Genomic DNA, 69761 nt, shown 5'->3' with positions numbered 1-69761 from the left:
TCACACCTTGGTGGCTGCTTAAAAGAAATGGCCAAGAAATTCTGCCCCCTGCTGGGGATAGAATGGGACGTGCCAGGATTTTTGGCGGTGTCTTGTGTACACTAAAATACAAGTTCCTTGTGGGGTATTGCAGCATCTGAAATCAGTAGGAGAGGGAAACTGTTGTCACCTGGAGAACCCACATAAAGGGACACTCAGCCAGCCGTCTGCTGTCTCTACGCTATGCACTTCGAAATTTATTTTGTAAAGCCTAAAAATGTAAACCTGGGCATGCACATCTTCCTGTGCAGCACTAACTGGGGAGGGGGCAGTGTGTTTGGATGGGAGCTTGTGTTTGCAGAATCTAGTTTTTATAACCTTTTAAAGGAATCTGTCTTATTGTCACCTAATCTGGGAGCAGTATGATGTAGATAGCGGGAATCAGAGTCTGCCTCTATGTATCCCTTTACTAGGCTGCTTGCTGTAGTTTTGATAAAACCAGTTATAGCAGATTATTAGAGGACTAAACCTGCTGCAAGGTCCTCCATAGTAGGGCTCATACTCACTTGCGAGAGACTCGCACGATTCTTGTGCGAGTCTCTCGCATGAAAACCTGGCACTGCCGCCGGCACTCAGACCAGAGCGTGCGGCTGTATAGAAATACATGTAGCTGCACGCTCTGGGTGCCAGCGGCTGTGCCAGGTTCTCATGCGAGAGATTCGCACAAGAATCGTGAGTCTCTCGCAAGTTAGTATGAGCCCTTAATGAGCTCTGTATAACATCACCCCACCACTGATTGACAGCTTTCTGCCTATGCACAGTGTACACAGAAAACTGCCAATCAGTGATGTGGGTGGGGTTATAGAGTACAGCCTTTAGAGAACTGTCAGATCTGCAGCAGAGAAAACTGATTTTTAGCAAAACTAGAGCAAGCAGCCCTTACAGCATGCCGCTGTCAGATTGGGTAGCAAAAACCTGGTGACCCATTCCCTTTATTACAAGGGACCCTTCAGCTCAGCTTATAAAGAGGGTCTCTTGTTCTGAGTACCTGTCGTGCACTACACACAACCCATTGATTTGAATAGGCACTGTGTAATGCTTCATTTACCCTATGGTGGCGCTACAGGGAAATTTAACATTTACTGCCAGGTTTCCCCACCGATAGGTGAGTACTTGGGGAACTTTTGGAAATCTGTACTTGTTCCAATGGTTGTTTTGATCATATTAATGGACAACCCCTTTAAAAAAAAGTCATACAATCCACATCCATGTAAAAAGAAAGCTCTAGTAGCGTTATGATTTCAAAGACTTCTTGACCCAGACTGTAGTGAAACGTCTCCGATCATGCACTGGATTCTGCTCGTTTACATTGATTTTGGTTGATAGTAGGTGACGACGTAATTCCGTGCCCTAAATCTGCTCCCAAGCCCGGCTGTCACTTTAGGCAGTAGCAGAGGGCCATGTCGGGGGCTCCTCTAACTGTAGACCATGAAGTTTGGGGTGCGGCAGTTTCCCAGTGTCTGCTCTGAGCTGTAATTCTAGCTGAAGATGGCTGCCTCTGTCTCTGCTTTTAACCCTTCCCTGCCCCAGACACGGCCCTGGTGCCACTTCTCCAGACTCCTTACACAGCCCGGTCTCGCGGTTGCTATGACAGCAGTGTCGGCTCCTTCTTAGAGTGTCCTCTGCTGTCATATAATTGCACAGCCATCTGTCTCTTCCTCCGACTGAGCCACGTCTCGTTCCCATGTAACCAGAGCCAGCCCCGGGGACAGCGTCTTTGGCGCTCTTCCTCCAGGGGCACACACCCATCTGTCTGTATGAGGGCACAGGACCATATTAATAGCAAGCGCGACATGCAAAATGTTACTAAATCTCCATCTCTCCTTCCTTTCCAGGTCCACAGTAAAGACAAGAAATATGTATGTAAGGTGTGCAACCGGGTCTTCATGTCCGCAGCCAGCGTGGGAATCAAACATGGCTCCCGGAGACACGGGGTGTGTGTGGACTGTGCGGGCCGTGGGGTGCCCCGGGGGAACCACTCCCCAGACGACATGTATGCGGGGGAACACTATCTGGAAGACGTGGATGAGCTGAAGGTGGATGAAGACATGGGCGGGGACGAAGAGGAAGATATCAAGTGGAAAGACGAGGCGGAGACCTCGCAGGACGACGTCATACTAGAGGACGATGAGATCGAGGACTGCACGCCGGACGTCAGCCGGGGACCAATCAAGGAGTTTACTTGGATAGCATAGGTGTAAGGGGAGCGTACGATGGGATCCCCAAGGAAATAAGTGATGGGGTGAATAGAGTGATTTTAGTCTCGTGGGGGTGGGGTGGATGATGTTAAGAACCCACCCCCCTTTACACCAATGTGATATTACTGGAGAGGGGCTGGTCATGTGATCTCTAAGGGTCCACGTATCCTGTCAGACAGAATCCAGGCGTCGTCTTTTTTCTCTCCATTTTTATTTGTCGCTTGGGCAGGAAACGGTTACGTAACAGCCCTGCCGTCCTTGGTGGAATACAGGAAAGGTGATTAACTCGCCCTTCCACTGGTATTGTCCGCAATGTACAGTCCCATCTCCTCCGTCTGTCACCTCCGCTCCATGACACAGGCCTCCAGCGGTGGCAGGGGGAGCAGCATGAGACATTGACAGCAAGATGACAAGTTTTCTTTTTTTCCCCCCATCCCAAAAACTACCATCACTCTACCCTGCACCCCTCCGTGCATGCCACCTGCCCCCTTCACTGCTGGTTTTAAACGCAGTCATGCTTTTTTTTTTTTTTGCAAAGCTGAGATTTGTAATATATTGTAATTGCAGAACACAATCAGGATATGAGGTGCCCCCATCCCCATGGCCTAAGACACAGAGCCACCACCCATCAGCTCTTTGGCTCATGTTCTGGTTAGACAGCTGCTTCCTTTGGACGCGTAATGCAGAAAAAATAAAATTCCGTGTGTGGGTGCCATAGTCCGCCCGCATCACCCCCATATGCCATTCACTGTCCTTACAAGGGTCCAGTATGTACCAGAAGAGGGCAGGGTGGCAGTAAGAGCTCCCTGCGGGTACAGCACGGGTCCTAATAACACAGGAAAGGACCCAAAATGACCGCCCTGGGGAGTTGGCTCCTTCTCAGCCCTTCCCCCATAATTACATAATTATATTACCAGCTCCTTGGTAGATGCAGCTGCCAACCACGTGCTGAAGATTATACTCTTATTTAAGGAAGATCAGATGGGGACTAAGACAGGGGGGAGGGGTGCCCAAGATGGCCACGGCCGCTGGATCTGCTGTTCCAACTCTATTTATAACCATTTCCCCTTTGCACATTTTTTTTTTTTCCTGTAACCAGTAAAATCTCCCCCCTTCCTCCCAGCGCTCCCCCAGACAGCGAGGGGGAGGAAGGATGTGTGTCTAATGAGAGGTTCCTGAAAACCACAGGGCGCAAAGCAGGCCTGACAGCATCCCAGAGCCAGGCTTCCTCCAAAGCTGGGACTTGTAGTTCAGACATCATGTACATGGCTCCAGTACCAAAGCTAACCCGTGGAGTCCTGGGGCATAACATTTCAGAAACAATGCAAAGACTGGAAGCAACACTTTTATTGTTTTATTCTTCCAGGATCTATAAATATCATTTTAATATTATATTTGGGGGGAGTAAAAGGGGGTTGCTATGAGTGCTGCGTGTATGCTTTTCATATAGATTCTACATATTTATTTTACCACCCCCCCTTCCCTCTTTACACATTTCCAAAAATTATACGTTTTAAAAAAAAAAAAAAATTCTTTTGCAAGACCGTGCAATGTTGATTTATAATTATTTTTTTGTTGGAATATACTATATTATATGGACTAAGAATTATTATTATTATTATAAACTTGTGTTTGTGACATTGGAGATGTTTTAATATTTTGGGTCGGCGGGTGGGATATGGAGAACAGAGAAGGGGGGGGGGGGGGGTGTGACAGGTTTTGGCACTTAAGCTGTGTCAATCCTGGTTGAAGGGTTAATCGGGCTGGGTTAGATTTAGATATAATCGCAAATCAATCAGTCTAAATAATAAAAAGAAAAACAAAAACACAAAACTGCTGCTACCTCTGCCTGTGCGGTGTGTGAGTTTTTTGGGTTCGGGTTTTGGTAGCGAGGGGCATGTTATGGGGGATTAATTTTCTGAATCTGCAAATATTGTGAAATGAGCCTCCACTCGTAAGTAAAGTCCTCGTCTCCTGCAGCCTAAGGACTCGTGCAGACATCCGTGCAGAACGGTCAGAGTACGGACTGGCTGTAGGTCACCCTACTCGAGTGTGACAGCATCCAAGAAACTTATGGGAGACCCGCAGCCAGTCCATGCTCCAAGATCAGACCCAAATCCCCAGACGTCTGCATGAGCTACAAGACCAGTAAGCAGATCACAGCGCCAGTCTCGTTTACAGGCTGTGTTTGGTATTGCAACATACAGTCAAACACCCTTCAGTGGGATGCAGAAATGAGGTCATTAACCCCTTTGAGACTGAGACAAATTTGTTCTCAAAAGTGAGCCAGCAAGATCAACTCACCCACACATATGTGCATGCATGTCCTTGAAGATTGAAAATGTAAATCCAACACCATTATATCGATTGCTGCAAAGAGAAGCTGAGTGCTCTAGGTGTGACCGAGAGCTTAACAAACCACTGCCTCTTTAGTTTGACCGTTCACGGTCTTGATTTCATTACCTGGCTCCTGACACGTTAGCGTGAACTGTCAGTCAAGCTAAAAAGGCTAGTGCTGCACAATGTAAACAACTTGTAAAGTGCTCTTTCATGCCAAAAGCACTTAGGGTGTGTGCACACGTTGCGAATTCTGCTGCGGTGTACAGTACCATTTAAGTCAATGCAAAATGAAAACCACAGTGCAGACGGTGCAGATTTTTCCGCACGGATTTGCTGCAGTTTTAAATCCGCAGCATGTCACTTCTTTGTGGGGATTCCGCAGCGGTTTGGCACCTGCTCCATGACAAGTGTCAAACCCCATGGGAAAACCGCAGGTTAATCCACAGATAAACCGCACCCGAATTTACTAAAGTTTGGACATGACCCCCCCCCCCCCCCCCCCCCCAAGTGTAATTTTTTGTGCCAAATGTAATCTTCAAAATATGTACTAAGAAATAACTGGGTCCATTTTCTCCTACACAATTTCTCTCGAACACAGCGACACCCCATCCGTTGTCAGAAACTGTTTGGCCACATGGCAGGGAAAAGAGGTGCGCTCGTTGGCTTTTGGAGGGCAGATTTTGCAGGAGTAGTTTGACCATTTCAGAGCCAGAACAGCAGAAAAACTTTAAAAAAAAAAAAAACACTTTGGAAATGACACCAGTGGATGGCTTCTTCTATGGCTGCAGCGATTTTGGTGGCCCCACCGGTGTTTTCACTCTGCATCATCCACTTTATACTTTTTTCTGGAAAATTGCACATATACCAGCTTAGTGCCCAAACACTGTGCCCAGGTTGTCCTTCTACAGACTTCTACCCTGTAAATTAGTGGGTCTGTCTTGCTACAGCAATGCAGAACATGTGAAAGCTATCTGCAGTTTAGGCGCACTGCGGCGCTCAGAAGAGGATGGACCATTTGAATTTGGGAGTGCAGATTTCCCTGGATTGGATTTTGGGCTGGGTTGGACATGTCGCTTTTCCACAGCTTCTGGGCTACCAGTGGCCTTGAAGCTCCCACTTTTGCATTGACAGATAAAGAACCTGAGTGGGGATGAGTTGAAGTTCTTATTGGAGAAATTTTGGGGTACATAACTTAATGCTTTTTATTCAGATTTTTGGACGCAGAATGAACAGAAACCAGCCATTTAAGAATTATATTTTTTTTTTTACTTTGTCTGCCAGATGATAATGCGGCCATATTCTTTGGGTCAATACGATTGCGTCAATAAATTTATATGGGGTTTTTATGTTTTGGGAGTTACACGCATCCTTTATTTTGCAAAAATAATTTGGTGTAGCCACATTCTGAGAGATGGAACGTTTTTTTTTTTTTTTCGTTTTCTCAGTCATATGCAGGCTTGCTTTGTACGGGGCAAGTTGACCTTTTCAGTGAGTTTTTTTATTTTTTTAAACATATAACTATCATTTATTACTTTTTTTATCCGTCTAATAAAGTCCTTTTTTTAATGGTGCGCATGGTATGGGATAGATGTAGGTTTGGTCTATTTTGGACTTAGCGATACTAGTTAAGTGTGTTTATTATATACAGTACTTAAGATCAGCGATCGGAGTGAAAAATCTTATGGCCTGCAATACATGAGACCTGTTCGTTTTATACTGACACAGCAATTTAGACTCTTCTTATGGTAATGGCCACTGTCAGGACCCACAATTGCGTTGTGTCAATAGGGTTAAATAGAACCATTTACGTCTGATAATCATTTAGGGGTTTAAACAGACTGACTGAAAATCTGTTTTCTCCTGATCTCATCTCACACGAGTACAAAACTTGGTACAAGATCGATCTCTCTGACCCTTAAGATGTCAGAGTGGGACAGGATCACAACAGAGTTTCAAAACTTGGATATACACAAGAATGTTTCCATTCACTGACAGCAACACAAATGTTGATTCAGGAATATAAAAAAGTGCATATTAGCTGGGATGCCATTCTGTTCAGTCCTCAGCTACAATAAGTATTCACATTTACCTTGGGAAAGGAGGGCTTCATGTCTGACGCAACAGGTTTCCCCATCGGAAGGTTTCACCTATGAACAGGACGACCCTAAATCGTTTTACACTTTTCATGCTTCTCACAAATCTACACAAAGAGCAAACGAGCCCAGTTCTCCTCCAGTGGAGCAGAGCAGTTTCACCTACATGAGGGTGGGCAGAGGGTCCGGTCTCCTTCCTTGTGGTGGTCTTGTCCCTGTACTCCTGTAACTTGAAGAAGAGTAGAGAAGGTTATTTTCATGTATACCTGAGAGCACTCTGGGACCTATCAGTGACGTATTACCCGCGGTGAAGCCTCTGGTCTCCTTCCCGCTGCACCGTCGTCACATCATTAATACATTCTGATAATTGGAATGGATCCAACCATCGGCTTTCATGCTCCCCGAACCGCAGAAAGCATGAGCCGAAACCTAGCAGCATGATTGCACACAGGTATGTTTTTCTCAAACACTAGGGCATTTCCGTGAAAAGATATAGGACACTGACAGTGTTTTGCAGATGAAATCAGCCAGTCTGCTTCTGTCTGCCCAGATCCCATTGCTCGACACGCAGAGAAGTGTCATCAACTGGGGGCAGGGAGAAGCAGTCTGGGACCAAATTCAGACTACTCATCCAAAACACATTGTTCCCAGCCGGCTTTTTAAAAAGTTTTTTTCTGAAAACGTTGCAGAGTTTGCATAGCACATACCTGGCTACAATTGTGCAGCTAAGCTCTGATTCATACTACCCCTCTGGTTCAGGTAGCTTAAATCTGATGACAGGTTCCCTTTCATTTGTATCTGATGAGATATAAACAGGACAAATTGCAACCTGTGTATACAAATAAAAAAACACTAACTTTTTCCCCCACATATTTTATCAAACTGCATCCAAAATTTTGATTCCCAACAAACATCTAGAACATTATTATAAAATTCAGTCTGCCACTGCCACTAGGGGGAGCACTCAGCTTAGATTTAGACAGAGAGAGAAGAGAACGTAGAATCCAAATCCATTTCAAACATGTATATTTATTTATCAAAAAGTAGACACATATCAGAGATACAGGATAATGAGAAGAATCAATAAAATGGGTAATCACATAAGGCCCGATACTAGAAAAAACAAGTGGACGACCTGTATTGGGTATGGTTGCCCAGACAAATCCCACAGGGAATATATGATTCTATGTATGAAATACTGTGTTAACCCCGGTTGGTGACTAGATACACATGCCAGTGACTGGTGGATAAATGCCCTGGATGTAAGTCACCAGTGTTGCAAAAAGAGAAGTTTTGCAATTGTGTGACTCCCGTATGTAATAATCCAATATATATATGGTCAAACGGGAGAAGGAAAAGGCAATTAAAGGTGCAGTACTGGTAGTATTGAAAATAGTCATTACACCAACCAGGTAATATATGGTAAGATATATGATTCAGAGGTCGCTTATAGGAAGCTTCCCCTATGCAGTATATTATATTGCATTAAACCCAGAAAAAGGATAACAATACCAATTGTTGGTAAGCTGGGTGTAAGCCAGTGCTGAGAACGGTCTTGTCACCCCCATAGTTTTTTCTAGTATTGGGCCTTATGTGATTACCCATTTTATTGATTCTTCTCATTATCCTGTATCTCTGATATGTGTCTACTTTTTGATAAATAAATATACATGTTTGAAATGGATTTGGATTCTATGTTCTCTTCTCTCTCATTTAATTGAGAATCGTCTCCATACTATAAGATTGCATGAGGCATTATTTATGTACTCTACTAATAATGGAATAAGGATGTTCTTTTGGAGTATTTTTCACATTTAGATTTAGACAGGTAGAATTGCTTTCCGGAGAAGCAACGAGCTCCCTCTAGTGGAGGCTGCCGGCATTTAGCACTGTATTATGAATCAGGACTTCAGAAGTTTTGGTTTATAGACCCAAAATTGAATCATAAAAATATGCAAACACTGTAAAATAAAGGTAATAAAAAAACCAGGAGTGATGTATCACATATTACAGGTTGCTAATAGAAACAAATGTTTTAATATCGAGAGTGGCCTCTGGGAAATTGAGACGTACCGGATTATCTTGGAATGTACACAGGGCGGATACACTGCAAGTTTTCCATTTAGATAAGTGTTCGGTCATCATGAAAATGTCCATTCTAATTTTATCACCATTAAATGGTGTTATGGCAATTTCTAACCATAAGCTGAAGTTTACTCTCCCAAAGACAGATATGAATAAGAATAGAAACCGCCAGGGATTTGGTAAAGGATTGGACATATGGGATTTCAGCTGCCCAGTCCTGCTGTTCTCACGAAGATAAGCAGTTGCCTTCTCGCCTCTTAGGACGCAGTCAAATGCCTGTATAAACTTGGCCGAGATCGGAGTGCAATGCACGGAGCGCAGCGGCCAGTCCGAGCACAGCGGTCTGATTTATACAACCGTCTGACTACACCCTTACTGTTGCTTGAACTGCAACAGCCTAAGGCCGGGGTCACACTGGCGAGTGCAATGTGAGTCTCTCGCATCAATACCTGGCACTGCTGCCGGCACTCGGGACCGGAGTGTGCGGCTGTATATATTTCTATGCAGCTGAACCCTCCACTCCCAAGCGCCGGCGGCAGTGCCAGGTATTGATGCGCGAGTTTCTCGCAAGTGTGACCCCAGCCTAACAGTGGGTCTGCTGAACCGAACCAACAGTCCCATAGACCTATACAAAGAGGCTCGTTTGGGCAGCAGACCCATGGTAGGGGGACATATTGCAGTCCGAGCATAGTTGGTATAATCTAGACCAGGGTTTCCCAACTCCAGTCCTCAAGGCACACCAACAGATCATGTTTTCAGGATTTCCTTTGTATTGCACAGGTGAAGCAATTATCACCTGAGCAATACTAAGGAAATCCTGAAAACATGATCTGTTGGTGTGCCTTGAGGACTGGAGTTGGGAAACCCTGATCTAGACGTGATCGTTCAGCCTAAGGCTGGTCTCACACTTCCTTGAAACATGGACCGTGCTCATATTGCAATAACCGGCCTGATGATCTGAGCTGACTGATTCATCCAGGCACATAAGGGGCAATTAGCTCAGGAGACCCAGCGGTCGGTCAGTTCTAGCTATCGGAGCACAGTCAATGTTTCAATGTCCCAGTTATGTACTCATCCTAGGGTTGGTATCGCACGTCCGAGGGCGGTCAGGGGTCTCTGCAAGGTGTCTATTCTTTCCATCAAATCTGTTGGATTCTGTGACGGAGCCATGTCTCCTCTCAAGACAGACAATATGCTAGATCCAATTAAAAGGCTGCTGTCCACATCTGCACCAAGTCATTCAGCTGCTCGGTTTTATACAGAAGCAGAACAACGCGTTGGATCCATTACAAGATGGGCTCAAACGGCACGTAGCATAGTAATGTCTGATCACCATCACTGTGCCCACTGTTAGTCCAGCATGCTGCTCTAATCCTTGAAGGTAAATACATTTTTCCAGCATTTGCGAAGAAGTCTGCAGTAGACCTTAAAAGGGGATTTCCATTTTTTTTTTTTTTTTTTTTTTAATTAAATGCATGTATTTGGGACTAAAAATAATCTTTGTAATGGAGTTGCATTCAAAACTTTGCATCGTTTCACTTCCTGTACATTCAACTTTGATGTGGTCTGTGGTCATATGCCAGCCAGATAAGTTACAAACTCCACACAGTCAGACCGTCACAGCAAACTCACTGACCGATTCCCGGCTAACTCATTCTGCAGCGAGCAATAGTGCAGCATAGAAAGCAAATACTGCAAAAAGGACTGTACCCCCAATTACATGCAGATGTGGGGCCCACTGAGCACCACTCCGATCCTTTTCAGGTTTTTTTTTTTTTTTGCTCCTATGATGGAACAGAAAACCTCAAGTAATACACATGTGAATTCAGCCTTACAGGAGGTTTTAAGAACTTAGCCCCCACTATCTGTATTTGGAAGGAGACAATGTAAACCAGAAAATACAAAAAGAAAAATCTTTATTTTTTATTTTTTTTTTTTACCAGGATAACTGACAAAAGGTTTAGCTCTGTGCTTGGCACATAAGTCTCCATGAGGTGGCGCTGTGTGTATACTGTCAAACAGTCACAGCCGCACATATGGAAGAAACAATTACACAGCCTGCACCTTTTCCCTATATTTCACAAGTAAGGACCCCCTCCCCTAGGACGTACATCTCTGCTACGGGCACAGACACTACATCCTCCTCATCCTGCGCACAAGTAGCATGGTGCCCCTCCTGCAGGCTACAATCTACCATCCTTAGTGCATATACCAGCCCGGCCCCTCTTCATCCCCTCTATCTATGGCATGTTTTTTTTCCCCAGGCCAAACTTAGTGCAAGAATTTTTTTATAAAATAAAGCTTATATCATTACTTTTTGCTTCATGTAGCTTTGGAATGTGCCTCGGACACGGCATGGTGCTATATCCCCCGGTCTGTGAAATATCTGTTATAATGCCAAGCAGCTCTAGCACAATGGCCCACATCACACATGGCATGATGGCACGGTACATCGCCTATGAATCTTGCATCCAACACCGCCCCCATCAGCCTGGTTTTGGCATTGCAATGACAAAAGAAGAAAGGGTAAAAAGAGAACCCCCGCCATGCAATCCATGATTGCTGCCACTAGTTCTAGCATAACAGATGCAGAATATTCAGAGTCTTAAGATGGAGATCGACATTAGATTATAGGTGGATCACGTGCAGAAATATCCACATTCATGCCATACTTGACACCATTACGCATAGCTTATATGGGCTACAAAAATAAAAAAAAAGTGATTGTGCAACCCCGATGGTGTCTGTGGCTCGAGTGGCAATCCTGTAAGGTCAAAGGCCGGCTGCTTTGTCAGTACACAACATTCTCTATGCACGGCAGTGACAACATCGCCATCTACTGGTTGTTAACAGGTACTGCTGCTAAATTAAATTGCAGGATTTCCCCGTGTGGACACTCTAGATGAGTGTCCAGAGATCAAACGCAATCAGATGATAATGATGAGGGAGTTGTCAAAGATGTTACCCAGTTGGACATTAAAGACCCCAATAATAATACCAGATTTCTGTTATGCTGCCATCGATCTTCAAAGGCAACCGTGCTCCTTTCTTCTGTGTCCCCAAAATCTAGCTTCCTGCGATGGGGTTAAATTTTAAAACACAAAGCACAGGGTACACAATACAGAAACGTGCCAAAATTCCCCCTACACACCACTTTTTCCCCAGATTGTGCAAAAGTAATGGCGGAGACGCAGAATGTTCACTTCCCATCTGAAAAAAGAAAAGATTTCAGCTAATCACATGATCGAGTGCAAATTGATTAAAGCATTGTGTGGCTGCCCACCCCGGCCTTCCCTTGGGTTGTTGTGCAACACTGCCCTCACATGGCTGAGTGGGGGTACTGCACCGTTCAGATCAATGCATCTAACCATGATCTGCATACATTAACTGTGCTTGTGCCCTGAGCCCAATTTTTCAAGTGCAAAAAAAATGTTCCTCAAAGAGCAACCCTACTGAAACTGTAAGAAGGATACAAAAGGTTTCTCTCCATATACTGCAGATGCCTGCAATCACGTCTGCCGCCGCCCCGGGACTCCGCTCAGGCTTGGGACATATGCAACCAACTATCGCTTGTAGGAAAATAAAAACAAGTCACGTGCGGTTTATGGTGTGGTATTGGCGCAGATGGAAAAATCCCCGGAATGGTTTCCTATTAAAAAATGCAAATTACACGACACATAAGAAGCACCGTCACCCGATCCTCCCATTTCCCAGTATATAGGGACGCCTAGAGCTGAGCAGATAACTGTTACTATGGAAGCAAACCAGTAGTCAATGGTTAGTTGCCATAGCAACAGACAATGCTTCGTTAAGAGGATTATTACCAAGTGCGACCGAAAAGTGAAGATTCTACACACACCGACCAATCAGATCGCTTCTATCAATTCTCAAGCTACACTTGGACAATAGCCTGACCGTTGGTCACCGTCAGCAACGCCATCGCAAATACTTGGTGGAGTAAAGTGCACCAATCGTTGTGTTCCCGAAAATTGAAACAGGGTCACAATTATGTGATGATTGATCTATTTCTTTATAGGGGTTAGAGCTGCTTTCTGATACAGAGTGCAAAGTCTTCTGCCGCCCATAACAGCCATATAGTACAGATGTGGCCAAAGTTTTTTGTGATGGACACAAATTTTGGTTTTCGCAAAACCTGACTTCTGCCCTTTGCCCTGACAGCTGGATATCGGTGTCTGGGCTGAATCCTGACTGATGACTGCCCATTCTTGTCTCATCAGTGCGTGGAGTTTATCCCAAATTCTGTGGCTTCGTTGGTCCTCTTGCTTTTTGAGGATTTACCCCAAGTTCTCACTGAGGTCAGCGAATATTACTTTACCCGAGGTCTCTGCAGTCCAATCCCTGGACTTCCTGCAAAGTTACTCTTCTTGATAAAGCCCCCTTCAGATTGGTACAGTGATTGTCTGGACAAGAAAAGGGGAGCGCTACCATGAGTCCTGTGTAATGCCAACAGTAGAGCATCCTGGGACCACTCATGTGTGGGGGCTTCTCAACCATGGAGGGGGCGCACTCACAATTTTGCCATGAATAAAGAATGAGATCTAACATCCTCCAAGAGTCACTTCTCCCAACCATCCAGGAGCAATTTGATGATGAAGAATGATTTTCCGCCATGATGGAGACCATGTCACAAGGTAAAAGTGATAACCAAGTGGCTCAGTGAATAAAACACTGACATTTTGGATCCATGGCCAGGGAACTCCCCAGATGTCAATCCCATTGAGAAGCTGTGGTCGATCCCAAAAAAGGCCAAACAAAACCACAGAAATTGTCAAACTCCAAGCACTGAATAGACAAGAATGGGCGGTCATCAGTTAGGCCCAGAAGCTTTATCTAGCCGCCATGGAGAAGGGCAGACATCATGAAAAATAAGGGACAATCTTATGAAGTGTTGACAATTGTACTTCAGTATCTGTAAAAACATTTGACTAGAATATGAAAAAACACTGAAGCAGCAAATTGTAAAAATTCAAACAAAAAACAAAACAGAATTTGTATCAGTCTCAAAACTTTTGGCCCAGACTGTATGTGGTAACATTTTGGCTTTGCACCACTAGAGGGAGCTCACCATACAGATTTATAATTCAGCTCCAGAGCACCCCCTTGTGGCATCTCATTACCCTAATCACAAAATTGTGCCCCTTTGAAAAGCTTGGATTTCACCAGCTTCTTCTTCTATGCAGCATTTACCCTACTAACGGCAATGCTTTAGAGGGGAGACGATACCCTCATGTGCTCGTTACAGATGTGCTTACTCCTAAAAAAAAAAAATAAAAAAAGATCCTGGCCCCTTGTGCTAGCCATTCCTGGGGAAAGCCAGGTACGTTTCTGCCCTGGCACAATACTTCTCATCCCCTGCAGTTCCTGAGATGGTACAGGAGGGGGCAGTGAAATGTATGACACTATTATATTGCACTGGTCATGGAGGGGGTTCTGTACTATATGTTACACTACATTGCACTCCTCCTGTAAGGTAGGGGAGAAATATTCAGGCTGCTTTTTCTTTACATGTGCATTACAGGGAGGGGGGGGGGGGGGGACATTAAAAATATTACCGTAAATGAAGTCATATTAATAAAATATATTTCTCATAGCCGAGACCAGCTCCATACACTTCCTAGGCCATGTACGTGGTCAGTGGCTACAGCTGGAGGAGTCCAGTGTTTAGCGAGGGGAAGAAGATAGCTGCCATCTTTGTTTTTCTCCTCAAGGTTGTGCAGGATTGTAAAGAAAAATCTGCTTTTATTTCAGGAACAGCGCCACCACTCGCCTACTGGCTGTGTCAGGTATTGTAGCGCATGGAGAGGAGCTGCAATGCCAAGCACAACCTATCTAGACCAGAATGGAGCCGGACTGCAAAGCAGATCCTTCTCTCCAAGTAGTGCTTGATGACAGCTGTGTGTGTGTGTGTGTATATGTATGTATGTATGTATGTATGTGTATATATATATATATATATATATATATATATATATATATGTATGTATATATATATATATATATATATATATATATATATATATATATATATTCCTTTTCATATTTCTTTGTGTGACATGGTAATCAAGGATAATCACAAGAAGTGTATTTTTGGGGGTCTAGCTGATTACCCCCTCTCAATTCACCCAGCTGCTGGTGAGCCACACCCTAGTATTTCTCCCCTACCTGCGGATGTGGGAGCCAGAAGACAGTAATGAATAAGCGTATATATGGCCCCCTCCATGTCCACAGAGCCTCCAAAAAGTGCAAAGCATAGTGCAGCAAAAATTTAAGACCACCCTACAAAAATGGGGAAGAAAGAAAAAGTTAAAAAATCACAAACCCCTCCCCCCTTCCTCTCTGAGCCCTGCCCCGTACAATCCGACTCCTCATCTCATAATATCAAAAATAAAGCTCGTCTTCTCTCACTCGCTGAACAGTCCACCAAAAGGAATCTCAGAAACCCGGCAACGCGTTACCTGAGAAGAACCTCCTCATGGCCATCTAGGCGGGGTCCAGCCCAAAAGGGGGGCTCCAGACCATACAAAAAAAATGCAGTCAATGTATAAAAATATTGGGTGTATAACAACAGTCCTGAATCATTGGGGGGCTTTTCACAAAAGGCTGGGATTAAAACTGAGTTTTCAGAGGAGGGGGGAAAAAAATTCAAAAGCTCAGTTGCGCCCCCTAGGGGCAGTTGAGGTTTAGCGGCTGCAGCCCTCAGTCTATGAATCTCTGACAGGCCTTCTTCCAGCGGCAGGCAGTGCACCACATGTCTTTCCGTTCCATCCCGTACACCTTTCGACATTTCTTGGCTTCCCCACGAGGCTTCCTGGGGAAGAGGGAAGAATACGTGGCCTGGATCAGAGGCGGACCTCTGTTATGCCCTTAAGATACTTGCCAGACACTTAAAGCGTGATTTTGCTTGAGCAGCTGCAGCAATCACATGACAGGTCACATCACACCACCGATTAGCCCCCGGCACAGGCACACCAGACTGCACATAACAGACACAGATGGAGGAGATTGTGCTGCTCACCGAGTCCCGGGCACTTGCTTTATATTCGGTGGGGCAGTCAGGATCTGCGGCCTTTTCTCACTGATATTCAATGTGGGACGAACCTACAGCGAAAGGCAAGAAATAAAATAGTGCAAAAATATACCTTGGGGGGATCCAGTAGGTCTCTTCTACAATTGGTGCGTTTGATTTGCAGGTCTAGTGACCCAATCAGTAGCCTATTGCTGTCGGACGGTAGCCCTGTGATTATTTTACACGCTGAACTAGCGAGGCACTATGCACGTGACATCGCGCTGGGCTGTGCAGCGGGTACTGGCGGTTCTCAGGGCTCCCGTCTGACAGCCACAGATTCACGACGTGGCCGCTGGATCGGGTCCTGTGAACGGACTCACTCCATCTCTAATCTCTTCATATCCAACTTCTGTAAAACGAGTGTCACCGCACTCCGATTTCCACCATGAATTTCTGTCTGCCTCTGTGTTCATGCAGACTTTTGTTTTATTGCTGGAAAACCCTTTTAATTATTGAAGTAAGGGCAATACTTACTGGGGGGGCTTTGATGAGCAGGGGCGGAGGAGACTGCCAAGTGAAGTTGACCTTGGATGTGAAGGACACGCTGACAGGAGAAGGAGCCTGTGGGCAGAACAAGAGGAGAAGCCATGAAACCTCCGTCTGAGACTGTGAAGGGAGGACACAGAGAAAGACAGCAGCATAGCTGGAAAGTGCGATAAGACGACATTTACCTAGAGCAGCTGGCAGGGCTTCCTTTTAAGAGGAGAAGCTCAACCCAGATCACAATGACCATCGCCACTAAGGCTGTACTCACTTGATAGGCGTGATCGGAGTGCACGTGGCAAAGGGTGCTGGGGGCCGACAGACTGAGGGGAGATACCAGTGGCAGCTCTATGTTGTTGGCAGCTCCAAGGGACCCAGCACAAAGGAAGGGAGGAGGGGGCCCGCTGGTGGTAGGAGAAGTGGGAGTCAGGCTGGACAACCCGTCTGTCAGTGTGTCCACATTCACGTCCATCTCGGTGTAGTAGAAGTCTTCTTCACCGTCATTGTGCTCTGGTCCTGCACGGGGTCTGCAGCACATAAACTACAGGTGAGCAGACTAAAGAGATTTGCTAAAGCATTCCGCCCCGTCTTCAGCAACTAAACTAATAAGGAGAGAGGTGTAAGCTGCCATTAGAGACTTCAACTTCTGACTACAGCTCATCTCCCTTAAGAACAGTGGGATTAAGTGATCGAATCCAATATTTCCCCTTATAACATCTGTGGGTGAAAGTATGGGAGACCCCCCCCCATACTCATTTGAACATTGGAGAGTCCCTTTCATCTTCTTATGTCTATGGGGGGGGTCTTTAATGTAATTTAAGGAAAATCTGTGACTTGAGTGTCATTTGTAATGTAGATGTATCTTCAGATTACTTGGGAGGGGAATAAATTATTTTGCTGTATGTGACATGTAACATCGGACATTGCTAATACACAGTCGGTGTAAAAACCTTCTAGGTTTGTATAGGACATCAAGGGTATTTGTACACGCTCACAGAAACAAGCTCACCTATTGCTGGTTTGTGTGTTCATGTCTTTTTTCCTTACCCTGCAGAATAGATATAAAACACAATAGGGTTTGTCGGCCTTTATCTGTCCTCTACTATGGAATATCTGGTTTAGCCGACGCACTACCAGGGGCACCCTTTTTGATTTTTTGTTTAAGGTGATATTTTCCGCAGTTGGGAGGGTGCTCGTTGAGTACAAGGTTATAGGGCTAGAGCACCCCTCTGACATTCTTAAGCCCCCATTACACACTGCGATATCGCTGGCAATATCGCTGTAAAGTCACCGATTTTGTGACGTAGCAGCGATATTGCTAGCGATATCGCTGCATGTGATACTTACCTCCGACCGGCTCCCCCGCTGGTTATCGCTGATCGCGCGAGAAGCTCCTGGACCATTCCTCGTCGGTCGCTTCCTGTGGCGCCGACGAGCGGCGAGTGGAGCCAGGCGGGAGGACGCAGGATCGCCGCGTCTGACAGGTAAGTAGCGATCCCCGTCCCCAGCGATGTCGCTGGTGAGACCTGCCTGAGTGGCAGCTCACTAGCGACCACCTAGCGATGCACCAGCGATCCTGACTGCATCATATCGCTAGTCGGGATCGCTGGTGCATCGCTAGGTGTAATGGTACCCTAAGGTGTGTCACTTTTTACTATGTATGCACGTTATCTACACTTGAATAAGTAGGGATTGTGATTTTTATCTTTTAGACTATACCTAATAAAGGTTATATTTTAATAAGGGTTTTTTTCTGTGAGCTTGTATGATTATCTAATCGATAATAAAGGGGTAGTACCAAGATTACAAGTTATTCTCTATTCATTGGCTAACATCCTGATCGCCGGGCCCTCCACAGATCTCAAGTACTTGGGCTCTAAATAATATGTGTGAATAATGCTCCATTTATTCTTAATGGGAGTGCCGAAGACCAGCCCAAATCTGTACTTGGTCATCGCTAGTGGTCCTATAGAGAATGAATGGAGCAGAGGTGCACATGATTGACCACCGACCCACTTATACAAGGCTCTTTAAATCAGTGGTCAGATCCTTAAAGGGAATCAGTCACCCTTTTTTTTGGCTTGCAGCTGCCGGCATAGACATCGGGGGGCTTATCTACAGCATTCTGTAATGCTGTAGATAAGCCTCCGATGTAACCTGAAAGATAAAAAAAAAAAACACGTTATATTATACTCACCGGGGTGGGCGGTCCGGTGGGTGTTGCGGTCAGGTCCGACGCCTCCCTTCTTCATGCGATGACGTCCTCTTCTCCCGTCCTGAAATGGCTCCGGCGCAGGCGCATTGCTCTGCCCTGTTGAGGGCAGAGCAGAATTCTGCAGTGCGCAGGCGCCGGACCTCTCTCGACGCCTGCACACTGCAGGACTCTGCTCTGCCCTCAACAGGGCAGAGCAGTGCGCTTTCGCCGCAGCCATTACAGGACGGGAGAAGAGAACATCATCACATGAAGAAGGGAGGCGTCGGCCCTGACGGCAACACCCACCGGACCGGAACGCCCACCCCGGTGAGTATAATATAACGTGTTTTTTTCTCTTTCAGGTTACATCGGGGGCTTATCTACAGCATTACAGAATGCTGTAGATAAGCCCCCGATGTCTATGCCGGCAGCTGCAAGCCAAAAAAAAGGTGACAGATTCCCTTTAATGATCAGGAAGTTATCTCCTATCTAATAGATAAGGGATAACTTCCAAACCTGGTATGACCCCTTTAAGCCTTTACATGAATGTCTGAAACAGACTACCTGGTATCGAGGAGCAGCAGGACAAGCCCAACATACAAACTGCACCCCATTAACACACTCACCCCAGGTGTTCGGTACGGATATGCTTCTGTATTGCAGCAGATGTGCTGAGAACTTTCTCGCAATTCTTCCAGAGACAGCGGAACATTAGCCTCCCCGAGTTCTGTAGGAACAGAATGTAGATGTCAAGAGCATGTGATGGAATCAATATCGATCAATGGAGGAGGTAATAAAGAAATATTTGTGCCGTTACCTTCCTCTTCCGGGGAACAGGCTCACCAAACAAAAAGTGAGTGGTGTCAGAGTCCTCTAGTCCGGCATCGGCACATGCCAAGGAGGGTGCAGCCTGCAGAGGAGGAGACGGCGTGGAAGGGATGGACATGTACAGCTCACAGCTGTTGGAACTGCTCGAGCTTGATGAATTGATGGCGTTCTCCATGCACTGTTCACTGTGACATCCTGTAAATGCATCAGGATCGCAGGGGTCAAAACAGTACAAAAACATAAGTCATGGACGGCATGTTTAAAGGGAAACTTAACCTAAAGCCTTATCGCTATGAAGTTAATTTTTTTCCCCCACAATAACTAAATACAGACTATTGCTTCCTGTTATCAGTCACCTCAAATGAGCTACTTCTTGAGTTCTTCATTGGGATAAGTAAAAGGAAGCGATGACAGCTTTGTGCACCCCAATATTGCTTCAGTGCAAGTATTGTGTGACCAGCTCCACCTGCAGGCCATTAGGAGTTACTGCCAGTAAATTTAAGAGGCTCCAAATTAAAAGGGATGTCCAGGTATTTCAAGAACGTCTGCGGTCGCTCTATGCGACTGCTGACTTGTGAATCCTCACATTGCACGCTGTGAGCATTCTCTGGTGCCGATGGCGAGAGCAGGCTGTCATATGACCGCAAGTATGAGATATACATGCTCCCAGCCACATTCCAACTAGATGTGCGCAGCCTCGCTGAATACAAGTGAATTGAGTAAGGCCGTGTACGTCTAGTTGGAATGTAGCCAGAGGTGTGCATATTACATTCTGGCATTCACATGATTGCTCGGTCTCACTGGCGGCACTGGAGAACCCTCACAGCACGCAGGATGAGGATTCACAAGTCAGCAGTCACATAGAGCGACCACAGGCTTTTGTGAAAAACCTGCGCAACACCTTTAATGAAAAAACTGCACACAGCTAAACTAAATAAATAGCGTACACTCATTTCATCCCTGAACATTAAATGCCCATGTGACCGCTGCAGGCAATCAATGGTCTCAGGGGTCTAGTGTCATATAAACTGTGTTCCAAATTATTATGCAAAAAGAGTTTAGGAGTGATAAGGTTAGAATTTGTCATTTAAACTCATTGATGGTGATGTGTGTCAGGGCTCTTTATATCACTGAAAGCAATTGCAGATACCCGTGCTAATTAGTTTGGCAGGTGTGTCCAAATAAAGGCAAGACTACTTAAGAAGGCTGTTCCACATTATTAAGAAGCCTACATTTTTTGCCAAAATGGGAAAGCAAAAGGATGTGTCGGCTGCTGAGAAGCAACAGATTGTGGAGTATTTAGGTCAAGGCATGACTACAATCAACATTGCCAAGACACTTCATCGTGATCATCGCACAATCAAGAAGTATGTAGCTGATTCCCAGCACACGTGTGCATGCTGATAAGGAAAAATTGAGGACTCTTTCCAACAGGCAATTGCGTCAGGTTAAAAGAGCAGCTGCAAAAATGCCTTGTCATAGCAGCAGACAAGTTTCTGAAGCTGCTGGTGCCTCCAACGTCCCCCGAACAACAAGATGCAGGGTCCTTCAGAGGTTTGCAGCTGTGCGGAAGCCATCCTGTCGACCACCTCTATCCACTGCACACAAGCAGAAACGGCTCCAGTGGGCCAAACGATACATGAAGACTGACTTCCAAACTGTTTTGTTCACCGATGAGTGCCGTGCAACGCTCGATGGTCCAGATGGATGGAGTGGAGGATGGCTGGTTGATGGACACCCTATGAAAACACGGCTAAGGCGAAAACAAGGAGGAGGTGGAGTAATGTTTTGGGCTGGAATCATGGGGAGAGAGATTGTCGGCCCCTTTAGGATCCCTGAAGGGGTAAAGATGAACTCCATAATCTATGTGGAGTTTCTAAAACAGCACTTCCAGCCATGGTTCAAGAGGAAGAACCATGCTTTCCGCAGCAAGATCATTTTCATGCATAATAATGCACCGTCTCATGCTGCAAATAACACATCTGCATCTCTGGCTGCTATGGGCATAAAATAGGACAAACCTATGGTGTGGCCACCATCTTCCCCTGACCTCAACCCCATTGAGAACCTCTGGAGCATCATCAAAAGGAGTGTGTATGATGGCGGGAGGCAGTTCACATCTAAGCAACAGCTCTGGGAGGGTATTCTGTCCACATGCAAAACAATTGAAGCACAAACCATCCAAAAACTGACAAATTCAATGGACGAGCGAGTTCAGAAGCTTCTTTCCAACAAGGGGTCCTATGTGCAAATGTAACATCACCTAGAATAAAGTTTTGACTTGAAAACTGTTTGATTTCATTTTGTCATAAGCTGATAATGCTTATAATTTCACAATTCACCATTTTTTTGCTCAAAATAAAAAGGTTGAAAAACTCTGCTGTGCATAATAATTTGGAACATGCATTTTGAGTGTTTCTTATTTTTAAAAATATACTGTTTTCATAGGCAGTTTGTTCAAAAACATTGCAATTATACTAGAATATTAGATGACTGGAAAATAACAATGACTGCAATTCATATAGGTAATTTAGAGAAAATATGAGGAAATATTTTTTGCATAATAATTTGGAACACAGTGTACAGGGCAGGCCAGTAATTGACTGCAGAGGTCACGTGGAGTCTGCAGCCAATCAAGGGTCTCAGCGGTGTTGGGCCATATACTGTTCAGGCCAGTATCTGGTTGCAGGGGTCACGTGGGTGAATGGCTAAATAAAATATTAGAAGGGAAGATCGGAGGCACCACCTTTTACCAGGGTTGTGCTGCCTGACAATCCCATTTATAAAGATCATGGCTGTAAGACATCACGCAACTAGCAGCCAGACAATACAGAAAGACTCGGGAGAATCAGCCGAGCAGCAGTAATGGCATGCCAGTCCCTAGCTCAGCTGCAGGGCACAGATGGGTGAACGCCTCCTTCACTGCCCTGTATTGTGAAAGCTATAGACGTATATGGATACCTGGTCCTGCTGGCAGCACCAAAGGCCCCGAGGACAGGCTGGTGAGAGCGGCTGCTGCGATCGCCTCATCGAGCCTGGAGAGAAAACAGATGTGTGATCAAGAGTCAAAGTCAACTTCTGACCCACTGAACAATAATTCTGTTCACTGACACAAAGCAGAGTTGTGAAGCAGGGAATGTAAAGATTATTCCAGCGATTAAGGCGGAAAAGTTCAAAAATGACAGAGTAGGAGCGCAGCACTCCCTCACCTGTGTTTAGGGACAGGAATAACGGAGGGTAATGTTGGCTGGATTCGGTTTTGCACAGGCTGGGACCCGGATGCTGTTGCTCGTGGATACGGCAGGGCTCCGTGAAAACTGTCCTGGTACTGCCCGGATGGCGCATTCTGCATCTTGCCAAAGTGAAAGGATGTTCTGACATTGTTGTAGTACACAGAGACCTGGAGATGAGAGATCAGACATGGGTGATTCACTGGTCTGTGCCGCTGGATTAATTTGGGGGGGGGGGGGGGGAGTTAATGGACCCTGGAATGTCAAACTGTAATGTGAGAATAGAAAAGCGTAACGCTGGAAATGGGGAAGACAATAAAAAATGTCAACCATCTTATTTACGCATCTGCTCTGCTGCCCTCTGGTGGCCACAAGTGGTTATGACGAGTAGGTGGTGTGTACACTAAATTGACACCCCATACAGAGTATACAGGACCCTATACACAGCCGTAGTATAACATGGACCTCAAAATTGAGCAGGAACGAAAACAAAACGTGCGGTGGGGCGAGGGTGGATTCTAAAAACTTGAATATAATCAACAAGGTGTTGTCACATGATCCCGTCTGTACGTCTGGGTCACCCTTTTAAAGAGAAAGTTGACCAACTCAATGGGATCACTGCATAATAAGAAGCTCCAGTCTTTATAAACACCTTGTGATTCATTTCACCATCTCTGCTTGCTGTCAGTGAATGGGAAATGGACACGTATAAGTCTGGAGACTGAGAAGCGCCATAGACCTAGTATTTCTGATAGCTGAGAGATTGTGGTAATGTACAATGGGTACGGAAAGTATTCAGACGCCTTTACATTTTTCACTCTGTTTCATTGCAGCCATTTGGTATATTCAAAGTTCATTTTTTTTTGCTCATTAATGTACACTCTGCACCTTATCTTGACTGAAAAAAAACAGAAATGCAGACATTTTTGAAAATTTATTGAAAAAGAAAAATTGAGATATCACATGGTCATAAGTATTCAGACCCTTTGCTCAGTGTGGAATAGAAGCACCCTTTTGAGCTAGTACAGCCATGAGTCTTCTTGGGAATGATGCAACAAGTATTTCACACCTGGATTTGGGGATCCTCTGCCATTCTTCCTTGCAGATCCTCTCCAGTTCCGTCATGTTGGATGGTGAACGTTGGTGGACAGCCATTTTCTGGTCTCTCCAGAGATGCTCAATTAGGTTTCGGTCAGGGCTCTGGCTGGGCCAGTCAAGAATGGTCACAGAGTTGTTCTGAAGCCACTCCTTTGTTATTTTAGCTGTGTGCTTAGGGTCATTGTCTTGTTGGAAGGTGAACCTTTGGCCAAGTCTGAGGTCCAGAGCGCTCTGGTAAAGGTTTTCATCCAGGATATCTCTGTACTTGGCCGCATTCATCCTGTCCCTGCAGCTGAAAAACGCCCCATAGCATGATGCTGCCACCACCATGTTTCACTGTTGGGATTGTAATGGGCAGGTGATGAGCAGTGCCTGGTTTTCTCCACACAAACCATTTAGAATTATAACCAAAACGATCTATCTTCATCTCATCAGACCAGAGAATCTTATTTCTCATAGTCTGGGAGTTTTTCATGTGGTTTTTTAGCAAACTCTATTCGGGCTCTCATATGTTTTGCACTGAGGAGAGGCTCCTGTTGGGCCACTCTGCCATAGAGGCCCGACTGGTGGAAGGCTGCAGTGATAGTCGACTTTGTGGAACTTTCTCCCATCTCTCTACTGCATGTGTGGAGCTCAGCCACAGTGATCTTGGGGTTCTTCTTTACCTCTCTCACCAAGGCTCTTCTCCCACAATTGCTTAGTTTGGCCGGACGGCCAGGTCTAGGAAGACTTCTGGTGGTCCCAAACTTCTTCCATTTAAGGATTATGGAGACCACTGTGCTCTTAGGAACATTGAGTACTGCAGAGATTCTTTTGTAACCTTGGCCAGATCTGTGTCTTGCCACAATTCTGTCTCTGAGCTCCTTGGCCAGTTCCTTTGACCTCATGATTCTCATTTGGTCTGACACACACTGTGAGCTGTGAGGTCTTATATAGACAGGTGTGTGCCTTTCCAAATCAAGTCCTATCAGTTTAATTAAACACAGCTGGTCTCCAATGAAGGAGTAGAACCATCTCAAGGAGGATCACAAGGAAATGGACAGCATTAAATATGAGTGTCTGAGCAAAGGGTCTGAATACTTATGACCATGTGATATTTCAGTTTTTCTTTTTTAATAAATTTCCAAAAATATCAACATTTCTGTTTTTTTCAGTCAAGATGGGGTGCAGAGTGTACATTAATGAGAAAAAAATGAACTTTTTTTGAATTTACCAAATGGCTGCAATGAAACAAAGAATGAAAAACTTAAAGGGGTCTGAATACTTTCCGTACCCACTGTATCAGTGCAGGTGAGATGCCTGGAGCCCGGGCTGTTTAGCTCACAAAGGACTGTCTACACCAGATACAATTTTAACAAACCCTCACTTGTGTGAGACAACGCCTGTACGATGCTTTAATTCTTCACACTACGGAGAGGGGGTGCGTGGCCCCCGGTGACACTACGAGGAGGGGGGGCGTGGCCCCCGGTGACACTACGAGGAGGGGGGCGTGGCCCCCGGTGACACTACGAGGAGGGGGGGCGTGGCCCCCGGTGACACTACGAGGAGGGGGGCGTGGCCCCCGGTGACACTACGAGGAGGGGGGGCGTGGCCCCCGGTGACACTACGAGGAGGGGGGGCGTGGCCCCCGGTGACACTACGAGGAGGGGGACGTGGCCCCCGGTGACACTACGAGGAGGGCGTGCGTGGCCCCGGTGGCACTACGTGGAGGGGGTGTGTGGCCATGGTGACACTATAGAGAGTGGGTGTGTAGCCCCGGTGGCACTACGAGGAGGGGGGGTGTGGCCCCCGGTGACACTACGAGGAGGGGGTGGGTGGCCCCCGGTGACACTACGAGGAGGGGGTGCGTGGCCCCCGGTGACACTACGAGGAGGGGGTGCGTGGCCCCCGGTGACACTACGAGGAGGGGGTGCGTGGCCCCCGGTGACACTACGAGGAGGGGGTGCGTGGCCCCCGGTGACACTACGAGGAGGGGGTGCGTGGCCCCCGGTGACACTACGAGGAGGGGGTGCGTGGCCCCCGGTGACACTACGAGGAGGGGGTGCGTGGCCCCCGGTGACACTACGAGGAGGGGGTGCGTGGCCCCCGGTGACACTACGAGGAGGGGGTGCGTGGCCCCCGGTGACACTACGAGGAGGGGGTGCGTGGCCCCCGGTGACACTACGAGGAGGGGGTGCGTGGCCCCCGGTGACACTACGAGGAGGGGGTGCGTGGTCCCCGGTGACACTACGAGGAGGGGGTGTGTGGCCCCGGTGACACTACGAGGAGGGGGTGTGTGGCCCCGGTGGCACTACGAGGAGGGGGTGTGTAGCCCCGGTGGCACTACGAGGAGGGGGTGTGTGGCCCCGGTGACACTATGGAGAGTGGGTGTGTGGCCATGGTGACACTACGAGGGGGTGTGTGGCCCCGGTGGCACTACGAGGAGGGGGTGTGTAGCCCCGGTGACACTACGAGGAGGGGGTGTGTAGCCCCGGTGACACTACGAGGAGGGGGTGTGTGGCCCCCGGTGACACTACGAGGAGGGGGTGGGTGGCCCCCGGTGACACTACGAGGAGGGGGTGGGTGGCCCCCGGTGACACTACGAGGAGGGGGTGGGTGGCCCCCGGTGACACTACGAGGAGGGGGTGGGTGGCCCCCGGTGACACTACGAGGAGGGGGTGGGTGGCCCCCGGTGACACTACGAGGAGGGGGTGGGTGGCCCCCGGTGACACTACGAGGAGGGGGTGGGTGGCCCCCGGTGACACTACGAGGAGGGGGTGGGTGGCCCCCGGTGACACTACGAGGAGGGGGTGCGTGGCCCCCGGTGACACTACGAGGAGGGGGTGCGTGGCCCCCGGTGACACTACGAGGAGGGGGTGCGTGGCCCCCGGTGACACTACGTGGAGTGGGTGTGTAGCCCTGGTGGCACTACGAGGAGGGGGGGTGTGGCCCCGGTGACACTATGGAGAGTGGGTGTGTGGCCCCAGTGACACTATGGAGAGTGGGTGTGTGGCCCCAGTGACACTATGGAGAGTGGGTGTGTGGCCCCAGTGACACTATGGAGAGTGGGTGTGTGGCCCCAGTGACACTATGGAGAGTGGGTGTGTGGCCATGGTGACACTACGAGGGGGTGTGTGGCCCCGGTGGCACTACCAGGAGGGGGTGTGTAGCCCTGGTGACACTACCAGGAGGGGGTGTGTAGCCCTGGTGACACTACTAGGAGGGGGTGTGTAGCCCTGGTGACACTACTAGGAGGGGGTGTGTGGTCCCCGGTGACACTACGAGGAGGGGGGGTGTGGCCCCGGTGGCACTACGAGGAGGGGGTGGGTGGCCCCCGGTGACACTACGAGGAGGGGGTGGGTGGCCCCCGGTGACACTACGAGGAGGGGGTGGGTGGCCCCCGGTGACACTACGAGGAGGGGGTGGGTGGCCCCCGGTGACACTACGAGGAGGGGGTGGGTGGCCCCCGGTGACACTATGAGGAGGGGGTGCGTGGCCCCCGGTGACACTACGAGGAGGGGGTGCGTGGCTCCGGTGGCACTACGTGGAGTGGGTGTGTAGCCCTGGTGGCACTACGAGGAGGGGGGGTGTGGCCCCGGTGACACTATGGAGAGTGGGTGTGTGGCCCCAGTGACACTATGGAGAGTGGGTGTGTGGCCCCAGTGACACTATGGAGAGTGGGTGTGTGGCCCCAGTGACACTATGGAGAGTGGGTGTGTGGCCATGGTGACACTACGAGGGGGTGTGTGGCCCCGGTGGCACTACCAGGAGGGGGTGTGTAGCCCTGGTGACACTACCAGGAGGGGGTGTGTAGCCCTGGTGACACTACTAGGAGGGGGTGTGTAGCCCTGGTGACACTACTAGGAGGGGGTGTGTGGTCCCCGGTGACACTACGAGGAGGGGGTGTGTGGCCCCGGTGGCACTACGAGGAGGGGGTGTGTAGCCCTGGTGACACTACGAGGAGGGGGTGTGTAGCCCCGGTGACACTACGAGGAGGGGGTGGGTGGCCCCCGGTGACACTACGAGGAGGGGGTGCGTGGCCCCCGGTGACACTACGAGGAGGGGGTGTGTGGCTCCGGTGGCACTACGTGGAGTGGGTGTGTAGCCCTGGTGGCACTACGAGGAGGGGGGGTGTGGCCCCGGTGACACTATGGAGAGTGGGTGTGTGGCCCCAGTGACACTATGGAGAGTGGGTGTGTGGCCATGGTGACACTACGAGGGGGTGTGTGGCCCCGGTGGCACTACCAGGAGGGGGTGTGTAGCCCTGGTGACACTACCAGGAGGGGGTGTGTAGCCCTGGTGACACTACCAGGAGGGGGTGTGTAGCCCTGGTGACACTACCAGGAGGGGGTGTGTAGCCCTGGTGACACTACTAGGAGGGGGTGTGTGGTCCCCGGTGACACTACGAGGAGGGGGTGTGTGGCCCTGGTGACACTACGAGGAGGGGGTGTGTGGCCCCGGTGACACTACGAGGAGGGGGTGTGTGGCCCCGGTGACAATGAGGGGGTGTGGTGTGTAGCGGTGTTCCGTCCGCCCCTCCCCCTCGTACCTCTGCTCTTTCTGCACCGGCTCCTAGATTCTGCGATGTTTCTTCGATACGGGCGACCGGATTTGCAGGTTGGTGAAGGCGGAGCGGAACCCCGGTGCTCCCGCCCGCTCTGTCAAAACCTCCGGTGCTCAACGCCGCCATCTTCCAGAGGAGAAAGGGGGAGGAGCAGGGGAGAGAACCGACCAACGGAGAGCGCGCACCGGGACCCCGCCCACACTGCCGCCTTCAGCACTAGACACGCCCTCCTCCGCCTTCCGAACTTAAATCGCTTTCTATTGGCTGCCGCCAGACATCAACAAGACCCCGCCCTCCCCTGCAGTCTGGCACGTGGCCAGACCCTGCTCTCCCATTGGCTGGTTCTTGTTGTTGTTCACCGGTTGGGTCACGTGCTGAGGGTGGGGGCGTGGCGGGTCCCTAGAGCATTCTTAACTCTTTCGTGGTCAGAGGGGGGCGTGGTGCAGCTGGCAGTCTCTGGACTCTTGTGTTTGTTTTTGCTGTGCGGCCACTGTAACTCACCGTCACCTGTTCCTGCAGGGCTGAGCGGGCTGACACCACCGGCTGTCACCCTGCATCATGTCCTCAGCTGCACAATTTCCTCTCTACCATCTAATCTTCAGGACTTCTGTAAAGCTGGGTGCCATCCTTGTCTACTCTCATGTCCCCCAGTCCTACATGACAGTGACATGGCCGCAAGTGATCAACGCTGTTCTGGAATTTAGGAAATTCCTTTGTCAGGAAGTGAAAATTAAAAAAAAAAAATTGGGATGGAAAAAAAAAACAACGAAGCAAAAGAGAAAAACAAAATGGTGCAACCAACCAGCTTTCAGCTCTCATACACTCACTCTCCCTGGAAAAATGAAAGGTGGATTCTTATTGGTTGCTAGGGGCAACAGCTCCATTTTCTGCCTGTGCTGGTGTTTATAGAAAATGGCAGCAGCAAAGGAGGAAGGGGCGGCTTTATAATGAGACGCTGACAGTAACAACCATTTTATACATAAACACTGCAAAGGTTTACGGAGAAAACGTTTAATCCATTAAAACATAATAGCGAAACAAAATATTAACGTACATGTAAAGGTTTATATAAAGGGACGGGATTTCAGCCTCAAAACCCCAACAAGTGGTCCTAGTCCTGGAGTCAGGCACGTGTGTCAATTAACAGTCAATAAAGCTGGTTGAAATCAATATGGATGCCGCTGTATTGTCACCCCGATTCCTGCAGTGTAACTGGCACCAATTGGTCTCTTGGGCCAAAGAGACTTTTAGAGGCTCCAGGGCCGAGTAACACAGCCACACCTGCTATAACCAGGTGAAAGCCCCCCTACACAGCCCCAAAAAGGACTATAAGAACAACACGGGCAGCCATTTTGTTTACCAGGAGCCGACACCGTAACCTGACACACCGTGACCTGACGCCATGACAGAACATGAGGACTCTAGGACTGATGGGCAATTTGGGTTTTGAGGGAGAACTAATTATCTCAGTGACAGCCTCAGTGTCTTCGCTTTCCAGTTGTCGGTAACTTGTCTTTTGCACATAGTGGTAGTCGGGATGTGAATACTTTTACATTCGCTTGCTTTGCAGTTATCATAAAGGATGACAGCAGAAACTTATTAAAGTATGACAAATTCTAAAAGGTGTGGAGCATTTTCATAGATCGACTTGTACATGGAGTTTGCCCTTTCCACAAGCGGCCATTTTGTGTTTTTACATTGTGATGAGAAAGCAGCCAGTGAGTATGAGGAGAAGATGGTGATCCTGGTGGGGAACCGCTGCCGTCAGCATTAGGAATGAGGTGCTGCCTAATGTAAGGTAATGGGGTGTTGACTAATGTAAACCAGCAGTGTACGGCCTAATGTAAACCAATGCGGTGCTAATATAAGGTAATGGGGTGCGGCCTAATGTAAACCAATGGGGTCCTGACTAATGTAAGGTAGCGGGGTGCTGCCTAATGCAAGGTAGTGGGTGTGCTGATTAATGTAATGGGGTGCTGACTAATGTAAACCAACAGGGTGCGGCCTATTGTAAGGTAATGGGGTGCAGCCTAATATAAGGTAATGGGGTGCAGCCTAATATAAGGTAATGGGGTGCAGCCTAATGTAAACCAACGGAGTGCGGCCTAATGTAAGGCAGCGGGGTGCTGACTAATGTAAGATAGCGGGGTGCTGACTAATGTAAGATAGCGGGGTGCTGACTAATGCAAGGTAGTGGGTGTGCCGATTAATGTAATGGGGTGCTGACTAATGTAAATCAACATGGTGCAGCCTAATGTAAACCAACCGAGTGCGGCCTAATGTAAGGCAGCGGGGTGCTGACTAATGTAAGGTAGCAGGGTGCTACCTAATGTAATGTAGCAGGGTACTGCCTAATGCAAGGTAGTGGGTGTGCTGATTAATGTAATGGGGTGCTGACTAATGTAAACCAACAGGGTGCAGCCTATTGTAAGGTAATGGGGTGCAGCCTAATGTAAACCAACGGAGTGCGGCCTAATGTAAGGCAGCGGGGTGCTGACTAATGTAAGATAGCGGGGTGCTGACTAATGTAAGGTAGCGGGGTGCTGACTAATGTAAGGTAGCGGGGTGCTGACTAATGTAATGGGGTGCTGACTAATGTAAACCAACAGGGTGCGGCCTATTGTAAGGTAATGGGGTGCAGCCTAATGTAAACCAACGGAGTGCGGCCTAATGTAAGGCAGCGGGGTGCTGACTAATGTAAGATAGCGGGGTGCTGACTAATGCAAGGTAGTGGGTGTGCCGATTAATGTAATGGGGTGCTGACTAATGTAAACCAACATGGTGCAGCCTAATGTAAACCAACTGAGTGCGGCCTAATGTAAGGCAGCGGGGTGCTGACTAATGTAAGGTAGCAGGGTGCTACCTAATGTAATGTAGCAGGGTACTGCCTAATGCAAGGTAGTGGGTGTGCTGATTAATGTAATGGGGTGCTGACTAATGTAAACCAACAGGGTGCGGCCTATTGTAAGGTAATGGGGTGCAGCCTAATGTAAACCAACGGAGTGCGGCCTAATGTAAGGCAGCAGGGTGCTGACTAATGTAAGATAGCGGGGTGCTGACTAATGTAAGGTAGCGGGGTGCTGACTAATGTAAGATAGCGGGGTGCTGACTAATGTAATGGGGTGCTGACTAATGTAAACCAACAGGGTGCGGCCTATTGTAAGGTAATGGGGTGCTGACTAATGTAAGATAGCGGGGTGCTGACTAATGTAAGGCAATGGGGTGTTGCCTAATGTAAGGCAGCGGGGTGCTGACTAATGTAAGGCAATGGGGTGTTGCCTAATGTAAGGCAGCGGGGTGCTGACTAATGTAAGATAGTGGGATGCTGACTAATGTAAGGCAATGGGGTGTTGCCTAATGTAAGGTAGCGGGGTGCTGACTAATGTAAGGCAATGGGGTGTTGCCTAATGTAAGGTAGTGGGGTGCGGCCTAATGTAAACCAATGGGGCCCTGACTAATATAAGGTAATAGGGTGCAGCCTAATGTAAACCAATGGGGTGCTGCCTAATGTAAACCAACAGGGTGCTGACTAATGTAAGGTAATGGGGTGCAGCCTAATGTAAACCAATGGGGCCCTGACTAACATAAGGTAATGGGGTGCAGCCTAATGTAAACCAATGGGGTGCGGCCTAATGTAAGGCAGCGGGGTGCTGACTAATGTAAGCAACTCTTGAATTTGAGCGAAAGCACACTTAAAGGGGGTTTTCTGGTTACAATAGCTTACCTATTCGCAGGTGCCCTACAGCAGACACCAGCATATTCGTGGAAAGATGGAGCGTCAACACAGACGCCCGACAGTCAATTTCCTATAGGGCTGCCGGAAAAAGTAGAGCTCAGCAGCCCCAGAGGGAATGAATGGAGCACGTACTTCCACGGCATACATGAGGGGATGAAACACCTGCCGAATGGTGACGACCCCAACCAATCAGCAAGTCATCACCTATCCTGCAGCTAGGGGATTATAACATGTTTGAACCGGATGACCCCTTTAATTAGAGGCCACCCTCCTCTGAGAAAAGCCTGTATTGATGGCAGGTTCCCTTTAAGGCTGGGGCTATACAGCAATGTTGGCTCCAACACAGGTCGCACGGCCAAATATCAGTGTTTGCTGCGTACTACAAGTAAATGGGTAAAAGAGTGTTCTTGTTACTGACAGCAAGCACAGATCTTGAAAACGGTACAAACCAGAAGCACCAAGGCCCCCTCCCTTTAAGCATAGACTTCAGAAGCCGTGCTGCAGTTAGTGTGATGGCTGCTCATGTCGCTTATACTCTCATACAAGTTTTCTTCGGGTTGATTGATGGGGGTCACGGAACGAACGACCTCTTCTTTACACGTCTTTATTAACCCCTCGGTACACTGCGTTTCTCCCACCTTCTTTTTCTTCTGTACTTTGGAATACATGTCTTCAAGCTGCAAGACAAAAGTAGAAAAAAAAAAAAAAATTTCTAGGATGTGCAAAAATGTTGCAGCGCGTCTGGCTTCCCGCCTTCTGACGGTCACAAGTTACTAGAGGATGGATTCTATAGAGAGCAATGGAGATTGCCATCTGCTGAACACATGTGGCACTGCACATGACTAAAATGAAACCTACAAACGAATGGGTCTGGACATCCTAAATCTTCTATTATGTAATGTATGGGTCTTGTAGAGTACACTAGAGTACACAAGGGGCAGATGTTTCAAAATGAGATCCGTACACATAAGATAGGTGTTGTCCGAAGGCTTGATTGGCAACCAGCAGTTCCTCTCAATACCCCTCTATACATAGGGAGTGGATGCTGTCTGACCCTTCTTTCTTCTGATCTAACGGAGCTTAGCGTCTCTGGCCGAGTTGACAGTTGCAGCGTTGATTGGCCCAGCGCTGCAGACAATTACAAAATGGAAGAAACAGTCAAGAATCTCGGTATGCCAAGGACAGGGACATGTTGGTCCAATGTGGCTGAATAGATTTTACAGTCTCTGAAAACTCTGGGTGGCAACCAATCTCACTGTCAGATGAGCTGCCACCCAGCTTTCCGAGAGTTGTGAATGACAACCCCTGGTCGGAGCCTGGCTTGTGGACATGTTGGTTACAATGCAGCTTTTCCGACAATAGAAATGACTGAAAAGCAAGAATAACAATGGAGGACATATAACCCAGAACACGTACGGTCAGATCAGCTGAGCGGCTTGGAAGACAAGGTTCTCCAGAAGAAGCCGCAGATTGGGTCTTCTCCTCTTCCCTGGTGTCTGGGGCCCTCTGGTTGGCTGCCTTCTTCACCTTCCGCACACAGGCGTACTCCGCAGTGACAACGTTGACTTGAGGTTCGCTAAGCGACGACTCCATGTCCACCCGAGACCCCACACATTCATACAGGGAGTGTTTAGGGTTGTAGTTTAGGTTAGAGTAGGTGGCATCCTCAGTGGAGGAGGCATTTGGTGTTGGCCACCTTGGGGTGTGGTAGAGCGGATCCATACTGACTGGCCTTAATTCTGGAGTAGGGAATTTATAAAATAAAACAATTAGGTAGAGTTTCTACTTGTTCAGTATCTACATAGTGCAAGCTCTGGAAATTTACATTCTGAAACAGGTCATGTTTATACCTCCATTGTACAGTCTTTAAGAAGAAAAGTGCTCCCCACCCCTGAAACTTAGCTAAGATTTTTATGGTGCGTGTCTGACAGTGTACCGTCTGCTTCTAACAACAGCAAGCAAAATTGTGAGTGCAGCATAATGTAATGTATGTACAACCAGCAGAATAGTGAGTGCAGCTCTGGGGTATAATACAGGATGTAACTCAGGATCAGTACAGGATCAGTAATGTAATGTATGTACACAGTGACTCCACCAGCAGAATAGTGAGTGCAGCTCTGGAGTATAATACAGGATGTAACTCAGGATCAGTACAGGATAAGTAATGTAATGTACACAGTGACTCCACCAGCAGAATAGTGAGTGCAGCTCTGGAGTATAATACAGGATGTAACTCAGGATCAGTACAGGATAAGTAATGTAATGTATGTATACAGTGACTCCACCAGCAGAATAGTGAGTGCAGCTCTGGAGTATAATAAAGGGTGTAACTCAGGATCAGTGCAGGATAAGTAATGTAATGTATGTACACAGTGACTCCACCAGCAGAATAGTGAGTGCAGCTCTGGAGTATAATACAGGATGTAACTCAGGATCAGTACAGGATAAGTAATGTAATGTATGTACACAGTGACTCCACCAGCAGAATAGTGAGTGCAGCTCTGGAGTATAATAAAGGGTGTAACTCAGGATCAGTGCAGGATAAGTAATGTAATGTATATACTCAGTGACTGCACCAGCAGAATAGTGAGTGCAGCTCTGGAGTATAATACAGCATGTAACTCAGGATCAGTACAGGATAAGTAATGTAATGTATGTACACAGTGACTGCACCAGCAGAATAGTGAGTGCAGGGACGTGGCTATGTAGCGGTGAGTGAGGACGTGTTTCTCGGGAGCTACAGCCATCCTGTATACATCCGACTGGCAGACCCCTGCAGCGTGTTTGCTCGACCTCTGACCCCTCCGGACTTGGGGGCACTCCTGGACCACCGCGGGAGAGCGGGGCTGGATTTTTTAGAGCCCGCGGCTGCAGAGATCCGGGCGGCCGGCACGGGGCCGCGGCCATATTGGAGGCGCGCTCAGCCTGTAAGAGACACAGCGCCGGGCCCCCTCGCTGCAGCACTGGAGGAGCAACAGGATGGTGAGAGCACATTTTGACTGATTGAGGGGAGCAGGCGGTGTGTGCCCTGGAAGATTGGGCCCCGCGTTCCCCTCTGCCATATTGCCTGCCCTACCAGCACCATCATTATAGGGACCTTGATCCCTTTTCTGGCTGTTGTCCCTGTGGGGTCCTGGGGGTCTCTCCCTGGGCTATAGTGGCCCTTGTCTGCCGCCTGGAGCTGGACACTGCCTTCCTGAGTGACGCTGCGGGTCTGCGCTGCTCCTGAGACCCTGTAGCCACCATTTCATCATTATACCAGTTTGTAGCCCTAACTCAGGGGGGCCTTGAGTGCACTGTTTCTACTGCCCGGCTGTGCCCTATTGTGCTAAAATGAGCCGCTCCAAGGGATCTGGAATAGCGGCCGTAAGACTAAAGGAATATGCCAGTTTAGACCATGCTGAGGGCTCAAGATCTAATAAAAATAATCCCTCACAAGCTCAGCGTAAAAGTCGCCCCTCTGAGGGTGAAGAGGAGAGTGAGCAGGAGGAATTAACCCTTAAGCAGGCGTCTGAACAACTCATGCAGGCCATCGTCCTAACCAGGACGTCTCTGTCTGGGAAAATAGAGGATGTATATAACGAGGTGGGACGCCTCCGACAAGATATGCAAGCCATGAAGGGCCGCATTACGGAGGTGGAGACGCGGGTATCCCAGGTAGAGGACACCATCACACCCATGGAAGCTAAACTAACAATAGTGGCGGGCTCCAAGAACGCGTGGAGACAGAAAGCTGATGACCTGGAAAATAGGATGCGTCGGAACAATATCCGAATTATCGGCCTGCTGGAGCAATCGGAGGGACAGCACCCGGAGCAATTCCTGGAAGAATGGCTTAAAACCACTTTGGGCGATGAGTTCTCCCCGATCTTTGCGGTGGAAAGGGCTCACAGAGTCCCTACTAGGTCTCTTCCTCCTGGAGCCCCACCTAGACCCTTTCTGGCGCGCCTTCTCAACTGCAGGTATAGAGATGTGGCTTTACGTCTGGTGCTGCAGAGGAGTCCTATCAAGTTTGATAATGCCACGATCTCGATTTTCCCAGATTTTTCAATGGAACTCCAGAAGCAGCGGGCACAGTTCACGGAGGTCAAAAGACATCTGCGGGAGAGAAATGTTGTGTACTTGATGATTTACCCGGCCCAGCTCCGGGTGGTCTACGGGAGATCTACTTTGTTTTTTACGGATCCAGCGGAGGTGGCAGAGTGGCTGCGATCCCATGGAGGGTCTGCTGAAAAGGAATCCTAACGCATCTATGCTAGTTGGCATTTTTCTATTAATCGGAGGATTGGAGCTTTCCTCGAAGACGTCCAGGTTATCAACAATACCGGACACTGGGCTCAGTGATGGTATCCCCTTGTTTGTTCTGTGATGGGAGTACAGAACTCTACTCCCATGTTGTTTGCTGTTTATTCACTTTGGGTTTTTTCCGTAGTGGTTTTTGGTATTTTTTAGGTTATAATCGCAGTCGACACCAATTTCAGTCTCTAGGTGATGTCCTTAGATTTTGTCCGGGTAATACTATGCACCATGTTCAGAGGAGTAAAATATGGGGTCGGAGTTAATATGTACAGTGGGGAAAAAAGTATTTAGTCAGTCAGCAATAGTGCAAGTTCCACCACTTAAAAAGATGAGAGGCTTCTGTAATTTACATCATAGGTAGACCTCAACTATGGGAGACAAACTGAGAAAAAAAAAATCCAGAAAATCACATTGTCTGTTTTTTTTTCATTTTATTTGCATATTATGGTGGAAAATAAGTATTTGGTCAGAAACAAGCAATGAAGATTTCTGGCTCTCACAGACCTGTAACTTCTTCTTTAAGAGTCTCCTCTTTCCTCCACTCATTACCTGTAGTAATGGCACCTGTTTAAACTTGTTATCAGTATAAAAAGACACCTGTGCACACCCACAAACAGTCTGACTCCAAACTCCACTATGGTGAAGACCAAAGAGCTGTCAAAGGACACCAGAAACAAAATTGTAGCCCTGCACCAGGCTGGGAAGACTGAATCTGCAATAGCTAACCAGCTTGGAGTGAAGAAATCAACTGTGTGAGCAATAATTAGAAAATGGAAGACATACAAGACCACTGATAATCTCCCTCGATCTGGTGCTCCACGCAAAATCCCACCCCGTGGGGTCAGAATGATCACAAGAACGGTGAGCAAAAATCCCAGAACCACGCGGGGGGACCTAGTGAATGAACTGCAGAGAGCTGGGACCAATGTAACAAGGCTTACCATAAGTAACACACTACGCCACCATGGACTCAGATCCTGCAGTGCCAGACGTGTCCCACTGCTTAAGCCTGTACATGTCCGGGCCCGTCTGAAGTTTGCTAGAGAGCATTTGGATGATCCAGAGGAGTTTTGGGAGAATGTCCTATGGTCTGATGAAACCAAACTGGAACTGTTTGGTAGAAACACAACTTGTCGTGTTTGGAGGAAAAAGAATACCGAGTTGCATCCATCAAACACCATACCTACTGTAAAGCATGGTGGTAGAAACATCATGCTTTGGGGCTGTTTCTCTGCAAAGGGGCCAGGACGACTGATCCGGGTACATGAAAGAATGAATGGGGCCATGTATCGTGAGATTTTGAGTGCAAACCTCCTTCCATCAGCAAGGGCATTGAAGATGAAACATGGCTGGGTCTTTCAACATGACAATGATCCAAAGCACACCGCCAGGGCAACGAAGGAGTGGCTTCGTAAGAAGCATTTCAAGGTCCTGGAGTGGCCTAGCCAGTCTCCAGATCTCAACCCTATAGAAAACCTTTGGAGGGAGTTGAAAGTCCGTGTTGCCAAGCGAAAAGCCAAAAACATCACTGCTCTAGAGGAGATCTGCATGGAGGAATGGGCCAACATACCAACAACAGTGTGTGGCAACCTTGTGAAGACTTACAGAAAACGTTTGACCTCTGTCATTGCCAACAAAGGATATATCACAAAGTATTGAGATGAAATTTTGTTTCTGACCAAATACTTATTTTCCACCATAATATGCAAATAAAATGAAAAAAAAACAGACAATGTGATTTTCTGGATTTTTTTTTCTCAGTTTGTCTCCCATAGTTGAGGTCTACCTATGATGTAAATTACAGACGCCTCTCATCTTTTTAAGTGGTGGAACTTGCACTATTGCTGACTGACTAAATACTTTTTTTCCCCACTGTATGACATGGAACTTGAGGGGAATAAAAACTCCTCGTAAAAAGATCAAGGTCTTCTCACAGGTCAGACAGTACCATCCTCACATTGTGGCCTTGGTGGAGACGCACCTGACTAGGGATACAGCGCGGTGTGTACAGAAGCCCTGGGTACAATGGTCTGCCCATACATTCCATACCAGCTACTCGAGGGGGGTCTCGCTGTTGGTACATAAAGACGTCAGATGGGAAGCGAGGGGGACTCGGAGGGATTCTGAGGGTCGCTTTATTTTTGTCCATGCATTGATAAACACCAGGAAATATGTAGTCTTATGTATTTATAATCCTCCCCCGGCTCGTATATCCATTCTGCAGAAGGCAATGAGTTTTGCCCTTATCTACCCAGACGCAGATGTTATTTGTATGGGAGACTTTAATATGGTCATGAACAACCGCCTTGACAAATTGAGGTTGGATGATGAAGCGACTGGGGGTCCTCTCCACCGACTACAACTCCGTTGTCATCATTTATGGGGGGTGGCGGGTGGCTGGATTTGTGGAGGGTGCGTCACCCTGAGATAAGGGAATACACTTGCCACTCATCCACTAAACGCTCTCTATCACGCATAGACTATATATTCGGTTCTGGCGGTCTAGCAATGTGGGTGGCTGATATAGAGCATGGCAGTAGGGGGATCTCAGACCATAGTCCGGTCATTCTTAAACTCAAATATGGGCAAGTAAACAGTGGGATAGCTTGGAAGTTGAATCTTTTCTGGTTAAAATTAATAGGGTCTCCTGACAGAACGATTGATCAGTTGAATTGCTTCATCGCGTCCCACCCGTAACCTCAAGATATTAATTTATTTTGGGATGCCCTTAAGGCATACCTGAGGGGCTGTTTGTCCTCCACAATCTCTTATATTAAGCAGGTAACTGCAAGGAAGGATGACGAGGTGGAGCAACGACTGAGAGACGCAGAGGCAACATATGTATCTAACCAAACTAGCGGGAACAGGACTGAGTGGCTGGCTGCCCAGAGGCTATATACTCAACATGTGGATACTAAGTCTAAGCGCAAATTATTCTTCACCCGACAATCCTATTTTGAATTGGGGAACCAGACGGGCAAATTCTTGGCCTATCTGGTGCGCCAACATAGCACCTCTAATACAATATTACTGATTCACAGGGTGGATGGTGCACTGGTGTCTTGGACCGAGGAGATTCTTGGTTGTTTTCAGGACTACTACAGGTCACTATATGAATCTAAAAGTGAATTTGACACTTTGGAATGTCTAGACTATTTGTCAGATATATCATTCCCCACATTGGATTCTGAGCAACGGGCCCTCATGGATGCTGTGTTCACTGCAGAGGAGATAGAAAATGCTATGACAGACATGGCTTCTGGGAAGGCCCCTGGACCTGATTGGTTCCCTATTGAACTATATAGGAAGTATCGGGATATATTGACGCCACTTTTGGTGAAGGTATGTCGGGGAATATGGGAAGGGAATTCTATGCCTGAGTCCTTTTATGGGGCTAATATCATAGTGCTTCGGAAGGAGGGGAAGGACCCTTTAGACTGTGGATCCTATCATCCCATTTCGTTAGTAAATGTGGGCTATAAAATTTTCACCAAGATTCTAGCTACCAGATTGAATTCCATTATAATGAATCTCATACATCCAGATCAAACGGGTTTTATGCCTGATAAAAGCACTTCCATTAACATCAGAAGAGTCCAGTCAATAGTCCAATATAGCTCCCTGGTGCCAGATAACAGATGGGCATTGGCATCGTTAGATGATGCCAAGGCTTTCGACTCTCTTGAATGGCCTTTCCTCTCCGCATGTTTGCAAAGGTATGGCTTTGGCAGTAGATTTATAACATGGATCAAAATATTATATATGAAGCCTAAGGCCCGTATTATAATAAACAATTCTATAGCTGAGTCTTTCACGTTGCATAGGGGATCCCGTCAGGGTTGCCCTCTTTCCCCGGCCCTCTTCGCCCTTGCGATTGAGGCACTAGCAATACGTATAAGGTCCTTCCCTAATATCCGAGGTATAGATATAGCAGGTCGGGTAGATACCATAGGCCTATATGCGGATGACATGGTGATATTCTTGAATAATGTGGAAGAAACTTTGCCGCAGGTGATATCCCTTATAGATAGATTCAGTAAATACTCAGGTTTACATATAAATTGTGAAAAATCTGCCCTGTTACCCCTTTCCCATGCACCGATGCCCCAGCTGGAGGCTCTCTCCTCACTGCCTATTGTGTCTAGTTTTAAATATTTGGGTATCCACATCTCTAATAATAGTACGCTTGATTTACAACTTAATGTCCACCTGTTGCTGGAACTAGTTAAAGCTAAATTTGCGTCTTGGAGGAGGCTCCCATTATCTGTGGCTGGACACATTAACCTGATTAAAATGATATTACTCCCTAAATTTAGCTACTCACTCCAGCACAGTACGGTAGCGGTGCCCAAGTCCTTTTTTGTCAATCTTAATTCTTTGGTCACGTCCTTTATTTGGGGGAAAACTAGGCCAAATCTTAAATTGTCCACTTTACAAAGACCAAAGTGGGGAGGTGGGGCGGCGTTGCCAGACTTTTTCCTGTACTACTTAGCTGGGCAGGCTAAAGCTTTAAATAAATGGATGCCGGGTAACTGCCTCCCTAATTCTGAAAGCCACCTGCTTCACGCTGCACAAGCGGATTGCCCATTAGGTTTCCTTGGGTTGGAAAAAAACACTGCTCCACGTCTGCTGCCCCTGCTCCGGCTGGCACGATTAATATGGAGACAAATCATGAAGGTAATAGGGTTTAAAGATGTTGTAGCCGAAATGCCCCTGTGGAGTAATAACTATTTTCCGGAGCTGCTGAATCACCCGTCCGCTGTTTTTTGGACTCAGTGTGGCGTTTCTTCGGTTGGAGACCTGTATGACCAGGGGACCTTAAAGTCTTTTGAACAACTACAGGTCACACATGATATTCCGAGATGTCAATTTTTTCCTTATTTGCAGTTGAGATCGGCTCTCCAATCACATATGAGGGATAGGGGTGTGGACCGTACTATTTCATCTTTACCCCTGATAGGAATCCTTAATTCGCAGGGTCCCCAAGGTCTCATATCCTCCTTGTACACATACATGCTGGCAGTAGGGGCAGAATCGGCCATAAGCTCTATTGAGATGAGGTGGGAACGACTCATCCCTAATACGCAAAGAGAGGAGTGGGAGGAGATTCTAGAGTCTCCGACTGGAGTATCACCATCTATTAATAACAGAATGATACAACTGTATATAATAAACCAATCATATTTGACTCCGGTGCGACTCTTTAGGATGGGTCGACTTCAATCATCAGAATGTATGCGATGTCACTCGCCAGATGCTGATTTTATTCATATGGTGTGGCAGTGTCCCATTATCCTACACTACTGGAAAGAGGTGACTACACTACTGACATCCCTGGTGCAGGCTCCTGTCCCTCTAGAGCCATTGGTCTGCTTGTTTGGGGTATGGGGGGAGGAGATCTGGGATCGCTATGCTGGGGTCTTCTTGCGCGAGACGCTGTTTATGGCACGGAAGGTGGATGGGGAGCTTAAGTCCTTCCCTTAGATTTTGGATCAAGTTGGTGAAATCAATTGTTCCGTACGAGAACACGCTATACCAAAATAGGGGATGCCCGGGTAAATTTGAAAAGATCTGGGAGAGGTTGAATTCCTCTCACCTCACTTTGCAAGGCTGAGACTTCACATGCGACACAATATGATAGAGGAAACTAGGCTGCGGAAATAGTGGGTATTAGTTGAGGTAGTGGTAGTTGTAGTTTAGGAGTTTTAGTTCGTTCCTACTGTTGCATGATATGACAAGGTTTGTGAAATTGGATTGATATATATGTGGGGAAATACATAAGCAATTATCCTTTACATATGCTAGGAAGGAAATATACATGTTACCTTGTTTATCTATAAGAATGTGCAATTTCTTTGTATTATATTTTACTATGGACGGAAACATGTGTGCTTTGTATAATGCCTGTTATCATAAGCCATTGTGTATGTTGTACATTCTTTGTACTCTGATGTTTAATAAACGAATTATTAAAAAAAAAAAAAGAATAGTGAGTGCAGCTCTGGAGTATAATACAGGATGTAACTCAGGATCATTACAGGATAAGTAATGTAATGTAATGTACACAGTGACTCCACCAGCAGAATAGTGAGTGCAGCTCTGGAGTATAATAAAGGATGTAACTCAGGATTAGTACAGGATAAGTAATGTAATGTATGTACACAGTGACTGCACCAGCAGAAAAGTGAGTGCAGCTCTGGAGTATAATACAGGATGTAACTCAGGATCAGTACAGGATCAGTAATGTAATGTATGTACACTGACTGCACCAGCAGAATAGTGAGTGCAGCTCTGGAGTATAATACAGGATGTAACTCAGGATCATTACAGGATAAGTAATGTAATGTATGTACACAGTGACTGCACCAGCAGAATAGTGAGTGAAGCTCTGGGGTATAATACAGGATGTAACTCAGGATCAGTACAGGATCAGTAATGTAATGTATGTACACTGACTGCACCAGCAGAATAGTGAGTGCAGCTCTGGAGTATAATACAGGATGTAACTCAGGATCATTACAGGATAAGTAATGTAATGTATGTACACAGTGACTGCACCAGCAGAATAGTGAGTGAAGCTCTGGGGTATAATACAGGATGTAACTCAGGATCAGTACAGGATCAGTAATGTAATGCATGTACACAGTGACTGCACCAGCAGAATAGTGAGTGCAGCTCTGGAGTATAATACAGGATGTAACTCAGGATCAGTACAGGGTAAGTAATGTATGTACACAGTGACTGCACCAGCAGAATAATGAGTGCAGCTCTGGAGTATAATACAGGATATAACTCTGGATCAGTACAGGATCAGTAATGTAATGTATTTACACAGCGACTGCACCAGCAGAATAGTGAGTGCAGCTCTGGAGTATAATACAGGATGTAACTCAGGATCAGTACAGGGTAAGTAATGTAATGTATTTACACAGTGACTCCACCAGCAGAATAGCGAGTGCAGCTCTGGAGTATAATACAGGATGTAACTCAGGATCAGTACAAGGTAAGTAATGTAATGTATGTACACAGTGACTCCACCAGCAGAATAGTGAGTGCAGCTCTGGAGTATAATACAGGATGTAACTCAGGATCAGTACAAGGTAAGTAATGTAATATATGTACACAGTGACTGCACCAGCAGAATGGTCAGTGCAGCTCTGGGGTATAATACAGGATGTAACTCAGGAGCAGTACAGGATAAGTAATGTATGTACATAGTGACTGCACCAGCAGAATAATGAGTGCAGCTCTGGAGGATAATACAGGATGTAACTCAGGATCAGTACAGGATAAGTAATGTAATGTATGTAGACAGTGACTGCACCAGCAGAACAGTGAGTGCAGCTCTGGAGGATAATACAGGATGTAACTCAGGATCAGTACAGGATAAGTAATGTAATGTATGTAGACAGTGACTGCACCAGCAGAATAGTGAGTGCAGCTCTGGGGTATAATACAGGATCAGTACAGAATAAGAAATGTAATGTATTTATACAGTGATTCTCCTGTTTGCATAGACTAATTCTACTGTATATGTAACCATCCAAAAGGGTTTAACTGGTTGATGCCAGGACTTAAAGTTGGTTGAGTTTTTAATAAAATAAAAATGTCAGCCAAGCTCTTTAGAGAGAAGACTGTGACTTACGAAGGTCTTCCAGTCGTGGCCTCTTGATTTCATGCAGTTTAGTATCAGACTTGCTGAGTGATCGTAGTTGAGTCTGGCGGAGCAATGTCTTTAAGATACAAAGAAAAAGAATCAATTCACAAACTTCACTACCCTAAAATAAAAAAGTTATAGACCCCATAGACTATTGATGAATTTGGAATTTATACAGGCAAATTCCCTGTTCAGGATCCTCATCTATGAGAACAGCTACACAGAGCGTCTCACACATGGATGCATTCCATAGACCAGCGCATTGATTTCAATGGGAACCGTGTAATATTTCATTTTTTCTGTGGTGGGAACTGAATTTAGAGGGAGATAGGTGATCTCTAGGGCTCCAGACTGCAGCACACTTTAATGGGCGGATTATCAGGGAACCGGTCTAACAAACAGGGACTGTCCAAACGGAGCCTCCCTGATACTCTACAGTCAGCGTTTGGCCGAGGTTTCAATAACCAATGGACAGAACTCTTTCCGGACTCCATTTACAAGTAATGCTGGGAGTAGAGTTCAGCGTTTTTTGACACCAGTGAGGGAGGAAATAAGTAATGTCTCATCTCCATAATTTACTATGGAAATCAATATAGATTTTATCCTTGAATTGGAATGAAGGCATCACATTCAGAACAATCATTGCCCGAGGCACAGACTTTGGTCTGTTTATGATATTGTAATGAAATATCCTGTAAGAAATCATTTACCACGTCAACAAGAGCCACTCCACCGGAACATGCAGTCCTCATCCTCCTCTTCTTCCTAACCAACGACAAAAAAAAATAAGAAAATAACTTATTGCCCCAAAAGTGTCCATTGTCTCCTGCAGGGCCACTGTGCCAATAGGTATGTTGTGGTACACTGGCAGTGTTACGGTGCTCATGTATCTCACGTTCCCAGCCTCTCCCCTGTATACATGCACACTGTGCAGCTTTACAATGGAAAAAGGTGAGTAAAATGCCACCGGATACCTCAGGGGTTGCAATTTCACAAGCCCGATCCTTCTGTCCTCTTAATGTCATCTGGTCAGTAAGAGGCCCCTAGACACTATAGATCCCATCAGCTTTTATCCAAGAGCCCTTTATAATGGTAACTACACTGTATTGCAACAGGCTATATGGAGACTTATATTATGGGCGGCTCATGCAGTTGGTAAAACAGCGCGGCCCCCTTTATCGATAGAGCCACCATCTCTCCACCATTCTTTATAAAACCAGTGACCTTCTCATTTATGGAGTAGCTATAGTGGGTCAAGAGGTAGTCATACATGGCGCCTAGTGTCCCAAATGCTCTTCTGTCGCGAGAAGTCACTAGTATTACTTATGGCACATACAGGCATCGAATGGCCCTTATGTTGTTGGTACATAGTCCCCTAGTGATAATCTCCTGCTGTTCAAAAAATTATTTTATTGAAACCGCAACAAGTGAGACATTGCTGGAATCTGAATCTCTGCCCCTACCTTATGCTGCTCTTGGATTACATTGCAATACCTTGCTGACGGATTCCCTTTTTTTACTACTCCCATAGGCAAAGCTTGGAGACTACACTAAGGTTAGGTCTACACAAGACATGTTTCATGTGTCAGTGACATCCCGGTGTCGCCTTGTGCTTTCCTTTGGAGTCTCATTCTGCACGTACCTCTTTTTGCAGAACATGCAGAGGCTGCAGAGCAGCAGGAATAGCCCCATAGCAGAGCAGAGAGGAGCGAGGATGTGGCCTTCAGACGCAGAGGTGACAAGACTTGGAGCCATAATGGTGACCTTGACTTAGTACCTGTATGGAGGGGGGAAAAAAAAATGTAATGCCATACTACAGTCACTTGTAAAATGCCATTGGCGCCGAGATGATTTTTCAAAAATCATCTTGAGTTTCTCTGCAGTCAGCTGTAGGCGCGCAGGGTAGATGCACAGCGCCCCCGCTCTGTGCTGTTATACCACTTCCTGTGCAGATGCAGGTGCGCTGGTTTGCAGCACATGTGGTTTTGCACAGCAGATTTTACCAGCTGAAGGAAGCTGGTTGTATCTGATCGGGTTCAATCAACGGGGAACTAAACACGAGGACTCGAAGGTCAAGTTTAGACTGACAGAGCATGCTGGGGCTGTCATTTCACTACAGCCACAGGTTAGTTTTGCCGGTTATTTCCATGTAGTAGGGTTGTTATTTGATCATACAAATCCATGGAGTCTTCCTTCACTCACCTCTGCACATACCCCAAATGCCACAGATCTACATGTCATTCATTGTCTATAGTAACCACCCATATGGGCATTGTAATGGCTGCCATTTCTGATTTTCACGCATTGGCTTTGTGTACATGGAGTTTTTCAATAAGTTTTTGTAGCAGAAATTTAGAGGAAACTGAGTGGAATCTCCAAATCCTTCTCAAAACTGCAAAACCCTTGACAAGCTCAGAGTTTCTGCTCCGAAAATGGAGCAAGACTACGTGTGCACATAACCACTGTGTCAGAGCTTTTTAAATCCAGCATGTCTAATAAATGACCCCACCAACATTCATTGAGCTGGAACCAATTGATACTGAGGCTCTCCAATGGCCACGTAGTACCAAATCCACCTTCTTCTACAATGGGGCCACCTCTGAACAACCATAAACTCTTCTAAGCTTATCAGTTCTCCAAATCACTAATAAAAAAAAGCTAAGACACAGTGAGAAAGATAGCAGAACCACCAGTATCTTCAACCTTATCCTTAATAAAATGGGCTTTTCAATGAAGGCCTCAACACACGCATGGGAAGATTACATCAGTGCGAAATCAGAAGCAAGATCGCCCACCAATGTCCCATTACTCAGTGTTTGAAGAGAACCAATGCAACCGTCACTCTCACCTGAAAACCACTGAAGTGTTATTCTGATCATTAATCCAAAAGATGGGAGATATCTGGCAGACTGCAGCCTAGTTCCTGGGACAGATTGGTGTCCCAATGATCTGCAAGAAATCATCTATCCTTTGAATAAGTGATCACGCTACTGAAAAGGAGACTCCAGACATGCGAGGCTCAATAGGACAATGATCCTGGGATCTAACCATGTAGGGTAGATGTAAAACGTTATTCCCATAAGGTACAAAATATTGAGGAACATCTCAAGTTATCTTGCCAAGAACAGGCCCATGTCTAACCTAGTATGAGAAAGACGTCTTGGAATTACATTACCATCATGGTCCCATCACAGCTAGCAATATAGGCCCGCACTCCCACACCATCACTTCCACTTCTCACCGCCTCCTTACCTTTACAGAGGATCTCCGGCCATTGGGTTTTTAGCTAACATGGACCACTCTGTCCTAAGATGAAGAGATAGGAAGCGCTTGCTGGCTGAAGAATAGTGCGCAAGAGAGCAAGATGGAGTAGACTGCAGCGAGCTGGCGGTGAACTTCAGATGCAGGAGATATCACGAACACCCACCAGAAGACAAGATGGCACACGCTATCACCAGAAGAATAGAACATAAAGAAGCAACAGAAGGAGCAAGAACAGCAGAACAGAGCAGAAGGATGTGAAAATGAGGACAAGAAGAGTCGACGGGGAATGCAGACTACTCACAGGAAGCCGCTTGTGGTGTGGCACTCCCTTGACTTGTACATCATGACATTGAAAGGAAAGGGGAGGTGGGGGTTAGAAGACGAACCCAGGTGGAGGCACCAGGCTGCCCATAATATAAATTTCATGGAACATTTTGTAAAAAAAAAAAAAAAATAATTTATTTTTTTTTAAGTCTCAAAAACAAATGGGGAGAATATACATCATGATACATGGGTCATACAGTCTTGCTGATCAATACAGGGGTATGTACATGGAGCGCCGGCTCAAAACTGCGTCATCTTCTTGTGCGTGTCCGCCTTCTTCTGCTCTCTCTGCAGACTTCTCTCCTGCTGCTGTAGGTCTGCGAGCTCAGAGCGAGCGTTCGAGAGACGAGATTCCAGCTGCACGCTCACAACGCTGTCTCTGCGAGAGGATCAAAAGCAAGAAAAAGGTGAAATAAGAGCCAGGCCCATTGTATACATGTGCATAGAGTCTTGGCGTCTCACCAGACGGCTTCAGCTGTTTCTTATAGATAGATGCAGGGATTGTATGGACTCAAACAGAACATAGGAAAAATGGTATGGCTGCAATGTATCATTAGCGTTCTTTTAAGTCACTTTTCTTTTTTTGCTGTGTTGGTATTCATTATACTTTTTTTGTGCCAAATTCTTCAAAATGCATGAATAGTGAGTAAAGTCAAACCAGTCTTTAATTTTTGGCTTTGACTTGTTTTGTGATGTTTCAGTGCAAAACGTCACACGGTTCACAATATGGTGCCAAAAATAACAGGCGTAGAAAAAAAAAAAAAAAAAAAACCTTAAAGAAAAAAAATCACTCTGGGCAGGTCTGGAGTACATTTTTGATGCAAATTTTGTGACCCTTTCATAAAGTCTCAATTAATCACCCGAAAATATCCGGAAACCCCAAACTCTGCCAATAATGGTAAAAAAAAACAAAACACGAACAAATGAAGTAAACATTAAAAAAAAGACGCAACTTAAAAGAAGAATTAAGTAAAAGTGCAAAACTAGACAAAAAATATGGAACAAATGCAATAATGAACCCGATCCCTATATCTTTCTAATAATTATTGCCACCGACTCATCAAGAATGGGGATGTTGAGGCCGGTCTTGATGAGGGAGCACATGTAGAGTCAGATGCTCCCGATTAAATACGGGTGCACACCTCTTTAAGAATTCAGAGTGTATGACAAGTGAGGTACACTTCCGTGCTCCTTCCCACACATCTTACTCCAGTCAGTTACTGGAGTAAGATTTCTGGTGTAAGGAACGCCACAGCTTATCATGACTTAGTCGAGTTGTGCGCTGCCGTTTTACCTCAACTGCGCCTATTTAGGTGAAGATGGGCAAAACTGGCATGAAAACATCAGCAGATGAACATTTTTGTCATCTTAAGGGTTATATAAGGGGAAGGCTGCTGGGCTGTGCCCTCACTTATACTATATACCCCAATGTACCCCAATAATTTTGGCTTACCTTCCCACGTTACGTGCCAAAGCCTCAGCCATCCTCCCAATCTCCCTCTGCTTCTGCTGGATCTTCTCGGTCGTCTGTGAAAGTGCAATGTTCAGAGCCCGCTTGCTGTCCTTACTGGCATTGTACACTTCTTTGCCTTTCCTCTCAATGCCGGTCTCGGACGTCTGCTTAAGAGACGAATTGTGCTCCAGTTTCTCATTTAAAAAGTCAAAGATATTGCGGCGAGTATTGCCACTCTGCCCAGCTCTCGGTGGCTTGGGCTGTCGCTTTTTCTTGGCCTTCTGAACAGGACGCCCTCCTTTCTGCTTCCTCTGTTGAAATTCTAAGCATTGATCCAGAGATTTTCCTTTAGGCAAGACCACAGCCTGAACGGGCTCCACTCGCCCCTCCGAATTCTTTCCAAGACCTGAAAAATGCAGACAAAATATTTGGTTACTGGGGCAGAGCTATACATATTCTGCTGTTTACTCTCATAATTAGGGCTTAAGGGGAATCGGTCACCAGGATTTTGCTAACCTATCTATGAGCGGCATGATGTAGGGAAGGAGACCGAGATTCCAGTGATGTATCTCTTAATGGGCAGCTTACTGCTGTTTTGTAAAAATCACTGGTTTCACTGCTACAGATCTACCAGTTCTCTGAATGCTGACCACTGTATAACCCCGCCCACACCACTGATTGGCAGCTTTCTGCCTATGCACAGTGCACACAGAAAATTGCCAACAGTGGTGGGGCGGTGTTATACAGAGCTCATGAATATGGAGTACTACAAGGCAGCAGGTTTACTAATTGTCTAGGGATAAAATCCCTGTTTTCTCAGCAGGAGATTATCAAATCTACAGCAGCAGCCCACTAAGTGACACGAGTATAAATTCCCCAGTCGAGGAATTATTCTTTCACAATCGCATTTGGACAGTGGGTTGAAGGGGTTTGTTTTTTTTAAATTGTATTAAATTTTTTTATTAAAATGTAACAGATTTATAAAAAAAAAAATTGCCCCATGCTAGATTAATAGTTATTCACCAGAAAATGGTGAAGGCCCTCATGCTAATGCTGCAGTGATGTCCTGACACTACAGAGCAGGTGTGTGCACGCTGACATGAGCTTATAAGGCTAGAGCACAGGGGGATGCAAGTAGAAAATTAATACCATCTATTGAGAGCCACCAGGAAGGCAGTATAATACCTATCTATCCTATGTATATAGGTATCGCATGATTCGGTCTATCTTCACCAGTCCTTAGGATGCTGTATTAACCAAATATTACTGTATATGGTAATTTAGGTATAACCCAAGTGGGGGCCTTAAAAACAGACATTATTTGCTTGGGATTCCTTTTGGTCCATGTTAAATATATGACCTCTATGAGATATAGCTATAACTAGGTCGTAACATTCCTCATCATTTACCCCCTTTCCCTTTGTCTGAGTCTGTGTGTTTGTAAAATTTTACTCTTTATCTACGTGAAAATGTTTAACTATTACTATAGTAAAAGATTGGTTGTTAACCTATAAATGATAGTGAAAAATCTAAAATGCCTAATTCTTTTTTCTTTTCCTGTAAAATTTGAAAAATGTTCAATAAAAATTACAATTTAAAAAAAAAAAAGTAGTTGTTGTTTGCATTTTTTACCAGTTAAGGCCGGTTTCACATTTGCGTTTCAGGGCGCAGCGATGGCCGCCGCTGAGCCCCGCCCCTGCCACGCCTCCGCCGGTAGCTCCGCCTATCGGCGCATGACGCTGCATGCATCCCCTATCTTTATCACCGGGGACCCAGGCCGTGTGCAGTATGCGTTTGGCGGCGCATGCGTCCTTTTGACGGTGCGCCGAGCGCAACCAAATTGCAACAGGTTGCGTTTGGCGCTGGTCGGCGCACCGTCAAAAGGGCGCATGCGCCGCCAAACACATACTGCGCACGGCCTGCGTCCCCGGTGATAAAGATAGGGGACGCAGGACGCATGCAGCGGATAGGCGGAGCTACCGGCGGAGGCGCGGCAGGGGACGGGGCTTTGCGGCGGCCGTGCGCAGGCCGTCGCTGCGCCCTGAAACGCAAATGTGAAACCGGCCTTAAGAACTCCAAAGTGCTTGTAACAAGCAACTTTGCAATTTACCTCTGTTAAAAAGTGATTTTTCATTTTAAAGTTTACAGATTGTTGCCAAAGTTATTGGCCAGTCTCAGAGTGGCCGGATACCTTGGAGGAACACGTGCCGCTTGCAACTTGTGTACTTCAGAGCGCAGCTCTGAAGCTAGCTGAATCCGACCAGACTTATTTTCCCTGTGATCTTCTATGCTGCTTTTCTGAACTGAAATTTCAGAGGCGCACCACCCATTGCAACCTGGAGGCAGGGGAGCGGTACTGCTCATGAATGAAGAAGACTACAACACACTTCTGATCTCTTAATCAGCCTTGCAGATAACATTCCAGATGATCAGATTCACCAAATAATCACTCACCTTTTCCTATCTCATAGCCCATACGAGCCATGAGCTTGGACCCGATCCCACGGGTATGGGCCTCCCATCCAGCAAATTCAGAGCTGCAGGGTGTAACCCCAACTTCTTCACTGTCCATGAGGACTGCAAAACAGAGAAAGGTATCCATGAAACATGTGTAGCAGCGCAGAAATACAGAAGGGGTTTTCTATATTTATGTCACTAACGCTAAACCATTGTATGAAAAATTATAATTGGCGTTTCATTTCATTTTAATATATCCGTTTGCTAACCATGAATACAAACTATTAGGCTCAGTGCACACGTAGCAAAAAATTTCTGCTGGAAAACCTGACTCCCTTCCCAGAAACTGCGCTTTTTTTCTGCGCGTTTTCCACGCGGTTTTTTTGTGCAGAAAATGCGCGGTTTTTATGCGTTTTTTCCGCGCATTTTCAAAACGCATAAAAATAGCCAGAAACACAGAAAAATCCGCGATATTAATGAGCATGCTGGGTTTTTTACCGTGATGTGTTTTTTTCGCGGTAAAAAACGCATTAGTATGCACAAAAAGTGCAAAATGCATAGAAAGGACTGGGAAGCTTATTTTTAGCGGTTTTATTGGAAAAACCGCTAAAAATACCGCTAAAAAAACGCTGTGTGTGAACACAGCCCTATGCCCACCTTCAGATGCTGAAAACCTACAACTATCCATTCCAGACAGTCCTCTGTGAGCTGCACGCATCACCAGCAGTCGTTTGTTACAATGTATCAGTGATGGTAAAAATTATTAGTCTGTAATCAATCAAGGTTGTTTAGATAAAAGAGAACTTTCTCGACTGGCTACAACTGGAACAAACCCTCAGCTGCAGGAAGTATGAGACATGATGGATCAATGCTAAAGTATATTAGAAAGTTGCAGAATTTTTCAGGCAATGTTTACGCTGTACCGGAAAACCAATTTCCAGCGAGCGCCAACTTGGCATTTACCTTTAGCATACCCGGAATCGTCCACTCCATCCAGGTCGTCCTCATCGGAGGATGAGCTGTCGCTCTCCCGCAGAGGCGGAATAATGGCGTCAGCCTCCAGAACCGCATCTTTCAGCAGCAGGGAGTCAAATTTCACCGTGTAAAAGTTGTCATCTATATCTGTAGAAAGGGACCGTGGTGAACAGTCAGCGTGTGACCCACAGGGCACATATAGGGGCAATGTGGCAGCCTCAGCTTTTACCTGTAATTCGTGCTGGGTACCAGATGCCATCCTCATGTTTGGCAAGGCAGGGAGTATCAATCCTAAGATTGCTGAGATCTGGTTCTTCGAAGACTTGGAGCTCGCTGACGGCCACAACCTGTCCATGAGAAAACCTGAGCACAATCGGAAATGGGCGACAGTGAATTTCCTCTGCACCACAAGATCCTCCACCCTTTACTTTCCAACTCCAGTAACTTCCTTTAATTCAGCTCCCGGCGATGAAAGACTACAACTTTCACCATTAAAACATTACATTTTACCAGACAGGTTCCAGCTTAGCACAAGTATCTCCTGACATACTTTGTGCTGCTGGAAGGGACTGCTCTCCACTATCTAGCAGTTTGGGATTTACATGTATCATGACACGGTTCTAACTAGCATTGATGGGACAGGTCACTACCGCTCACAAAATGAGTACTCTCCTGAAATACTTTGTGCTGTTTGGGGACCCTGCTTCTTCCACTATATATAGTTACCCTCAGTCTGTGGCCTCCTAATTGTCTCTATTGCCCTCCTAACATTAGGATTCTGCTCCATCACAGTCAGACCTGACTTAAATAACTTATGAGAGAACAGATCTCTCTTCTCCTTAAATACTCTGTGCGTCACATTCACCTGCAATTCTCATTAAAGCGGCATTTTCCATCCAGAAAGTAAGGACACGGTTTCATAGCCTTGTGTGTGGGGTAAAGATACAGGACACGTACACCAGCACCTCCATTTTCCATGTGTTCTGAACCCACGACCATAGCATTGTGATACTCTAGGGTCCCCCAGGAGCTGTAATAAGGGGCTTTTACTTTCATTCCACTGACTTCATCTTCCTCGCCTTCTTCCTCCTCAGAATTAGGATCGGTCGACTCCAGAGGTTCACTTTCGTTACTTAGCTCTCCGATCGCCTCTTTGAAGGCCTCGTACTCATCATCCTGAGATGATGAGGGTGGTGCGGGTGGTTCGCCGAGGGCTGCCAGCAGGTTGGACTTCTGGACAGACAGCAGGCTGGACTCGGTCAGCTCTATGAGCTGCTGTAGGTCGCCCTGTAGCTGGAGGAGATCCGCCTTCTGCGCCGGGTCCACGTCTCCATGGAGGGTGAGCGTCACCTGCTCCAGCTGGGCCCTGTAGGTCTGTACAGCAGACACCAGACTCTCTTCATCCATGTTGTCCTGTAACAGATGAATCACAGAGCTGCAATCTGCAAATGGAAACATCAACATTAGCCGAGAAGACCCCATATGACGAGTGGGCACGAAAAGCCGCGTCCAGTGCCCACCATACGTTATCTAAAACGCCCCGCGCCCCCCCAGGACAACTGCGCAGGAATGCATCATTAATATTACACCCTGCAGTAACCTCCTAGAAAAAACGTTATGGTACAATCTCATTTGTGGCCCTTAGGGGCCCCAGACATTCAATAGTTAATCCTCCAAAGCAACTTCTTCAGTACATTGACTCAAGGTGACTACACTTGTCTGCACATGCTGGGACTTCTAGTTCTACCACAAACTTTGCCCACAGAGACTGCGTATTCTACACAGTGAATACATATATACAGTTTTCCTAAGCCATTGTAAACCTTACCAGCCTCCTATAAAGACGCCATGACACCGGCTCGATGACGTCATCAGTCTGAGAACTCTGCCCCCACATCGCCGCCGCCATTTTGGTGTAGACCATTCGTCGTCGTCGTCGTAGGCAGCTAGTTTCTATGTAGTTACTAACGAGATCGAGATATTGTTCTATAAAAGTTTTCGGTGAGGTCAAATGAGACGAATTTTTTTTAATATGGTAAAAGGGGTTCTGGCGTTTTGTTTGCCACACACAAGATGGCCGCCACGGTTTGACAAACGCATTTGGTATCCCATGATACCGTGCGGGACAACGGCGGAAGTTGTTAGCTGAGTTGACTCTGAGGCCCGAGTAGTGGGGACTGGGGTGGATGGGGAGGAGGTGAGTTTTGGGGGTTTGTGAGGGGCACGTGTGATGCTGGATGTGGGCGCTTATTGCGCTGTGCTGTCCTGGGAGGGGTAATATCTCTGCTTTATGCTTCTGGAGCCAAAAGCACCTGGAGGAGGGGGCAGCTGATGGTATTTATACGGGAAGTCTGCAAAAAGAGATGGTCTGTAGATGGTGTGGGTACAGGTCAGGGGGTTGCCGTGGGCTGAGGGTGTTTGGTTCTGTCCAGATATGGGGATTTAGGGTGAGGTTCTTTGCAGCCCAAAACACTGCAGTGTAAAGCATGAGGGACCATGCTGCAGCCTGAGCTTCGAAGTACAGTCTATTTCAGACATCAGAAGACAATGCAACTAGGCTGGAGTCACACTCTTATGAGCAGAGCTGCAGTGCAATTCATGGGGGACAGAGTAGCTAGATAATGACTCAGGGAATGCAGTTCAGGTCAGTTTCTGTAGTAGAGGCCATATCTGTGCCAATGAGTGATGCCATGGCTGTATAGATGGGTGGGCACTTTTACAGTATTAGGGTAATAATTGAGATTACATAACTTTTTATTTTTAAGTAGGTAATTAACCCGGCGTTCTGCCCCCTACAGGTCACGATCATGTATACTCTGCTGTCCGGTCTTTATAAGTACATGTTCCAGAAGGATGAGTACTGTATCCTGATCCTGGGACTGGACAATGCTGGCAAGACGGTGAGTTTTGGGGCAACCGCAGGTTTTATGTAGTGAGATTGTGCTATACTGGAGATGATATCATAGTGACGATGCCAGTGTGGGATAGCAGGGGTATAATAGGAGAGGGACAGCTGGGTTTTGGACATGCTAGATCCGACAGTGCAGAACTGGCCTGACTGGTGCATCCAGAGATGGTGCTAATTATCTGGTACTTATATGTCTCTCAGGAGTGCCTGGTATATTATGTGACTGCAGCCAATGGATAGTCACAGCTCTACCTCTTTTCTTCCAGACGTTTTTAGAACAGACGAAAATCCGGTTCTGCCGCAACTACAAGGGGATGAACCTCAACAAGATCACCACGACTGTGGGCCTGAACAGTGAGTAGAGTAAATATATGGTGGGGGGTAGACATGTTGTTGTGGATTTGCAGTGTTGTTACCCTCTCATCCATAGTTGGCACCATTGATGTGGGAAAAGTTCGGCTGATGTTCTGGGACCTCGGGGGGCAGGAGGAGCTTCAGTCTTTATGGGATAAGGTGAGACACACAACATTAACCTCTGGACCAGAATAGTAACGACAGACCCTGCAAAGTACTAAGTTACAAGTGGAGCAACAATCACAATGTACACTGTTGTACTATTTTTCTAATTTTGTTTTGTTTCCAGTATTATGCAGAGTCCCATGGAGTCATATATGTGATTGATTCCACCGATGAGATGCGCCTTTCGGAGTCCAAACATGCTTTTGGTAAGTCCATCGAAAATGTCACGCCTTGCTGATGCTACATAGTCCAGCATGTATCATGTATATCCCTGTCTGTGCTGTAGAGCTTTTTAGGATAGAAAATAAAGGCTGCTCCATCTGCTGTGATAACCCGTTAATGGATTTTGAGAAGGATCAGTTTTGTGTATATTTTTTTTTTTTTGTAGAGAAGATGATCAGCAGTGAAGCTCTGGAAGGTGTGCCCATCCTGGTCTTGGCAAATAAACAAGATGTGGAGGTAATCTGGGGAGGGCGACATCTATTCTGTAGACGTATAGCTCTCATTGCCTGGTAAATGTAAATCTGAATCTCCAGTCTTAAGGGCCACTATAATGAACATTTATAACTAAATCAAAATTCCATGGTAAGGTCAAAGCTTTATGGCTCTTGCATCCTCTTGATGCTGGCGTTTAAAGGGAATCTGCCAGCAGGTTTTTACTATTTAATCTGAGAGCAGCATGATGTAGAGGCAAAGACCCTGAGTCCAGGGATGTGTCACTAGGCTGTGTGATGTAGTTTGTATTGAATCAGTGTTTTATCAGCAGGAGATTATCACTACAGGACTAAGCATCTCATGCAATATAGTCCAGCTAATCTTTATAACACCACCCCCACCATTGATTGTCAGCTTGCTGACAATGCACATTGTATGCAGGAAGCTTACAATCAGTGTTGTGGGCGGGGTTATACAGAGCTCAGCCGTCATAGCACTGCTACATCTATAGCCGAGAAATCAGGGACTCTATCAAAACTGCACCAAGCAGTCCAGTAAGTGATGTCACGGGAATCAGGATCTCAGCCCCTACACCATGCAGAGGAATGGAAACATGTGACCCAGAGAAGCAGGAGGATCGGGAGGCAGGTGACACCCATACTTCTCAGGAACCAATACCAGGCTCTGACGCAAGAAAACGATGAAGAAATAAATCAGGATAAGACTTTTCCCACAAACAGCAACCTTGTACGCCTTCAGAGTCCTCCTGGATGGAAAAAGAAAAATGTTGTGAAGAAGAAACGGAGAGTGGTGGTCATGGGGGATTCCCTGTTGAGAGGAACAGAGGCCGCTATCTGCAGACCGGATATAACCTCAAGAGAAATGTGCTGTCTTCCAGGTGCAAAAATTAAAGATGTGACTGACAGGATATCAGGACTCTTCAGACCTACAGATGACTACCCATTCCTGCTAATACATGTGGGGACAAATGACACCACAAGAAACGACCTGGAAACCATCTGCAGAGACTTTGAAAACTTAGGTAAGAAAGTGAAAGAACTGGGAGCGCAGGTGGTCTTCTCTTCCATCCTCCCAGTGGATGGCCATGGAACAAGGAGGTGGAATAAGATTCTGCAGGTGAACAACTGGCTACGTCGATGGTGCCGTCAGCAATTTGGATTTCTGGATCACGGAGTGAATTACGTTTACGATGGACTACTTGCTAGAGATGGGGTGCACCTTACGAAGACTGGAAAACATGTATTTGGAAGTCGCCTTGCTACACTTGTAAGAAGAGCTTTAAACTAGAACAATGCGGGAAGGGAAGCAAAAGACAAGAAAAAGCCATACACCTGACAAATGCTATTGAGAACTCTGCTATTAGAAGTGGAAAGGAAGAACAAAGACAAAAGAATCTATATACCGTATATACTCGAATATAAGTCGAGTTTTTCAGCCCCCTTTTTGGGCTGAAAAACACCCCCCTCGACTTATATTCGGGTCACGGTTCAAACTTACCTGGTCCCCGTCGTCTCCGCGTTCCCCGGTACTTGTCTGCGGTCCCCTGCAGCCTGTCAGTGTCCCGGCGGCGGCGGGTGATAGGGCCGTGGCGGCTGCGGCGGCGTTGTTTCAAGTCGCTCTGTGCCGCTCTCTCCCGGCGCGTCTTCTGGCAGTGACGTACAGGGGGCGCGATGACGTGGATAGTACGCGCCCTCTGAGTCACTGAAGAGCCGGCGCAGAGGGACTGAAGAGCCGGTAATGCAGCATTTATGGGGCATAAGTTGTGCAGCATTTCAATATTTGGGCCACCATTATTCATGTGCAGCATTTATGGGGCATAAGTTGTGCAGCATTTCAATATTTGGGCCACCATTATTCATGTGCAGCATTTATGGGGCATAAGTTGTGCAGCATTTCAATATTTTGGGCCACCATTATTCATTATTCATTCTTATCTATTTTTATTTTTGAAATTTACCAGTATCTTCGGCAATTCCCACCCTAGACTTATACTCGAGTCAATAAGTTTTCCCAGGTTTTTGAGGCAAAATTAGGGGGGTCGACTTATACTCGGATCGACTTATACTCGAGTATATACGGTAATAAAAATATTGGAGAAAGAGAAACCAATCACAAACTAAAATGTTTCTATACTAATGCACAAAGCATGGGCAACAAACAAGGAGAATTGGAACTACTAACACAGGAAAAGAAATATGATGTCATTGGAATCACTGAAACTTGGTGGGACGATACACATGATTGGAATACAAGACTAGAAGGATACAACTTATTTGCAAGAAACAGACTTGATAAACAAGGAGGAGGTGTCGCATTGTATGTTAGAAACGCGTATATCTGCACAGAGATTGAAGCTTCAGAGACTGGGAGTTCTGTGGAAACTGTTTGGGTAAGAATACAAGGACAGAACAATGGAAAGGACACTATTGTAGGCATTTACTACAGGCCACCTGTACAAGCTGAAGATATGGATGAACTCTTTATGCATCAAATGGCCAAGTTCTCCAAAAAATATGACATAGTTGTCATGGGAGATTTCAACTATCCAGACATTTGTTGGGAATCTCTCTCAGGCAAAACTAACAGGTCAAGGAAATTCTTATCCTCTCTTGCTGACAATTTTATCTTCCAAAAGGTAGGGGAGAAAACAAAGGGAACTGCTACCTTGGATCTAATCTTTATAAACAGGGAGGAAATGGTTGAGGAGGTAAAAGTGGCTGGGACCCTAGGAGGTAGCGACCATGCTATTTTAGAATTTTGGATAACTAGAGGAGGAAGACCTGTGAAGACTCAGACGACAAGGTTAGATTTCAGAAAGGCAGATTTTAAGGGATTCAAAAAGAGAATTGGAGGGATCCAATGGCTGGATATCCTTAAAGACAAAAATGTCCAGGAAGGATGGGAAATCTTGAAAAATGAAATTCTCAAAGCACAATTGTTAACAATTCCAAATAGAAGGAAGAATAGGAAGCATTTAAGGAAACCAGGATGGATGAACACAGAACTTAAGCACATGCTAAAAAGGAAGAAAGAAATGTTTATAAAATGGAAAGAGGGAGGCATATCTAAAGAAGAATATAATGATGTCTGCAGAACCTGCAGGGCACAAATCAGATTATCTAAAGCTGACAATGAATTGAGGCTTGCAAGAGATGTCAAAAGCAATAATAAAGGATTTTGGGGATATGTCAAAAGTAAAAGAAAAGTCAAAGATGCTATAGGATTTTTACAGGATGAAAATGATGAAATGGTAAGACAGGATGTTGAGAAGGCCGAACTTTTAAATTTTTATTTTGCATCTGTTTTCTCTCAGAAAGGAAATGTAACATCAACTGTTCTTCACTGTCCTATTAAGGGAATAGAATAATCCAGGATATCTATAAACAGAAAGATAGTGAGGAAACACTTAGCTAACCTAAATGAATTCAAGTCTCCAGGTCCAGATGAATTACACCCCAGAGTACTGAAGGAGATAGCAGAAGAAATTTTTGAACCCCTCTCCATAATCTTTGAAAATTCTTGGAGAACAGGAGAAGTCCCAGAAGACTGGAGAAGAGCAATTCTTGTTCCTATCTTCAAAAAGGGGAAGAAGGTGGACCCAGGCAACTATAGGCCGGTGAGTCTGACTTCTATACCAGGAAAGATCTTTGAACAAATTATTAAACAACATGTAACTAATAAGTCATGTCAGACTAACTTAATTTCCTTCTATGACGGAATCACTGATTGGGTGGATCAAGGAAATGCTGTAGATATAGTATATCTTGACTTCAGCAAAGCATTTGACAAAGTCTCTCATACAATCCTTATTGAAAAAATGACTAAGTATGGAATGGACAAGGCAACTGTTAGGTGGATTCATAACTGGCTTAGGGATCGGACCCAAAGAGTGGTCGTAAATGGCTGCACATCCAGATGGAAGAATGTCTCAAGTGGGGTACCACAGGGCTCTGTCCTGGGCCCTGTATTGATCAACATCTTTATCAACGGTTTAGATGAAGGAATTGAGGGTAATTTTGCTGATGACACAAACTAGGAGGGATAGCTAATACTAGAGAAGAGAGAGAGAGAGGATTCAAAAAGATATAAATAAACTGGAGCAGTGGGCAGCAACTAACAGAATAGTCTTTAACAGGGAAAAATGCAAAGTACTACATCTGGGCAATAAAAATGAAAAAAGCATATACAGAATGGGAGGAATAGGGCTAAGCAACAGCACATGTGAAAAAGACCTGGGTAAACTAATCACAGACTGAATACGAGTCAACAGTGTGATGCAGCAGCAAAAAAGGCAAATGCAATTCTAGAATGTATTAACAGAAGCATACACTCTAGATCACGTGAAGTCATTATTGCCCTCTACTCCTCTTTGGTCAGACCTCATATGGAATATTGTGTCCAGTTTTGGGCACCACATTTTAAAAAAGACATCAACAAACTGGAGCAAGTTCAGAAAAGAGCGACCAGAAGGGTGACCGGTCTGCAAACCCTGTCTTATGAGGAAAGGTTGCAGGATTTGGGAATGTTTAGTTTGCAAAAGAGAAGACTGAGAGGAGACTTAATAGCTGTCTACAAATACCTAAAGGGCTGTCACATTGCAGAAGAATCATCTTTATTCTCATTTGCACAAGGCAAGAATAGAAGCAATGGGATGAAACTGAATGGGAGGAGACACAGATTAGATATTATAGAAAACTTTTTGACAGAGTGATCAATGAGTGGAACAATCTGCCACGAGAAGTGGCGAGTTCTCCTTCAATGGAAGTCTTCAAACAGAGGCTGGACAGACATCTGTCTGGGATGATTTAGCGAATCCTGCTTTGAGCAGGGGGTTGGACCAGATGGCCCAGGAGGTCCCTTCCAACTCTACGATTCTATGATTAATGCTGCTGTCAGATTCTATAGCCAGAACTTGCTGACAGATTCCCTTTAACATGTCATTATTTGTGCTTGCCACTAGTAGGTGCTATAACCTAACCTAAAATGTCACTTCTAGTGTGATCAACTTAGATGTTTAGTGTCAAGTTAAATAAATTCCCTGACAATCAGGGTTCCTATTAGGGTGGTACCGCAGATGTTAAATAAAACTTCCTTTCCATTTAGGGCTGTCTCTCCATTCCTGACATCAAGACGGCCTTCAGTGACTGCATTAATAAGATTGGGAAGAGGGATTGCCTGACCCAGGCCTGCTCTGCCCTATCAGGGTAAGGGTTTGGAGAGGGGTACAGTGATGGTTGCATTTTTTATTATTTTACACCACTTGCTCAGTATAAAGCAGTTTTTTGTAATCCATGGTACTGTGTCCCGTAGATAATAGTTATAATTTCTGTCATTGTTGTGGATTACGTATATATGGTATATTTTGAGTTCTGATGCTTCTCACCAGTCTTCCAATTTTGAGTGCATCGATTTTATGCTCCAGTCACATCCAGAGCAACATTTTTTTTTTTTTTTGCATTTCTCTGTTACGACAGCCACTAGGATTGTAAATGCAGCTCTGGATGGGAATATTGCATAAGATGTGATGTCGGGTGCGATTACGATCCCGAAAAAGCTGTACTTTAATAATTATCCTGAGATTACCTCTCTTTGTTCTTGCAGGAGGGGAGTGAATGAAGGAGTAGAATGGATGGTAAAATGCGTCGTGAGAAACATTCATCGCCCTCCCAGACAGAAGGACATCACATAGAGACATTTACACCAGCAGCAAGTGACCCATATGATGACGCCCGGAGCTGTAAATGCCCATCCAGCAGACTGGAATATGTGTGTGTGTGTGTGTGTATATATATATACTCCTCCAGAAAGATGTGTAGATAATTTATATAGAGATCTATTTATTTCCTTCCTTCCTATGAACGCCTCTTCAGTTCGGGTGATGTAATCAGTATGGTGACAGTCTCTGTATATTTGCGCCTTTGCTTTGGCTGCACGTGACCAAAGAGGAAGTTGCTGTATACTGGTAGTAGCCTCTGGGGGAAGATTTCATGTGCTTGTGACTGCCACTGCAAGAAGAACTCATTTACTGGCAGCTGCCAGTAGAGGGAGTATTTGTGCTACCGGTGGCTGCCACTAGGAGGAGCACTTCAACATTTTTATATACTTTCCCTGTAACATTACTTAACTGCATAGACTTCTATGTAATGTAACTAAAGAGTCCAGTGAAGAACAAGTTATCACCTACTGATCAGTAGTGGTCCAACCATTGGTACCCGCTCTGATCTGCAGAATAGGAACTTTAACACACTTTGGAGTGCAGCCGCATTGCATGTGCTCAACCTCAGCCCCATTCATTCTCTGTGGCTGCCATAGAAAATGAATGGAACAAGGGTTAGTGCTTTCTTTCCCTATGTTTTGTTACGTGGAATATATATGTATCAGACAATCAGTGCTGTTCCCATTGGTCAGACAACCACCAGTCAGCAAGTGATCACTGGACAACCCCTTTAATAACTACATTTTTTGTGTCTTGGTCAATTAAATAGTCATATGTGCAAGCCAATATTGTTGTGCATACATTTGGGGCTCCATTCATCATTTGCAGTTTTTTAATCCTTTTTCTTGTATTTAGTTGCTGTTTTTTATGCCAACTTTGAGACAAATTTTCAGATTTACATAAAATCACTGAAGCTAAAGTACAGTGCAAAATGTCTGAAACTTATTAAAAAGACTCAATTGATGGATCAGCCAAAAACCCCACCGATAGTAGAACATTCAGAATTAAAAAAAACAGACAAATATAAAATAAACCTTAAAAAATGGCAAACAAAAAAAGCACAAATTAAAAACAGATGAAAAATACAGAAAACCAGTATAAAAAGGCACAAATGCGATAATTGGGTCCTTAGTTCTTAGATGAACCAAGTGTCTGTCCACTGGTTATGAAATATCTCATTGTGCAGCACTGAATTGGTTAAAAGAAATTTATAAGGTAAGAAAAATATGCTTTCCTCCGAACCAGCACAACCATAGGTTCTGTCTATTATTGCCATTCAGCCACATTCACTAAGTGGCGCTATGTCTGCGATAAGGCAGCCATGTTCTTCTCGCTTCCTGCAATCCCTTTAATAAATGGGCTGCTCAGGAACTGGTTTTACTGCTGTCATTTTTTTTATCTAGCTTATTGTTGGGATTCATTGATCAGATCTAATACACTGACCACAAAAATAAATTGTTTTCTTTTGGACAGTCTGCTGAGAGTGATAGTGTGTCTGCATTTCTGGCAGTACCTCTTCTTACATTTCTATAAAATTGACTTTTTTTTTTCCTTTTAACTGTAATTTTTGAGATTTTTTGAGACAACTACCGGCAAACCCATAACATTAGCAATCCACTTAATACACGATGATATTACCCAGCCATGTTCAATCTATAACATAACCAAGGACTGACAAAAGACACCGATGCACAGGAAGAACGAGGAAATATTGAGAGGTGTAAAAGAATTATCCATTGTGTTGAGCACAAAAATAATCCCAGGGCACCCAAATTGACTCAAATAATTCAACCCCAGCATTGAGGACCATCATATATACTGTACATTCCATGCTCCTAATATCAGAAATTCTGCAGAGCAAGTCTTGAGAAGAGGGGAAGGGGGGATTCTTCTAATGGAGAGCAATCAGGAAAATTGTCATTTCTCCTACGCCTCATTGGGGGACACAGAGACAGTGGGTGTTATGCTGCTGGCCACTAGGAGGACACTAAGTAAACCAGAAAAAAGTTAGCTCCTCCCCTGCAGTATACACCCTCTCGCTGGCTGAGATTTCTCCAGTTCTTGCTTAGTGTCTATAGGAGGCACTTGGGTCTGCTTTCAGACCCCACCGTTTTTATTTTATTTTTTAATTTTCTGTAAATTTTTATATTTTAATTAACGGAGTGAAGGGGGCGACGGTTCCTTGCTCCGGTCCGCTCTCTCCCGAACCAACAACAGGCAAGCACGCGGAGTATACCTCCCCGTACACTTTCCTGCGACGAATGGGGCTGATTCCTCTGACGATGGTTCCCTTACGGTCGGTACTCCACGGATACGAGGGCAAGTGCAACAGGACGTAGCACAGGAGTGCATGGAGAAGGACTTGAGCAGCGCTTTTTCGGATGCCCTGAATCAGCCCCAGAACTCTCCATCCCCCTACCACAGGGTGGATCAATTGAGCATACCCCTTTAAGACCTCCTCCAGCTCTGCTACATCGCCCGGAGGATGAGACAAGAAGACCCCAGACAGCGACGACCTGCCTGAGCACAGGAGTGGAGGTATGGAGCCGGGTCCTGCCCCCCGGCAGAAGCGCTGACTTAACGTCAGCGGCGGTGCATCGGCACTCCATCGCGTCCCCCTCGGCGCTCGGGAAGGCCAAAAATTTAGTCCCCGGCCTGCTAGGCCGCGATTTGAATGGCGCTGCCCTGTCTCCGTCCCCTACCGTGGGTAGGCCAAAAATTTAGTCCCCGGTTTTTCCGGCCTACTAGGCCTCAATTTGATTAGCGCCGCCCGCGCTAACGTCGCCTCCCCCGCTTGGCGCCTCTCATTACTTACGAGACGCGCAATTCGATTCTCGGAGACCATGTCTTCAGCTGCTGTTAACCCTTTCATGAGCGCTATGCCTGCTCTGGACAGCCGGATATCGGGTTAAACCACAAGGCCACCGTTTTTTCCTCCCGAGGGGACACAGCACAGGACCGGGTAAGCTGCACCTGCCCTCAGATTAAAGCTTAACCCTTTCACGGCACATTCCCTGCAGCTGCAGACAGACTCTGCTGTTGACCCTTTCAGGAGCGCTAAGCCTCAATCTAAGGAGGCTAAACGGGCTGTTAAAAAGCACACTGCATTTTTTACCGTGTACCACCTGCAAGTCTGCCTTACCCAGTGCATAGACTAATCCGTTATGCACGGACTGCGACCCGCACTGCGCCCTGACCTGCGCTCCAATGTCCCTCGCCGCCGCTGCTGACGGGCCTACTGCGTTTAGTAACTCAGAGTGGGCTGCGTCCCTGTCACGGTCGTTGGAGTCTCTGACCCAGGCTGACAGCGTCCTTACCTCCCGAGGAGGACTCTGGCGTCGGCCAGTAACCGTCCCCCAGCAGGGGCCATACTCGTCCAAGGGACGGTCAGCGCCTCAGCAGCGGCGACTCCTGTCTCTCGCTCGCCCTCTCCTGAGGTTCACAGCGAGAACGGCTCTGAATTCGAATCTGACACGTCAGCCCCTCAGAATCCACCAACTGATCAAGAGTCGCTTGATTCTCTTATAGAATCAGTCAACAGGATTCTGAGGTTGAATGAGCAAAATATTCCCGCTCCAGCACACCCTAGCTCATTTAAGAAAACCTAGCGGGTGCGCACGTTATTTACCAGCCGTCCTGAAACATAGGGATCGGCCACATGAGCGGTTCACAGGGCAAAAGTCTACTCGGGCTAAATACCGTTTTCACCCAGACCTAATGTACGATTGGTTACAGTCCCCTCCGGTGGACCCTCCTGTATCGCGTCTTGCTTCTAAAACGCTCCTATCTGTTTCTGAGGGTTCCTCAGTCAGAAACCTCTCCAATTGTCATATTGTCTACCTTGCCGGTTCAGTTTTTGAAGCTTCAGGAGCAGAGTTTTATCCATCTTTCGTGGCATTTTGAGTCACTAAGGCAATGGCTGCTTGGGCAGAAGTTCTGATTACTTCCTTCCAAGGCACCAATCTTCCTCCGGAGGCAACCACTGTTGCCAGGCAGTTCACGCAGCTGACTTTGTAGTAGACGCTTCTTTTGATGCCGCCAATTGCGTGTCTCAAACTGCCGCTAATGCGATCTCCATTAGAAGAGCCCTATGGCTCTGCAGCTGGCGGGCGGACGCCACACCTAAAAGATCGTTGTCTTCTCTCCCCTTTCAAACGGTTCATTTTGGAGAGAAAATGGACCAACTCATTTCTGATACTACCTGGGGAAAAGTAAATTCCTTCCTCAACAATAGGGGCTGTTCGGCCGTTTCGCAATCAACAGCCGACGAGTTTTCTATGTTCTCGCAACAATCCGGTTGGTCCTCTTCTATCTTCTCTTCCGGATCAGGTAGGTCCCCGCGTGGAGACAGAGGCTCCCAGGACTCATACAGGCCTAACTGCTCTTGGAAACTCAGGCCTAGGGCTTCTGGATCTAGGGGAACCAGATCTCATAGATCTACCCAATGATGACAAGTGGGTCAGGGAGCTGGTGTCCTCCGGATACAAGATAGAATTTTCTTCTCCCCCTCCAACTCGGTTTTTCTTTTCCTCTTCCCCCCAAGAGAAAGACAAGAGCCTTCCTTCGGGCTGTTCAGGCTCTGCTAAGGGACGGAGTCATCATTCCGGTCCCTCATCACGAGAGGTTCAGGGGATTTTATTCAAACCTTTTTGTGTTTCCAAAAAAGGACGGGACAATGTGACCCATTCTGGATCTCAAACTGTTAAATCAGTTTGTCAGGGTACGGCGATTCCGAATGGAATTTCTCCAATCAGTTGTCACTTCCATGGAAAAAGGAGAGTTCCTAGCATCCATCGACATTAAGGACGCTTACCTTCACATTCCGATCTGCCCGTCCCTCCACTAGTTCCTGCGTTTTGCAATTCACAAGGAACACTGCCAGTTCGTTGTCTTGCCCTTCGGACTCGCCAGGGTCTTTACCAAGGTCATGGCAGCTGTCATGGCCATTCTCCACTCTCAAGGAGTGGTGGTGTTACCGTATCCGGACAACCTGCTCATCAAGGGTCCGTCCCTTTCAGCCTGCGAGGAATCCATGGATAACAGTAAGTACACTTTCTCGCCTGGGGTGGAAGATAAACTTTGAAAAGTCTTTCCCAAAACCGGCTCAGCAGATTTCTCTTTTAGGGATGATCTTGGACACTACCCGCGGGTTGGTCATTCTCCCTCCAGGAGAGAGCCAAGCCTTACAACAGGCAGCGCGACTGGTTTCTCACTCCATTCGTTTCGGCATGAGAGTTCTCGGAAAGATGGTGGCTGCGATGGAAGCAGTTCGATTTGCACAGTTCTACCTCTGTTCCTTATAACACGCATTGCTGTTAGCTTAGGACAAGTACCCGTTCTCCCTGGACCGTTGGATCCCTCTGTCCCTGTGGGTCAGGCAATACTTCAGGTGGTGCACACAGGTCCTCCCTGAATCAAGGGAGGTCTTTTCTCCCAGTAAGATGGTTGGTAGTAACCACCGACGCAAGTCTCCTCGGCTGGGGAGCTGTCTTTCGTCGCCACATGGCACAGGGTCATTGGTCAAACCGAGAGTCAGTCTCCCCATCAACATTTTGGAGATGCAAGCGATCAGATTAGCTCTACGGAGTTTCCACCGTCTCCTCGCAGGTCTCATCAGGATCCAATCCGACAACGCCACGGCTGTAGCGTATATCAACCGCCAGGGAGGTACCCGGAGCAGGATGGCCGTGCATGAAGCGAGTCACATCCTCCATTGGGCCGAGCATAGAAAATTGGCCGGCAGATTTTCTCAGTCGCCAAGGCATTGCCTCGGGGAAGTGGTCTCTTCATCCGGAAGTCTTTAAACAGATTTGTCATCGTTGGGAGACTCCGGATGTGAATCTCATGGCCTCAAGACTAAACAAGGTTCCTCGGTTCATTGCCTGATCTCGTGATCCATGCACCATCAGAGTGGATGCCGTAGTTCTGCCATGGCACCGGTTCCGGCTCCCGTACATCTTCCCTCTTCCCTTGCTTCCGAGGGTCATTAAGAAGATCAGAGCGGAGAGAGTACCAGTGATCCTTGTCGCGCCAGATTGGCCGCGCCGAGCATGGTATGCAGAACTAATACAACTAGTTGCCGACATCTCCTGGTGACTTCCAGATTGCATGGATCTGCACTCACAGGGCCCAATTTATCACCAGAACTCCGGGGCCCCGTCTTTGACGGCGTAGCCGTTGAATCCTGGATTTTAGCACAGGCTGGGTTCTCTCGCGATGTGATTTCCACCATGATTAGTGCTAGGAAGCCTGTGTCCATGTGCATCTATCACCGCACCTGGACAACCTTCTTTTCATGGTGCAAGGATCATGGTCGATCACCTCTGGTGTTTTTTCCGTTCCGGCCATATTGGAATACCTTCATTCTGGTTTAAAATAAAGCCTCGTGCTTAGCTCGCTCAAGGGCCAAATTTCGCCCTTGTCAGTGCATTTCCGACGCAAAATTGCCACCAAACTTCAGGTCAAGACATTCATTCAGAGAGTTTCCCATGTGGCGCCTCCTTATAGAAGGCCATTGGAATCATGGGATCTTAACCTGGTTCTCGGGGCCTTACAGGAGGCTCCTTTCATAGAATCGTAGAGTTGGAAGGGACCTCCTGGGCCATCTGGTCCAACCCCCTGCTCAAAGCAGGATTCGCTAAATCATCCCAGTCAGATGTCTGTCCAGCCTCTGTTTGAAGACTTCCATTGAAGGAGAACTCACCACTTCTCGTGGCAGATTGTTCCACTCATTGATCACTCTGTCAAAAAGTTTTTTCTAATATCTAATCTGTGTCTCCTCCGCCGCAGGACGTGTCACTGTCCGTCCTTTCTTGGAAGGTGGTTTTTCTAGTGGCAATTACGTCAATCAGATGAGTTTTGGAATTGGCAGCTCTGTCCTGCCGTTCTCTGTTCCTGAATTTTTCATCAGGAAAAGGTAGTTCTCAGGAAGTCCCCGTTCTTCTTGCCCAATTTCGTCTCCTCTTTCCATCTCAACGAGGAAATTGTTTTGCCTTTCCTTTTGTCCAGCGCCAATCCATCGCATTGAGAAGGCTGTCAACACCCTGGATGTGGTTAGGGTGCTGAGAAGGTACATCTCGCGGACGGCTCCCTTCCAAAAGTCAGATGCCCTGTTCATGCTTCCAGAGGGGCATAGGAAGGGTCTAGCCGTGTCAAAGCAACGCTAGCCAGGTGGATTCTCCTGGCGATTCAGTAGTTCTACTGTATCAGGAACGCGCCTGGCCCACTGGGGATTAAGGCGCACGCTACCTGGTCAGTGGGCGCCTCTTCGGCCATTCGGCACCAGGCCTCGGCAGAACAGGTCTGCAAGGCTGCGACTTTGTCCAGTCTGCATACTTTTTACAAAATATTACCAATTTCATTCTCGAGCCTGTCCGCAAGGCTGCAACTTGATCCAGTCTGCATACCTTTACAAACATTGCCTAATTCATTCTCAGGCCTCTGCGGATGCAGCCTGCAATCGGCAGTACCTCACTGTTGACTCAGTGGTACATGGGGTATTAGCAGATGTATGCTCCCCACCCAGGGACTGCTTTAGGACGTCCCACTGTCTCTGTGTCCCCCAATGAGGCGTAGGAGAAATAGGGATTTTTGTTTACTCACCGTAAAATCCTTTTCTCCGAGCCAATCATTGGGGAACACAGCACCCACCCTGTTTAGCTTATTGGCTCACTGTAGCATTCTTAGGCTTTGACTTAGTTATGGTTCTTAGTGACTGTTTATGCTCCTACTGCTTTTTTCACCAAACTGGAGAAATCTCAGCCAGCGAGAGGGTGTATA

The 69761-nt window shown here is 46.6% G+C and overlaps 5 protein-coding genes across 15 annotated transcripts in view; 2 read left to right on the top strand and 3 right to left on the bottom strand.

Moving 5' to 3' along the window:
• Positions 1 to 4079, top strand: part of ZBTB46 (zinc finger and BTB domain containing 46) — a 46867-nt gene extending 42788 nt beyond the window's left edge. For all 3 annotated transcript variants that reach the window (XM_073580826.1, XM_073580824.1, XM_073580825.1), the window contains exon 6: positions 1875 to 4079. In XM_073580826.1, coding sequence (XP_073436927.1) covers positions 1875 to 2234 — 360 coding nt within the window. In that variant the 3' untranslated portion in view covers positions 2235 to 4079. The remainder of the gene's footprint in view (positions 1 to 1874) is intronic.
• Positions 4080 to 14860: 10781 nt separating this feature from the next.
• On the bottom strand, positions 14861 to 28443 carry SLC2A4RG (SLC2A4 regulator). Of its 2 annotated transcripts, XM_073580822.1 has the most exons (10): positions 28204 to 28443; positions 22557 to 22747; positions 22309 to 22382; positions 19337 to 19542; positions 19146 to 19246; positions 17335 to 17373; positions 16597 to 16852; positions 16317 to 16403; positions 15792 to 15874; positions 14861 to 15584 (listed from the first exon to the last, which is right to left on the bottom strand). In XM_073580822.1, the coding sequence occupies exons 1-10, from the start codon at positions 28342 to 28344 to the stop codon at positions 15473 to 15475; spliced, it is 1290 nt and encodes a 429-aa protein (XP_073436923.1). In that variant the 5' UTR covers positions 28345 to 28443; the 3' UTR covers positions 14861 to 15472. The 2 variants fall into 2 exon arrangements, with proteins under 2 accessions (XP_073436923.1, XP_073436924.1); XM_073580823.1 differs by lacking the exon at positions 17335 to 17373 and having other exon boundaries at positions 28204 to 28442.
• Positions 28444 to 29213: 770 nt separating this feature from the next.
• On the bottom strand, positions 29214 to 47487 carry LIME1 (Lck interacting transmembrane adaptor 1). Of its 4 annotated transcripts, XR_012233178.1 has the most exons (7): positions 46759 to 47487; positions 45553 to 45687; positions 44621 to 44675; positions 43899 to 43986; positions 33371 to 33693; positions 32919 to 33082; positions 32502 to 32631 (listed from the first exon to the last, which is right to left on the bottom strand). XR_012233178.1 is itself a non-coding variant. In XM_073580817.1 (6 exons), the coding sequence occupies exons 2-6, from the start codon at positions 45663 to 45665 to the stop codon at positions 32428 to 32430; spliced, it is 783 nt and encodes a 260-aa protein (XP_073436918.1). In that variant the 5' UTR covers positions 45666 to 45687; positions 46759 to 47487; the 3' UTR covers positions 29214 to 32427. The 4 variants fall into 4 exon arrangements, 3 of the variants coding, with proteins under 3 accessions (XP_073436918.1, XP_073436919.1, XP_073436920.1); XM_073580817.1 differs by lacking the exon at positions 32919 to 33082 and having other exon boundaries at positions 29214 to 32631; XM_073580818.1 differs by lacking the exon at positions 32919 to 33082 and having other exon boundaries at positions 29214 to 32631; positions 47163 to 47487.
• Positions 47488 to 47606: 119 nt separating this feature from the next.
• Positions 47607 to 54361, bottom strand: ZGPAT (zinc finger CCCH-type and G-patch domain containing). 4 transcript variants are annotated; one of them, XM_073580813.1, is made up of 7 exons: positions 54212 to 54361; positions 53249 to 53796; positions 52613 to 52746; positions 52372 to 52530; positions 51406 to 51528; positions 48952 to 49357; positions 47607 to 47877 (listed from the first exon to the last, which is right to left on the bottom strand). In XM_073580813.1, the coding sequence occupies exons 1-7, from the start codon at positions 54305 to 54307 to the stop codon at positions 47739 to 47741; spliced, it is 1605 nt and encodes a 534-aa protein (XP_073436914.1). In that variant the 5' UTR covers positions 54308 to 54361; the 3' UTR covers positions 47607 to 47738. The 4 variants fall into 4 exon arrangements, with proteins under 4 accessions (XP_073436914.1, XP_073436915.1, XP_073436916.1 ...); XM_073580814.1 differs by having other exon boundaries at positions 53249 to 53825; positions 54212 to 54331; XM_073580815.1 differs by lacking the exon at positions 54212 to 54361 and adding an exon at positions 54078 to 54203.
• ARFRP1 (ARF related protein 1) lies at positions 54361 to 63457 on the top strand. 2 transcript variants are annotated; one of them, XM_073580821.1, is made up of 8 exons: positions 54361 to 54384; positions 55182 to 55283; positions 55558 to 55645; positions 55722 to 55804; positions 55935 to 56016; positions 56199 to 56269; positions 61370 to 61470; positions 61868 to 63457. In XM_073580821.1, the coding sequence occupies exons 2-8, from the start codon at positions 55191 to 55193 to the stop codon at positions 61953 to 61955; spliced, it is 606 nt and encodes a 201-aa protein (XP_073436922.1). In that variant the 5' UTR covers positions 54361 to 54384; positions 55182 to 55190; the 3' UTR covers positions 61956 to 63457. The 2 variants fall into 2 exon arrangements, with proteins under 2 accessions (XP_073436922.1, XP_073436921.1); XM_073580820.1 differs by lacking the exon at positions 54361 to 54384 and adding an exon at positions 54428 to 54580.
• Positions 63458 to 69761: the final 6304 nt, after the last annotated feature.

Source organism: Dendrobates tinctorius, unplaced genomic scaffold (genome assembly GCF_039654945.1).
Source record: "Dendrobates tinctorius isolate UK_male_01 unplaced genomic scaffold, ASM3965494v1 ptg000065l, whole genome shotgun sequence".
Taxonomy (NCBI): Eukaryota; Metazoa; Chordata; class Amphibia; order Anura; family Dendrobatidae; genus Dendrobates; species Dendrobates tinctorius.
Note: the sequence above shows the minus strand (reverse complement) of the source record. Positions and strands in the feature narration are given on the sequence as shown.

Bases quoted from the DNA above. Each gene is read 5' to 3' on its own strand.
- LIME1 (XM_073580817.1), bottom strand. From the start codon at position 45,665: ATGGCTCCAAGTCTTGTCACCTCTGCGTCTGAAGGCCACATCCTCGCT. The intron at 43,987-44,620 runs GTAAATGATTTC...TGTATCTTAAAG, and splicing joins GAGTGGCTCTTGTTGACGTG to ACATTGCTCCGCCAGACTCA. The intron at 33,694-43,898 runs GTAAGTCACAGT...TCCCTACTCCAG, and splicing joins GCCACGACTGGAAGACCTTC to AATTAAGGCCAGTCAGTATG.
- SLC2A4RG (XM_073580822.1), bottom strand. From the start codon at position 28,344: ATGGCGGCGTTGAGCACCGGAGGTTTTGACAGAGCGGGCGGGAGCACC. The intron at 22,383-22,556 runs GTGAGGGAGTGC...TTTTCTCTCCAG, and splicing joins ATTCCTGTCCCTAAACACAG to GCTCGATGAGGCGATCGCAG. The intron at 19,247-19,336 runs GTAACGGCACAA...CTGTTCCTACAG, and splicing joins CTGTTCCCCGGAAGAGGAAG to AACTCGGGGAGGCTAATGTT.
- ARFRP1 (XM_073580821.1), top strand. From the start codon at position 55,191: ATGTATACTCTGCTGTCCGGTCTTTATAAGTACATGTTCCAGAAGGAT. The intron at 55,805-55,934 runs GTGAGACACACA...TTTTGTTTCCAG, and splicing joins TTCAGTCTTTATGGGATAAG to TATTATGCAGAGTCCCATGG. The intron at 56,017-56,198 runs GTAAGTCCATCG...TTTTTTTTGTAG, and splicing joins GGAGTCCAAACATGCTTTTG to AGAAGATGATCAGCAGTGAA.
- ZGPAT (XM_073580813.1), bottom strand. From the start codon at position 54,307: ATGGTCTACACCAAAATGGCGGCGGCGATGTGGGGGCAGAGTTCTCAG. The intron at 52,747-53,248 runs GTGAATGTGACG...GATTGTGCTCAG, and splicing joins CGCTTTAATGAGAATTGCAG to GTTTTCTCATGGACAGGTTG. The intron at 51,529-52,371 runs GTAAATGCCAAG...TCTGTTTTGCAG, and splicing joins CGATTCCGGGTATGCTAAAG to TCCTCATGGACAGTGAAGAA.